Source organism: Coptis chinensis, chromosome 4 (genome assembly GCF_015680905.1).
Source record: "Coptis chinensis isolate HL-2020 chromosome 4, ASM1568090v1, whole genome shotgun sequence".
Lineage (NCBI taxonomy): Eukaryota > Viridiplantae > Streptophyta > Magnoliopsida > Ranunculales > Ranunculaceae > Coptis > Coptis chinensis.
In genome coordinates this window covers 74,882,822-74,954,910 of record NC_141459.1, presented here as the reverse complement: position 1 = coordinate 74,954,910, position 72,089 = coordinate 74,882,822, and the positions used below count along the sequence as shown (strand labels likewise).

The 72,089-nt window shown below is 36.4% G+C and overlaps 2 protein-coding genes and 1 pseudogene across 2 annotated transcripts; 2 read left to right on the top strand and 1 right to left on the bottom strand.

Moving 5' to 3' along the window:
• The first annotated feature begins 21,873 nt into the window (after positions 1–21,873).
• Positions 21,874–22,731, top strand: LOC147504808 (protein FAR-RED IMPAIRED RESPONSE 1-like). Its single transcript, XM_086605368.1, has one exon. It carries the CDS (start codon positions 21,874–21,876, stop codon positions 22,729–22,731), a length of 858 nt encoding a protein of 285 aa, XP_086461494.1.
• Positions 22,732–36,191: 13,460 nt separating this feature from the next.
• Positions 36,192–49,399, top strand: ERMO2 (Sec23/Sec24 protein transport family protein). The gene is made up of 14 exons (XM_086557539.1): positions 36,192–36,373; positions 36,855–37,963; positions 38,067–38,205; positions 38,953–39,143; positions 39,993–40,100; positions 40,264–40,467; positions 40,582–40,813; positions 40,888–41,037; positions 42,455–42,611; positions 42,955–43,082; positions 43,197–43,519; positions 43,635–43,817; positions 46,143–46,383; positions 48,835–49,399. The coding sequence occupies exons 2-13, from the start codon at positions 36,890–36,892 to the stop codon at positions 46,374–46,376; spliced, it is 3,123 nt and encodes a 1,040-aa protein (XP_086413665.1). The 5' UTR covers positions 36,192–36,373; positions 36,855–36,889; the 3' UTR covers positions 46,377–46,383; positions 48,835–49,399.
• Positions 49,400–56,882: 7,483 nt separating this feature from the next.
• Positions 56,883–57,955, bottom strand: LOC147504806 (protein IWS1 homolog 1 pseudogene; annotated as a pseudogene).
• Positions 57,956–72,089: the final 14,134 nt, after the last annotated feature.

Here is a 72,089-nt window from a genome sequence, read left to right as displayed (position 1 = left end):
GCTCCAGCAAAATCCAACGTCTTTAAGCCATTTTAAGATTTGGGATGATGTGGGGGTTTAACTTGAATGTGGGGATAGAGTTTGAGACTCCCTCACTAACAAAACAGTGGTGATGGCGCGTGGGTGGGCGCGGTAGTTCACAATTCTTGAATTTTTGGTGGTTTTTGGTGGTTTAAATTAGTGGGGATGGCGTGAGTATAATTAGGTTTCTTTTTATTTTATTTATTTTAGGTTAGGTTTTGAAGCTTTGTTGTTTGTTAATGGTGGTTTGGAGAATCAAAACGAGACTGTTGTTTGAAGAAGGAGACGCACGTGCGTGCGAGATTGGGCCCAAGCCCAATTCAATTTTTCGAAATTTGTCGGTTTTTTCACGCAACTTCAAACTAAAATTGCCGCTTCGTTACCGGTCTGATTTTTGCGAATGAGATATGAAAATGATCAGGAGAGAATTTCCAATCCAATGAACTATAAAACACTCTATTCCGACTGCCGATGACATATAAGAAGATGAAAAATGCCTCAAAGTGCGTGCATGATGTAAGTTATGCGAACGAATGAACTCTAATTTCCTAAATAATGTCAATCCAAATCAAAATACAATTAAACAGCCTAAACAGCACAACTGGAAAGTTGAACAATCCAGGATGGAAACAAACATCCCACCCCCAAAAAAAATTTTGACAACAGAGTTTGAAAATTTGTTTTAACAGTGGGTCTTTTAAAGTTAGATTCCCGAGACTTCCTAAATTACTATTTTTATGATTTTAATAATTTTATTTTTTTATGAATAAGATTTAATATAAGAAAAATAATAAAGCAATAATGCATAATTCACACCATAGAAGAACATGACTCAAAATCCGAGAAAACATGCAAGAGTGGAAAATGTGAATTATGTTTAACGTGGACTTAGGATCCGGTACTTATAGCCACACACTCCATAGGGAGGGCCCGGTTACCTAAATGGTGCACTTACCAATATATGGAAATGAAAGGAAGTACACTAATGAAAAAGGTCAGTCCTCATAGACAGGGTCTTGTAAAAGGACTTCCTCTACATCAGGGGACAATAGCTCATGAAAATGTTTCAACCGTTGGCCATTGACTTGAAAGGCACTGTTGTCATTGGGATTTACTAAGGTGATTGCCCCATGAGGGGTGACCTCAGTAACCAGAAAAGGACCAGACCAACGGGTTTTTAATTTCCCTAGAAAAATATATAGACGGGAGTTGTAAAGCAAGACTTTTTAACCTACCACAAATCTCTTGCATAAGAAGATTTGCTTATCATGAACACGTTTCATGTTAGCTTTATAATCCTTCGCGAGATCATAAGAATCGCTATGGATTTCTTCAAGCTCATTTAATTCCAACTTGCGCTTGACACCCGCCTCATCGACATTGAAGTTAAGGCTTTTTATAGCCCACATAGCACGGTGCTCCAATTCAACAGGCAAATGACAAGGTTTTCCAAATACAAGCCTAAAGGGAGACATACCTATAGGAGTTTTGAAAGCCGTCCTATATACCCATAAGGCATCAGATAGACGCTTTGACTAGTCTTTCCTATTAGGATTTACAGTTGTTTCTAATATCTTTTTGATTTCCCTATTAGAAACTTCTACTTGTCCACTAATTTGTAGATGATACGGAGTTGCTACTTTATGTGTAACTCCATACTTTTTCACTAGAGATGCAACAACTCTATTGCAAAAATGTGTTCCACCATCACTAATGATGGCTTTGGGAATGCCAAATCGACAAAAAATTTATTCTTTAACAAAAAACACAACTGTCTTATGGTCATTGCTACGGCAAGCCATGGCCTCTATCCATTTAGACACGTAGTCCACGGCGACTAGAATATAAATGAAACCGTGGGAAGCTGGAAAGGGACCCATGAAATCAATGCCACATACGTCAAAAATTTCTACCACCAATATTGGATTCAATGGCATCATATTACGCTTCGTGATTCGCCCAAGTTGTTGGCAACGAATGTACGTCTTGCAATGTACTTGGGCATCTTTAAAGAGAGTGGACCAATAAAACGCACATTGAAGAATTTTAGCAGCTATTTTCATACCACTAAAATGGCCACCACACTCTTTGTCATGGAAGAATGAGAGAACCTCATTATATTCCCATTGGGGAATACAAAGATGAATGATCTAATCCGCACAATACTTGAAAAGGTAGGGCTCATCCCAGTAGTATAGCTTAACTCTGGCCAAGAACTTCTTATGTTCATTTCTTGACCACTCGTAAGGAATAACATCAGATGCTAAATAATTCACAATATCAGCATACCATGGTGCAGAAAATATAGCATACAGATGCTCATCCAGAAAAGAGTCCGGTATGGAGTCAGAATCACTATCATCGTCATTTGTAAGTCTAGATAAGTGGTCGGCAACTACATTTGCGACCCCTCATTTGTCCTTTATTTCTAATGTAAATTCTTGCAGGAGAAGAATCCATCGGATCAATCTCTGCTTAGCATCCTTCTTAGAATCCTGCGTGGTCTGTGTAAACTAGAGTCTTAGAACCAACCAAATAAGGACGAAACTTATCTAAAGCATAAACAACAGCTAAAAATTCTTTTTCAGTAGTTGTATAATTCCTTTGAGCATCGTTTAGAGTTTTACTAGCATAATAAATAACAGTGGATTTATTATCTAGTTTCTGTCCTAAGACAGCACCAACTGCATAATCACTAGCATTACACATGAGTTCGAAAGGTTTAGACCAATCGGGAGGCTATATAATGGGTGCGGAAGTTAAGGCGGCTTTCAAAGTTTCAAAAACCTGTTTACAGTTAAAATTAAAATCAAAGATGGCCTCCTTTAAAAGTAGATTAGTTAAGGGTCTAGCTATTTTCAAAAATTCTTTGATAAAACGCCTATAAAAGCCTGCATGGCCTAGAAAGGCTCTAATATCACGGACAGTCCGTGGTATAGGTAAAGTAGCTATCTTATCTAGTTTGGCCTTATCTACTTCGATGCCATCACTATATACGATGTGACCTAGTACTATGCCTTTTTTCACCATGAAGTGACATTTTTCCCAATTTAAAATGAGACTCTTCTCTTCACATCGTGTTAAAACTTTAGACAGGCATTCAGTGAAAGAGTCTCCATAGATAGAAAAATCATCCATGAACACTTCCATGAAACGCTCTACCTTGTCACTAAATATATGAAGCATACCCCGCTAGAAGGTACCTGGAGCATTACAAAGGCCAAAAGGCATTCGTTTATAGGCGTATGTTCCAAAAGGACATATGAAGGTAGTCTTTTCTTAGTCATCAATATCAATAATAATTTGGAAATAGCCAGAGTAGCCATCCAAAAAACAATAAAAAGCATGACCAGCTAGACGTTCAAGCATCTGATCTATAAAGGGTAAAGGAAAATGATCCTTTCATGTCATGGCATTTAAACGTATGTAATCAATACAGATCCTCCATTTCATAGGACCATGCGTGGCAACATATTCACCCTTGGCATTATGTACCATGGTAATCCCTGATTTCTTTGGAACTACATGAATGGGGCTTACCCATTCGCTATCAGAGATTGGGTATATGATACCCGCATCGAGTAACCGTAAGACCTTTTCCCTGACCACTTCTTTTATGGTAGGGTTTAAACAACGCTGAGGTTCATGGGAAGTCTTTGTGTTATCCTCTAAATGGATACGATGAGTGCACACATTAGGGTCAATTCCCTTAATGTTGGCTAGGGACCAACCAATTGCAGAACGATGTTCCCTAATCACCTTGATCAACTATGTCTCTTCCTCTTTAGATAACAGAGAAGATATAAGTACTGGATGACTACCATCTGGATCAAGTTGAATATACTTTAACTCAGGAGGAAGTGGTTTAAGCACCGGGGTGGGAGGAATATCGATAAATGCTTCTGGAGGGTCTTCATCTTGAGTAATGAATACTTGCTTAGGCAGCAGGTTTTCAAACTCTATATATGGAGCAACCGAAGGGTCTACTATTTGTGTAGACTCGAAGATGGTGTTGACTTCCTCTATGTAGGAGTCATCGACAAAATCTGAACTTCCAAAAGAAAGGAATTTATGAATATGGTTTTCTGGAAACGTGTTATTAAAGTAACCTTGAGCTAAGCTCTTGATCATGCTAACCTCTCCATCTATAGACGAATCTGGTAACTGTTTCATCATTTTAAAAACATTTACCTCAACTGAAAGATGGCCAAAAGACAAGGACATCGACCCATCGCGAAAGTTTATAAGTGCGTTGGCAGTCGCCAAGAAGGGACGCCCTAAAATGATCGGAATAGAGTCGTTAGCGACTTCTGTATTGAGGATAACAAAATCAATAGGATAGTAGAAATCCTGGACCTTAACAAGCACATTTTCAACCACACCCTTAGAGTACTTAATTGATCGATCCGCTAATTGCAACATCATTTTAGTAGGTTGCATCTTTTGTAGACTTATTTATTTGTATAGATAATACGGGAGTAAGTTAACACTCGCCCCTAGGTCTAGTAAAGCGATCGTCGTGTGGGAATCTCCTAAGGTGCATTGTACAGTAGGATGACCAGGGTCCTTGTACTTAACGATTCCATTGTGTTCCGTTAAAGTTGGAAATTGTTCAGTTAAAAAGGTGTCTTTAGGAATATTTGTCTTACGCCTTTTAGTGCACAACTCTTTGAGAAACTTAGCATGGTGAGGTAATTTTTTAATTGCGTCCAGAAAAGGTAAGTTTATCGTTAGATTTTAAAAACTTCCCTAATCTCGTCGAAGTTTGTATCCCTGTTTAACATAGCTAATTTCTGGGGAAACGGTGGTTTCTCTCTATATTTAGCGTATGGATCAACTGGATGTCTAACCTTTGCTTTCTGTTTCTTAGGTTGTGGTTTAACTGGTACCTCTACAGGGGTAGACTTTTCAGTTTCTATTACGGTATCTAGTACAATCTCCGGTGTAGGGACAACTGGTGGGGTAGCTATAGGCATAGTTACTTTGTTATCAACCACTCTCCCAGAACGGAGAGTGGAGATGGCATTTAGCTCACCTACATTTTCATTTTCCGTACTAGTATTACCATTTACCTCAAAGGTTGTGTTTGTTGTTTTAGGATTAGCTATCGCTTGTCCTGGAAACACACCTTTGGGTTGCACTTTCTCTTTAGCTAAATGATGTAAGAAAAGTTGGATGGCTTGTAAAATCTATTGTTGAGATTGCATAAAGGTATTGAAATGATCCGGTTGTGGAGAAGTGTTAGCTATAGGTTGTGTGACAGGAACTATGTCACGTTGATTATTAATGGGTGGGTTTTGATAGTTATTATTTACCAGAACGATACCTCTATTAGCATTATAATTATTATTGTTATAATTATTATAATTACCCTGATCTTGTGCTTGACCTTGTCGTGTAGTTTAGCGCGCTTTGGTTGTTATAATTATTATAATTACCCTGACCTTGTCCTTGTCGTGGTGGAGCTTGGTTATAATTGTTTGCTTGCCTAACATTTTGATTATTAAACCCTGGAGGTGTTACTTGTTGATTATTTCTCCAACTGAAGTTGGGATGTTGTCTCCAAGGGGCGTTTGGAATAGGAAAACTATTAATCGAGCAAACATTATCTTGTTGTGACTATTGTTGTTCATTAGAGAAGACAATAGGAGTCGGGATGCTCTAGACTCAAACATAAATTATATGGATTGGAGTTGACATTCATGACGGGGATAGGTGTTTTTGAATGAAATAGAAATAGCTTTTTAGTCTAGATTTTTTAGTTTTAGATTCGGATCGGGTTTTTTTAAGTTCGGATCGGAAGAAAATCACTACCCCAGTTATAATTATGCTTAGTTTGATCTTCTAAAAATTTATAATCCTCTGAGGCTCCCTTAGTTAGGAAACTAGCCCCATTCATTATGTCAAGCACCTCCTTGTGGTGGTGTAACAGTCCCTTGAAAAAGGCACGAACTAGCGTGTCTTTTGTAAGGTTATGGTGTGGACACTCTATAAGTAGATCGGTGAAATGATTCCAAGCCTCTGAAAATGATTCATGATGATTATGTTGAAAGAAATAAATCTTGGAAAGCATTTCATCGGTCTTCAGTGGTGGGTAAAAATGTTCCATAAATAGTTGAACAAGTTTAGCCCACGAGTCCACAAAATTTGGCGCTTAGGCAGTTAACCAAGACGCCGCCTTATCGGCTAAAGTGAAGGGAAATACCCTTAGTTTAATTTGTTCAGCACCAACTGTAGGATGGTGGAATGTAATAAGGACTTGGTCAATCCTACACATGTGCTGATAAGGCTTTTCATGGTCTAACCTATGAAAAACGGGTAACAAATTAAATATATTTGGGGGGATTCGGAAATCCCCCACTGGGTCTGATAGAACGATGCAAGATTTAGGGCTATCGTTCAAGGCTTTGAAAAAGTTAGAGAGAGGAGACTCTCTTTCTTCAACCATTACTTCAGGTGGTGTGTGTGGTATATTAGTTAGAGGTATAGTCGATGGTGTACTAGAAAGGCGTGTTTGCTGACGTTGTCGGTTGATTACGTTAAGCGTTTTTCTTCGGCCTGACCTTAATCTTATGCAAGGCTAAGCCAATCTTTAACGAACACAACAACACTCCAAACAATCCTGATATGCTAGTATGAACCTCTAACAGGAGATGCGAGGTGCGGAAGAAAATAGTACCTGAATGCCTCCTTGCTTCACTTATAAATAGCGTCTTGTTTACGCGTGCTTAGTGTGCATAACAAGTTAAAACACTGAAAACTATAAAGAAATGGAAATTTGAAACAAACCTGTGGAAATCGGGCAGTTTCAGCAGAGGGTGCAGGTAGCGTTCAGAATAGGCTTAAGTAGGGCGCAGGTAACGCTCAGGTTCGAGCTGGAGTTCCAGGCTCTTGGGCGCAGGGCGCGCTCCAATTTAGCCTTCGTGGGGTGCAGGTAGCGCTCAGGGAAAACCTCGAAGTCCAGGCTCTTCAGCGCGGGGGGTGCTCGTGTTTTGCCTTGGCAAGGCACAAGTCGTGCTCAGCCAAAGAGTGGAGTTCCAGGCGCTTGGGCGGGGGTCGGGCTCCAATTATGGCTACCCAGGGCGCGGGTCACGCTCAGTGTAATTTTTCAAGGAAAATTTTTAGTGCTGAAATAGACAACCACAGTGAGAATCAAACAAGGGTGGGTGGGTTATGGGACTTTGGAAAATTAACAATTCTAAAGAAAACAATGCTAAAGGCAACTAAGATGGCAGCAGCGCCATTTGATAATCATAAAAAGATAGTTTTACTAATGAATAAAGCGATGAAACTCTAAACGAAAGTAAAACTACAAACTTAACTTATACTAGACTTATCAAAGATATTTGTTTTCTACTCTCGAATCTATTGAAGTAAAGTTGGAATAGAAGATTCGTTCCACTCCTAGTTCTTTAGCATTCAAGTTTCCTACGACTATCAATCCTACCAAAGTCAATGAGAGAATTACGAATTATACTATGATGCAAATTTGACTAACAAGATATGAATAACTCAACTACGAAATGCTATGGAATACTAAAGTTTGAATCTAGAATAAGAATTAGGGGGGAATTGAATCCACCTTGAATCTAACTTAAGAAACTAGCATAGATTGTTGTAATCCAATTCTTACGTTCTCACGGTAAGAATTGGTCGTTCTAATCCCTAATTATACATGGCATTTCTACCAATTCATAACTAGCATGTGAGGAAGTCCACCCATTCTCATGGTGAATCAACTTCCTTCTAGAGTAGAATAGACTCTTACAACGATTCTACGCTATACAATCAAGTTTTCATCAATGCTTCACCAAACCCCTCTAATGGAGGTTTAGCCTTGATTCATCAAATTATCATTTCCAATTGAATTAAAACTAGACATCATATAAATATTCTAACTTTACTAAATTCAACTAAACAATAATTGAAATCTAAATTAACAACTAAGAATTTACTGAATAACAAGAATTGGAATTAGATCTAAATAATATTAAATAACAAAATCGAATTTAACAAGAACTAACTATTTTATTTATCTAATCAATGATAAACAATGGTTCAAATACTTAATCTAAAACAAGGAATGAAACTAAAACATAAAATGGAAACAAATTAATTAACTAATTCAAAACTCAAAGACTAGATCTAGAACTAAGGTTTAATGGCTACCTTCTAACCTAACCTAATTCATACTTAAGAGCTAAGTCTTGTGTGTGGAAATGGAGGAGACCAGATCCACATTTTCGTGCATGAGCTGAGGGTGCATGTTTTGGGCCGAAAAATCGAGCCCAAAGCCCAATTTCTTCAGTCCACAGGGCCTTTTTCAGATGGCTTCGACTTAGACAGGCTTTTTGTCCACTTATACTCCTCTGATTGGGTCAAAATTTAGACCATTGGAAACTCTTTCCGAGCTGGTCGTTTTGACATAAGGTACGCACAATTCCGAGGCATGAGTCCAAAGATACGATCTTCGGAAGTTCTGCTAACTTTTGTGTGTTGTTTCTGCCCGTCTTGGCTTTTAATCTCAAAACTTCTTAGCAACCAACCCTTTGCTCCTTTATATCGCCAAAGTGGCACATTTCTGCACATATTTGAGTTCCATGCCTGAAATATATAAAAGCACGTAATTAGCATTAACTCTTATTTATTACTCTCATAATTGGTATAAAAGCATTATTATTAAGGGGTTAAAACTACGGTTTTGGCTCTTATCATTGTTCTTCATTTCCTTTTATTTAAATCTAGTTATTTTTCTTTGTTTGTTTCAATCAATCAATCTTATCTTGTTATTCTTATTTCAATCTTCAATTAATACTTCTTTCAATGTTTTCATGTCATTTCCATACCAAACAACTTGAGTTTTCATGTTTTCATTAGCTTAAAACTGATCAAATCTATACCAAGAGTCTACATTTCTTCTTCTTTACTTCTACACTCAAACTCTAAACAATTTAGGATGAACCTCACATCTTACAAACTCTTTTGAAGTTACACACCACAATCTAACAGCTTCATTTGGTTACATAGTTCAATATTGAAAACAATGAAGAACAAAAGGTTGCCACGTTAGAATAACTAGCTACTGGTTTATTAATTTAATTATGAATTGTTTGATTTAATTCTTCACGTAGTGCTGTATCTTTTATTTGAACTCAACTAGGAAATAACATTTTAATTTACAATATCAAAAGAGAGTAACTGTATCAACTAATAAAGGATGATTAAGTTTATGTGTTGAAGAGATTGACACCATGAAACAACAATGAGAAAAATTCTTCTGAGCTAGGTGGATGGGTCCCTGTGTATATCTGAAAATGTGTCATTGCTATATTTGTGTTTTAAAGATTAGCTCTAGTATCAATGATTATACATCTTTTCACTATTTCATTCTGATGTATGTTTTTCAAATACGTGAGCCATGGTGGAGAAGTGACTTGTAGTTGTTACTCCTGACATGAGAGTTGGAATCAAAACTTGCTAACATCATTGCCCCTTGGTTATGCAGAAAAAAATAAAAAGGTACATACAGTTAATAACTGGACTATTACAAGAATGGGGAATTTTCCAAAAGTTTCTAATACTCTGTGTTCCCGACTCTTAGGGCCTCTCCGCCATAGACTCATCCTGGATATTCCATTAGTAGAATTTTGGGTTCCATAGTCACCTTCTCAAGTGTCTGTTTTCATTGGGTATGGTGCACAAGATAACCCCCAACACACACACACACTAACTAACTAAAATACTTTTTTGGTTGAGTTGGTTATTCCCTAGTAATATTTAGTGTCGTATAATTTTAATCATTTTGAAGTGTTACTAGTACTATATTTATTTATACTATCAAGTATCGTAATTAAAAAAACATATATATTGTTTAACATTGCATAACGCTTATTTGAACTTATGTTTGATATACCTTCTCTTTTTTTTTCTTTTTTCAGGTTACATTGAGATGGAAGATGAGGATTTCGAAATTAAGAGTGAGAGTGTAGGTGGAAAACCTAATCATGTTTACAATCCCTAAGAATCAAATGATGCCAAACCTAGAATAGGACCAGAGTTTGACTCACTTGATGATCGCGATGTCTATAGTTTCTATAATAAATATGCCAAAGTCGCTGAATTCAATGTTCGTAGTTGGTCTGATAGGAAGAAAGATGGTGAATGTGTAAGAAAGGAATACGTGTGTTACTAGCAAGGAAAAAGTTCAGAAATAGCGGACGTTGATACGAAAAGGCGTCGGGGCAATATAAAGAAGATTGTAAAGCAAAAGTTATTGTGGTGAAAAACTCTGGTACATATGTTGTTAGTTTATTCGTTGAAGGGCATTCTCACCTGTTGTCGACCCCGCGTAGAGTACATCTTCTAAGATCTCACAGTGGTGTTTCTCGTGCCCAAAAATGTTTAACGCAACAACTTAGCATGGTAAACATACCACAATATCAATAGTTCAGTCTTCTTGGAGTTCATTCCAGAGGGGTAGAAAATATTGGTTTTATACATAAAGATTTAAATAACCGGGAAAAGGACAAGCGTAAAGAGATGAAAGGCCATGATAGAGAAATATTTCACAAGTTTTTAAAATTGGAATCCTTCTTTCACTTTTAAAATTGAGACAGATAATGAACAAAGAATTACTCGATATTTTTGGGCTAATGCAACCTTGATCAGCTCCCAAATGTGTGTTTTATTACCCGTATTTTTGGGCTAACGCAACAACCTTGTCTTTTACGCTTAACGAAAAGACAACTCATAGTTTTTACTGCCTTTTCAAGTTAAGGAGTATTTCAGACCCCTTATCATAAAAGTTGTGTCTTAGCACCAAAAGGAGCATTAATCACGTTTATTATGAAGACTTGTAGCTGCTATGGAAAAGTGTTGAAAAAGTCAAAGTCAACGGTCAAAGTTCTCAAATCATAAAACCAAAGATGGAGGCCCTTATTTCAAATTATGAAGACTTCTCCCTAAACCTACCTTGGTCAAGAAGGCACCAAAAAGCAAAAGCAAAAGCAAAAGAAAAAGCAAAAGCAAAAGCAAAAGCAAAAGTAAATGGCAAAAGTAAAGGTATATAAACAAAAAGCAAGGAAGAGAGAACTCATCCATTGTCTTAGGATCCAAATCATTTGGTTTGTTTATTTTATTGTCTTGTTTTTCAATTCATATTTCAATCTTGTCTTGTTACTTGTTCTTTGTTTTAATCTTCAATCTTGTTTGTTGCTTTTATTTCAATTTTTTAATCAATCTTCCTTTCATGTTTTCAAGTCATTTCAATCAAACAATCAAAACTTTCAAGTTTATTAGCTTAGAACCATTCTAATACTACAAGAGTCTACCTTTCTTCTTCATATCTCCCTCACTCAAACTCTAAATAATTTAGGATGAACCTCAACTCTTAATCTAAACTCTTTTAACGTATACTCACAACAATATTAAAGCTTCAAATGGTGCCGCCGTCATGGATTGAAGGAGTGAGAATGATTAGTTGAGAATCTAAGAAGGGAGCATCATTCTCATCTCTCCATTTTTCTTTTTTTTTTTAATTTTTCGTAATTTTATTTTTATTGTTTCTTAGTATTGTCAACTTTTTTTACAAATCAGGTTGTGGGACAACAAAGTTGGAGAGGAGCTGAAGAAATAGACAAAAACTGACAGCCATTCACCGGCAAATGGCAGGCTACCGCCCAGCCACCTCAACAAAAGTGTGTTCGATTTTTTTTTGTAGTCCAGTTCATTTGTGACAAGAAGTTGTACTCTAATCCTGGATTTTGTAATAGAGTGGGAGAAAATAGTGGAACTTGTTTGTAATAGTTAGTGATAAAAAAAATTAAAAAAAAAAACTTGGTTTTGATTGATTTCTTATGGTGAATAGGATTTAAACTTGATTTAAGTTTAATACTTACCAAGGGATTAGAGTTTTAATTGCCTTGGGAAGTTCAAGTGTGTGAGGCAAGTTGTGGATTATACCTCACACACTATGGATCAACTTGGTAATCAACACTCTAAGTCCATTTGACTCTAGTTAATCTAGATGATTAATCTAAAAACTAGTTAATTAGATTAGTATAATCTTATATAGTTTAGTTTTAAGTTTAAGCCCTTGAAGGCAAAGTTCTACAAATTGTCAAAAACCCAACTTGTGGGCTTTTTAAGTGAGCCTTTATTTGTACTTAAAACAGGGTAAAGCTCGAAACGTTGGGCCTAATTCTCAGATCAAGCGCCAATCGACGTCGTCTTTTCCTCAAGCAGCGTGTAAGCACGGCTTGAGAGTTAAATACAAAACCTCCTCGAAGCCCAAGTAAGAGGATACTTGTGTGTTCAAGCATGCTTACGTGATTGTTTGGAATTTACTTTCCGCACTGCAATTTACATTCGCGCATAAGGCTGAACCCTAGCCATAACAACCATTGGGAAGTCATTATCCAATGTAGGTAAATTGGATGTTGCTTGATTCTTGAAAGCGGACCAAAAAAATTAATTAAAATCAATCAACTAAAGCCCAAAGTAGTCACGCTCCTCTAGAAAAGGGCAGAAATATAGGCACGAGGATTTAGAGTAATCAGTTACCAGATTTCGGTAGACAGTTCATTTGTGACACACAGTTGTACTCCAAGCCCAAATTTTGTAATAGAGTAGGAGAAAATAGTAAACTTGTTTCAAATAGTTAGTTATAAAAACAAAAATGAAAAAAAAACAAATAAAAACTTGGTTTTTATTGATTTCTTATGATGAACAGGAGTTAAACTTGGTTTAAGTTTAATACTTACCAAGGGATTACAGTTTTAATTGCATTGGGAAGTTGAAGTGTGTGAAGCAAGTTGTGGATCATAGCTCACATACTTTGAATCAACTTGGTAATCAACACTCTAAGTCCAATAATTGACTCTAGTTAATCTAGGAGATTAATCTAAAACTAGTTAATTAGATTAGTATAATCTTAGTTTAGTTTAAGTTTGAGCTCTTGAAGGCAAAGTTATATAAATTGTCAAACACCCAACTTGTGGGCTTTTTAAGTGGGCCTTTATTGCAACTTAAAACAGTGTACAACTCGAAAGGTTGGGCCTGATTCTCAGATCAAGGGCCAACCGACGTCTCCTTCTCCTCAAGCAAAGTGTAAGCACGGCTTGAGACGTAAATTCTAATTCTAAACTTCCTCGCAGCCCAAGTAAGAGGATACTTGTGTGTTCAAGCATGCTTACGTGATTGTTTAAAATTTACTTTCCGTACTGCAATTTACATTCGTGCATAAGGTTGAACCCGAGCCATAACAACCATTGGGAAGTCATTACCCAATGTAGGTAAATTGGACGTTGCTTGATTCTTGAAAGCCTTAGACCAAAAAAATTAATTAAAATCAATCAACTAGAGCCCAAAGTAGTCACGTTCCTCTAGAAAAGGACAAAATATAGCCATGAGGATTTAGAGTAATCAGTTACCAGATTTCGGTGGACCAACTACCTTTCTCACTCCCCTCCCCCAAATTCATCGTGAGTGAGATTCTTGGTAGTACAGCACTTGGTGAAGTGACTGCCTACTCATCTGAGACGTGTAGTTGAGCCATCCTAATCTCATGCCTAACTATTCTTCTGAACAGGGCATAGTAAAATATAGACCAAAAGCGAAGTTTTCAAAACTCCATCCTTGCAAAAACGGATTTCGATTGCTTGAGCATACATTGCACCGTTTGCGTATATTAGGATAGTTTTGGGGTCTTGCTAAAAGTTTATGATACTGCGTTCAGGCACTTCTAGTATTAGCAAGAATAAAACTTACTCACGTAGGAGAGTTCGTCGCTCTAGACAATCTCTTGTTTCTAGTCTTCTATCTCTTAAGATGGCTGACAAAGTAGTGCAAGCTGAAGAGCCTCTCTTCAACTTCTACACACCGTTGCAAGATGGGCCTCCATCTTGTATACGACTCACACCGCTTACAAGCGATTTTAGGATTTCACCGAACGTGTTCAATCTTCTACCCATATTCCACGGATTGGAACACGAGTTACCGTATGAGCATCTATGTCGAATACATGAAGTATGTAATACCTTTCATCATCCGGGTGTCACCAATGGTCATGTTAAGCTACGAGTGTTTCCTTTCACTCTAGCTAGTAAGAGTCACACATGGCTTCTCACACAGAAGGCTGACTCTTTCGATACATGGGAAAAAGGTTGTGTTCTCTTTCATGAAGAAGTACTTTCCGCCAAAGAAAACAGAAGAGATAAGAAGCAAGATACAGTTCTTCAGACAGAGTCCGAGTGAGACATTTTCCAAAGCGTGGGATAGATTCTCTGACCTACTCCATTCATGTCCTCACCATAAACTAGAAAAATCTACTCTTGTCCAATATTTCTTCAAAGGCTTTCTCCCAGAACACAAAGTAACCCTTGACATCATGAGTAATGGTAATTTCTTGGATAGAGGTGCAACCGAAACTTTAAATTTTCTTGAAAACCAAGATGAAAAAAGTACCCATTGAGGCGACATAAACAATTCCAGAATAGCCCAACCCAGTACATCTAAGGCTAGTGGTATTTTTGAGGTGAAATCAGATCCAGAAATCAAAACCCTAATAGAAACCCTCACAAGAAAGATAGATGCCCTCACAACCAAACAAAAAGAAGAAACCCCTCATCCTATCATGAACGTAAATACCTTACCATGCAGTTTTTGTCTAAGCTTAAATCATATAGATGCCACCTGTCCCTTGATCACAAACCTATCATCACTTCATCCAGAAGAAGTATGTGCTTTCAATGTACCAAATGCACCATGGAGACAACATCCAAACTTCTCATGGACCAACATTCCTCAAAACCAAACACCACCAGATTTTAACAAACCACCAAATACCTTCAGACAAGGACAAGGACAAGGTACCTATAATAATCAAAATAGAGCATTAGTTCCATCCCAGTTTAACCAGAACTATCAAAACCGACCTATCAATAACCAAAGAGACCTAGTTCCTGTTACACCATCAACTAGTGTCCAAACAGATAAGCCCACCGAAATAATGTTATCTGTCATGCAACAGCAAACCCAAATCCTAGCTTCCATGCAACAATATCTAAACTTGTTAGCCCAAGATAAAACCAACAAAGGTGTGTTCCCAGGTCAAGCTATCCCTAATCCCAAACAAACAAACACAACCTTTGAAGCAACAAGTGACATGAACGAAGCTGGAGTGCTAAAAACTCTTTCTTAAAGATCCCATGTACGAGGATTGACTCCTCTTGTTCCGATGTATTCCTTTCCCATTCAATTTCATCTTTTCCTTTAAAAGGGAATACATCAATAAGGTAATCGGACCTCTCCCCTTAGAGGGTGTGGTTGTAAGTGTCGGAGCCTTAATCCACAGTATATCTCGCATATTCTTTTTAAAACACTTTTTACTCATCGTTGGAGTAAGTGTGAACCTGTGGAGTGAGTATACAATTTTTCTTTTCTTTTCTTTATTTTACATTTCTTTTTCAAAAATGTTTGTTTTCTTTGCACTGTTAATGATAAATTCTCAATACATCAATAGTTAGGTGATTTTTCAAAACGGGCAATGGATTTTATACATACTAACCCCTAAGATTACGCAATCTAGGGGCGGTTTTAGATCAGCTTTGCTTACTAAGCGCCACCTATATCACCGATCTATTCACCCAAGTCAGGACATTACATGTCTTGCGTAATAAATCCCCCAACTCGCATAGCTGAAGTTCTGTCTGTCTAGATTAGGTTCACCACAGAGCCGATTCGAAAGTTGCCTAAGAATATCTGTTATGATTTTTTTTAAAGTAATAACATCTAGAATCACTGCTTTTGAGTACGAGTTCTTAAAACATCTCGCCATAGTTTTCAAAACCAGAAGATATAAAAATGAAAGTTATACATCCGGAGTAACCAAAATGATACCGGATTAATGTATAATTTTATCTTCTTGGAAAAACCTCTATATATAGATAGAGATATATTTTGAATGAGAAAACAAACCAAAAAAAAAAAAAAAAAAAAAAAAAAAAAAAAAAAAAAAAAAAAAAAAAACAAACAAACAAACAAACGAGGTGCCTCCAAACAAGAATTAAACAAATAGAATAACCCAAAGCGATACTATTCTTTGTTTAATTCTATCTTTTTGTCTCCACCTCTTTATTTTGTCTTGAGAACCTGATGTTAAAAGACTCAAAAATTTCCAAAAATTTTCTTTCTTAAAAATCTTTCCCTCTCGTTTAAATCTTTTCCCCTTCTAAATCTCTCTCGTTTCTGAAAAACTTTTCAAAAATATCTTCTGTAGCAAACAAAAATCCTCCACCTTGCAAGACTAGATGGATCAGTTTCAATGATTGTGTGCAAGTACTTCCTAGATAACTGCAACTTAAGATATGGACACATATACAAAAAATCATTCCTGGTTTAGGTTAAAGTTCATACGCACGTAAGAGACGAGCTAAAAGAGAAGGTTGGTGCTTGAATTGTCAAACACCAACTTGCCCCAGTCTTCAACCTCATAATAATTATGTTTACAAAGTCTACATGTGTTATCCCCCAGTGCATTACATTCGGTCTAAGAGAGTAATCCAGCGATCTGGTTGGGATTGACTCAAGTTTTCAAAAACTTCCAAGTCTTGGGGATCTGACTTTAAATGACCCACCTTTTTAAAATTTCTGTCAAACTTATTCAAAACCCAAAAAAATTAATTAAAATTTTCTTTCTGTTATATGTACATATTTTTCTTATAGTTCCTATATAGTTCTTTCCATCATATGTTTCTTAGCTACTATTAGATGTGACTGTATCTTATACCATTACATTGCATTTTTTATACTGATCGTTTTGGTACCTCACGGGTCAAGATTGAATGAGTAATGAAGCATGGATTGGCTCTTGAAGTTGGCAAGGCACTGAGGACAAGATCAGAATTTCCTGATTGATTTGGGCTTAGGCCAAAATTTTCAAACTCTAAAAAGAGGCACGTGCCATCAACCCTTTTAGCATACGCGATCATCCTTTCCCTTTTTCTCCATCCCAAAAATTCCTAACCCTAGCCGCCCCACTTAGCTTGCGCTTGCCCCTACACCCATATACACCACCATACAATTTTTTCATAGCCTTCCCCATTTTCAGCCCCCATTCCAACTCAAAACCCCAATTTTTTAAATCCCTACTCTAAATGGCTCGAATTCTTAAAATTGTGCCAGAGCAAAATTTTCAAGACCTCTTCTATTCCGATTTGTTTAAAGTGCACTTTAGGGCTGAGATTAGAAGAAGAGGATGGGAACCCTTGGTTTTGTTGGAAAATGCGGTTTATTCTCCCTCTTTTACTCTTTCATTTTATAATTGCATGATTAGAGGGGAGGATGACCGCATTACAGTTGTTAAGGATGGCCGCTCGCTGGAGCTCACCAAGGAGGTGGTGAGTGGTGTTCTGAGGATTCCTCTGAAAGCCTATGTTCAAACATAACAGTCCCCAGATGGAAATACCATCGACGTGATGATGGTAGAGACACTTCTCAAGAGGGTTAAAAACCCCAAGTCTCACTGCGCTTATCAGAGTTCACTACGAAAAGAACCAGCTAGCAGTATCTCAGTGGACAGCCTACAACCTGCTAGGCTCGGCCAAGCCTTCGGATATAGGTAAGGCGATGCTTCATATTTTATGGATTCTTCAAGAGCAGAAGAATAGCTTCTGCATCGTCTCCTTTATCTTCGAGCAACTCTATCAACCGAAGAAGTCAACTGCCCCTCTAACAGTGCTGGTTACCAAGATCATGTCGCACTGGGGGTTACAAGCCACAGACGCCCTAGTGGAGGTCAAGGATGCTGCCACAGACCCTATCTATGCCCACTGCATCCAGAAGTCATGCCTTCCATCTGAAGCCAAAGCTGCTGAGCAAGCACGCCCGATTGAGAAGGTGGATTACTTCACTGAAGATGCCACTCGACAGTTCACTCAGCCCATAGACGGAATTCACTTCCTTTATGGAGGCTAGAGGATTCTACACTCATATCTCCACCATCTCAGGGAAACTCAAGGTAACATCATAACAGAACAGCGGAATATCAAAGTGGAATAGCATACCCTTATAAAGGAGAAGCTAACCTTCTAGCAGGAGCAGCGACGTTTTCAACACAGTGTCACTAGAACACTACAGAGCATCAGAGACGCGCTCCCATGTAGTGATAGACGTGTCAGGCCTCGATGTTAGCAAGGAGAAGGATCTTCTAGACGTCGAGACGAGTCACGCACGGATTCTGACTAGGATTCCTAGTGTCCATATTTGGATCTATTTATTTTTATGTTTCTTTTTCACGTGTATGACATAGTATAAGTTTAATTTTATGCTTAATATTATTTGCTTGTTTTGTTTTGCTTTTTCTTGTGGAATTTGGTATATGAATCGAAGGTAAAACAAATACATCATACCAAAATTTTCCATTTTTCTATCATGCATGTTTTCAAAAATACAAAAACGCAAAAAGATTTTATAGTAGAATAAATATCCCTAGTATAATAACCCCCTCCCAAACTTATTTGGGGGTGGTGTATTTTCATCATGAAGAACAGAAGACAGGTGTATCGCCATTTTTGCTCATGTTTCTATGGTAATCTCTTTCCTTATATCTTCATACTTTGAGGACAAAGCATAGTTCTATCAAAGAGTTGGTATAGTAACACTTTGCAAAAACAATGCATTTTCTATATAGTATATTTCTTTTCTTTTTTTAAAAAAATCGAAAAAGGCCAAAAATAGTTTTCCATTTAGTATTAAAAAGTCTTGTTTCCTTTTTCTATGATGAATAAAAAGTTTAGAAGTCTCATTTTAGCAATAGAGTAAGGACTTGTTCTTCGTACTTAGACTAATATACGTACAATAGTTTCTGCATCTTTTCATGAATGGCGTGTATCAGCATTTGTTTGTATATAGCAGTGAGTTTCTAAAGCCAAGGTTAGAACAATTAAGTTCCATATCCTGTGAGAATCTAACCAAAAGCCTCATCTGAATGATTATTGAGTGATGACACACGTACAAAGGATATTCAGATAGAAAGACCACACGACCACTTGCTTGATCACCACGCCATATCCTATGAGGGAATTTAGGCCCTTTTTGGATCGATATAGCCAAATAAATGTTTAAAATCCAAAAAGATAGTTTTCCTCTAGTTACAACACACAATAATTCCTCTTGAGCCTTCACCCTTTCTAAAAGCCTTTTTATTCTTCACCAATAATTCCTAACCTGTTACAACACACAATAAAAAGCTTACCCAACTGATGAGTTGAGAACTGGATGGTTATCAGAAAAAGAGAAGATAAGACCTTGTACAAAAATAGAACAGTTATTTGCTTCAAAAAGAAAAAGAAAAGAAAGACCCATCCAAAACCAAAACTCCAAAAATCTAAAGGAGTAAAAAAAAAAATCAAATCTCCCAAAAGTTCAAAATCAAAAGGAGACGATATCATAAACAAAAAGAATCAAAAGCAAAGTTAGAACTCCCAAAATTCAAAATCATATGGAGTCACAAAGCCAAAGGGCTAAAATAATGTATCACAATTCGGAAGCAAAAGAACAAAACGAAGTTCTTCTCTGGTTACAAGTATCTTGAAGACCCAATTTCTTGACTTATCAAATTTTGTTTTTCCCTTCCTTTTTCTTTCTAAACTATCACCCTAGCCCCGTAACTCCTAATAAAAGACCTCTAGCTCGATTAGGAATAAGATGGTGTGATAGTAAGTGGCAAGGGTGATCAATCGATCCCGATTTCTTTGGATGTCATTTGAGTATGCGATGAATATAAGTGCCCGCTGCACTTTAGAGAACGAACCTTGAGTGAATCTATCAGAGAGTTGTGATTGCAACGCACCCCTGTGAGAACCCACATTATTGAAGCTCTCCAAAAGCCTCGAAAACAGTTATGCTTTTGCATTTCATTGCTCATGTTTTGTACAATTATCTTTTGATGCTTAAATTACTGTACAAATGTTATTCTAAGTTCAAAGGAGCTTGTCCTTATTCACCGCTAATGAGATGTATGAACTTCTTAGAATAAATAAGGAAACAAGACCCTTTGTACTAAATAGAAGAAGTTTGTGAGTACCTTCACTTAGAAACTCTCACGAGGCTTAAAGCTTATCCACTAGGGAATTCCTAGTGGTTTAAGGCCTTGTTACATATGGTCAATGCAATCGCACTCTGCGAAAAGAGATTAGTGTAACGTATAATAAATCACTCATTTGTGATCTTAGTTTTTTCTCTCATCCTTGCTTGAGGACAAGCAAGATGCTATTTAGGGGGTGGTGATCAGCTCCCAAATGTGCGTTTTATTACCCGTATATTACTGTATTATAGTCCCTCTTATGCTTAACAAAAAGACAACTCATAACTTTTACTACCTTTTTCAGGTTTAGGAGTATTTCAGAGCCCTTATCATAAAAGTTGTGTCTTAGCACCAAAAGGAGCATTAATCATGCTTATTATGAAGACCAGTAGCTGTTATGAAAAAATGCTGAAAAAGTCAAATTCAACCGGTCAAAGTCAACGTTCAAAGTCAACAGTCGAAGTCCTCAAATTAGAAGACCAAAGATGGATGCCCTTATTTCAAATTATTAAGACTTCTCCCTAAACATACCTTGGTCAAGAAGGTACCAAAAAGCAAAAGTAAATGGCAAAAGTAGGGGTATATAAACAAAAAGCAAGGAAGAGAGAACTCATCCATTGTCTTAGAATCCAAACCATTTGGTTTGTTTATTTTCTTGTCTTGTTTTTCAATTCATGTTTTTAATTTCTTATTGTTTTATTTTATTTCAATCAACTTGTTATTTCCTTTTCTTTATTTCAATCAAACTTGTTATTTGTTCTTTGTTTTAATCTTTAATCTTGTTTGTTGCTTTCATTTCAATATTTTAATCAATCTTCCTTTCGTGTTTTCAAGTCATTTCAATCAAACAATCAAAGCTTTCAAGTTCATTAGCTTAGAACCATTCTAATACTACAAGAGTCTACCTTTATTCTTCATATCTCCCTCACTCAAACTCTAAACAATTTAGGATGAACATCAACTCTTAATCTAAACTCTTTTGAAGTATACTCACTACAATATTAAAGCTTCAGACCTCAAGACGAGCATACAAATTTTATGGTAATGTTGTTATCTTTGATACTACGTACAACACTAATAGGTATGGATTGATTCTTGCACCGCTGTTTGGGGTTAATAATCATGGTCAGACAATTGTTTTTGCTTGTTCATTTTTATGTGATGAGACCACATAATCATTTGTTTGGTTGTTCAACCAATTTTTAGAAGCTATGCCAGGCGATCCTCCAAAGATGATTATTACATATAAAGATCCAGCAATGACAAAAGCCATTTCTTAAACTCTTCCAACTACTTTTCACAGGTTTTTTCTTATTATTATTTTTTTTATAATTAATTTGCAGTCGTTATTTTTTTTTTTTTTTTTTACATACTGAAGCTTTGGGTACTCTGTCAACAGGTATTGCAGTTGGCACATACTAATGAAATTTTCGAAGAAAATAGATTCAGTTATATATAGTGAGTACTACACTGAGTTTTCAAATTGCATATGGGGATCTGAGATGAAAGATGAGTTTGACTTGAAGTGGAATGATATTCTTCAGAGGAGTGGTTTACATGAAAACAAGTGGCTAGAGTCGATGTATGAAATCTGATCGCAATGGGTGCCCGCACATGTGAATCACATCTTCTCTGCAGGTATGTCAAATAGTCAACGAGCGGAAAGCGCTCATTCATTTTTCAAAATGTATGTTTCAAAAGAAAATTCTTTGGTAGATTTTATGGTTCAATTTGGTAGGGGACTTGTGCGCCAATGTCATGAAGAATTAATGGCAGATAACATGGCAGATAACAAAGATATGATTGAGAAACCAAAAATGAAAATGCCTCATAGATTTTTGGTACACATGGTTGATGTTTATACACATGAGTTTTTCTTTAAATTTCAAGATGAGTTATGGGAGAGCTTGAATTATAGATTTGTACTTGTTAGTGAGAATAAGAAGTGTTGCATTTATAAGGTTCATAGAAAAATGGTGGCCGAAAAGTCTAGAGTGCGGGAAATTTCTTATAAAAAAGATCTAGATTTTGCTTTATGCACTTGTAAAAAGTTTGAGATCTTAGAGGTCCTTTGTAGGCATATTTTAGCTTATTTGAATAAGATGCATGATTTTGATAAGTTGCCAAATCAATACATTTTGAAGAGATGGTGTAAAACTGCAAAGTCAGGGGCAGTCATTGATGATGGTGGAATGGAGGTTCAAGATGATAAATTATACATCATGAAGCGGAATGAATTGATTCAAATGGCAACACTTGTAGTTGATAAAGCCCTCGGAAGTGAAAAAGCAACTAAAGTGCTTACAGATGCTTTAAGTGGTGCACTTGAAAAAATTAGTAAGTTGGTTTGTTATGGTACAAGTGTAGCAGCACCACATGAGAAAAGTAGTCAAGCGTTTGGTTGTGATACAAGTGTAGGAGTTTCTGGAGCGAAGAATTCTAATTTGGCAATTAATTATCATGAACTGAGTCAAGCAAGGCCAAAAGGATGTGGAAAAAGACTTAGAGGAGATAAAGAGAAAGCACTCAAAAAAGCACAAAAATATAAAAAGAGACAGTGCAATGGTTGTAACAAGGTTGGAGTGTCACATGATAAAAGGAATTGTCCGCAGCTTAAGAATGGGTAAGAAAAGCAATTTTTTTTTTAAGAGTATTCACATATTCCTTCTTATCTTAATTTAGTTGCAGTGAAAAAAATTCATTGTCCAACGATGACGGAACTCTAGACTCTAACACAAATGATGACTCTTATTCATCTTCTTCTTCGGGTAAAATACACATTTGTAATTGTTTATTTATAAGTATGGTTGTTGTTTTTTTTCGTACCTTCAAACATTCATTTGTTTCTGCTATAAGAATGTCGATTGATTAAAGAGAGTTGCACATAATTGGATTTTGGAGGTTGCATTTCAAAGGTTACTTCATTTTGAAGAATACAAGTTATGTTGCGTTATTTGAAGCTTACTTTTGGAAGATTCATTGGAATGGTTATGCAAGTATTTTGAAGGGTTTTATTTTGAGTTTTTTTGCATTGAATTAATATTAAAGATGTAGACAATTAACTTGACTGTGAGCTCAAATAACAAACGTGAATATTTTGTGTTATTTCTCACGTTCTAGTGGTACAGACAAAGTTAGAATTGCAAAAGTAAAGATGAGAAAAGTAAAAATGGCATTGATTTATAAAGCTTTGCAAATTGCAAAATGACACTATAGACATTAAAATCTACTCCATACAGGTTAAACTTACAAAAATATCAAGAAAAAAAAATACGCTCTCCCTATCACAAATTCATCTTCAAATACATAAGAAAAGCAATAAGCACCAGCTATATCTATTGTTCTTTAAGCTCAAGCAGTACATGACGGAACCAATCATCTTGAAAAGAAACCAATTCAACGTTCTCTTCTTAGGATAGGCATAGTAGAGTTGCTTTGTAGTACTGGAATATATACAGTGGCACCAATATGTTGAAGCAAAGGTTAATGGCTTTACCAACAATCACCCAAGATACAGCACTGCATGTCTAACTCCACCAAAGCACCACCAATTTGTTTGAGAAGTAGGAAATTGAAACCAAGCAAGGTAAATTAAGTTCCACTGTCCAAGATTTGTTAAGAGCTCAAATGGACAAAAGAAATTCACAATTGAAATAGAATTGTTGCAATAAAAACCACAATTCCACCAACCCCAAATTGAGTATGCGCAAATCCAAGTAAACAATACTCAAAACCAATTCAATAATCAACCACAGAGACATTAGAAATTGCTTTTGCTAGTAGATCCAGAAATTTGAGATCCGGAATATAGAAAAATTGGAAATTGAGAGTTACACTGCTTTTGCTTTCGGGAAGGGGAGAGAGTCTATTGCTTTTGCTAGTAGAAATGGAGAAAAGACGAACCACATGAAAAAGAAAGAGAAGACCAGGGGAGAACGTTATGTTTGGAGATATGATATAAAGATTTTTTTTTTTTCCGTTAATTGATATAAAGATATATAGGTGAGAGGAATAAGAGAGAAATATGTTGAAACCCTTCGTGAGTATATTTCGTGAAATTTCACTTTTTGGTTAAGTTCGTTTTATGGATGTCCGTCTGTGAGCGGGGTTGTATATATATATATATATACAGTCATTCTCTAAAAAGTAGCTACTTAAGTTAACTTAAAATAAGTACGTAGATAAAACTCCATCTAGAAAATGAATTCAACCCCAATGTTTTGTGGATATGATATAGTAACTATCAATAAAGATCATCTTTATAAAATTTTAGCTCATTTGGAAACCTCCAACATTGGCAAACAATTATTACAAAAACTCAACATTTCTGAACCGTTATATTTCTTTTTAAAGATGATAACAATTTTTATCTATGTTAGAGGTTTCCAAATGAGCTGAAATTTTGTGGAGATGATCTTTATGGTAAGTGTTACATAACCACAAAAAATTAGATTTGAATTCATTTTATAGGTGAAGTTTTATTTACGTACTTATTTTAAGTTAACTTAAGTAGCTACTTTTTAAAGAAAGACTATATATATATATATATATATATATATATATATATATATATATATATATATATATATATATATATATATATATATATATATATATATATATATATATACGGCCTGGCTAGGTTGACAACTGAAGTTTGAGTATTAGTGGGAGTAAGGTTTTTAAAAGATTGAAGATGAGTTCACCATAAATTGTTTAGAAGATGGATTGATGGGAGTTTATGAAGAAGAGAATGTAGCAAACTTAAAAGTCATGACTTATTTTTGAATGACTCAAACTTTGTATTAAAACTTTCTAAACTTAAATGAAACAACTTTGATTGATGAATGAAACTTTGATTGAAGATTGAAACATAAACTTGAAATGAAAAACTTTGATTGAATATTGAAACATAAACTTGAAATGAAAAAGATTGAATTAAAGAACAAAAAGTAAAAACAAAACTTAAATGTAAATGACTTGAAAATAAAGATTACACTACTCCTACATGACACTAGATCTGAATAAGTTTAGGTGTGTTCTCTCCTCCTACTTTTAGGTTTTTATACCTCAATTTTTACAAAGGACTGATTTGCCCTCTCCCTCTACAATCAAGACACCTCACCATGTTGCTTTATGCTTTTCCTTTATGTTTTTTCTTTTGTTTTTTCATATATTCTTGAGCAAGCTAGGTTATAAGCAAGTCTTCTTTTGTAGCAAGGCCATCCATCTCTAGCCTTCTGAGTTAAGGACGTGACTTTCAGTTATCTGGTTTTGAATCATTGACCTTTGACTTTGACTTTGATATTTTTAGCACTTTTTCATAAAAGCTTTGAGTCTTCATAATAAATGTTAATAAGGCTCCATTTGGCGCTAAGATGCATCTTTTATGATAAGTGGTATGAAATGGCATATAACCTGAAAAATACAGTAAAAGTTATGAGTTGTCTTTTCATTATGCGTAAGAAGGGCTGTAATGCAGTAATGTAAGGGCAATAAAATGCACATTTGGGAGCTGATCAACAGCCAAAAAGAAAACAACCATCTTACAGTCGAAATCAAACTGTTGGATCACAAAACAATCAAACGCTCATATCTAAACACCGAAATTTTGGCCCGGCTAGGTTGACAGCCAAAAAGGAAACAACCATTTTACAGCCGAAATCAAATCGTTGGATCACAAAAAAATCAAACGCTCATATCTAAACACCGAAATTTCAAAATATAATCTTACCGAAGGGTTTGGATTTTCTCTGACTCGCTTTTTCTCTCTCCTATTCTTCTCTCCAAACATATCGTGATATATGGGAATAAGAGGATAATGAAGACGATGATGAACAAGAAGTAAAGAAAGTGGATCAATCTAATTCTAAAGATCTTTCATAGGTCCATAAGGAAGTGGGATTTCAAGAAGATTTAGGGAGAAAGGTAATTTGGAGCTCAAAGAATTTGGTTCGTACCTGTTTTGGTGATTCTTGCTGGACTTGTTTATAGTCGAGCTTTGGCACTTGGGCTAAAAATCTCCAAGAGTTGATGTGGTAATTGACACAGGCAATCCTTTTCTTAATCACATTGTTTATGGTTTCTTGAAAATCGGAACTGTAAATACTCTATTCTCTTTTTCATACATTCATAAATTTATTAGTCATTTTTTATCAGTAAAATTGTGACTGATGTCTTCTTATGTTTCGCAGGTCGCAGCGGGCAAAGTTGTTGTAGAAGAGACTTACCAGTGCTTGAAAAAAGGTTTACACATACACATATGAATCTTGCCACTCATACATGTTTGACGCCAAAAAATTTGTGTTGTAGTTCAATTCCAAATGATCATTTTCGTTGAACCAAATAATTAAGACTTTGTGCTACATACCTCTTTTCAAATTTAAAAAACAGATGCAATTCTTGTGTGTTATGAGAAAAAAATACTTAACAATATGTATTGTTTTTTTTTAAGAAATGGGGTGCCCAAGATGTGGAAGTATATTGTTTCAGAGAATTTCGAAAACACCAAAGAATCCAAGACGTCGTTTCTCCGTCTGCGAGAAAAATTTGGATCGTCTTTCGATGGAAATGAGATGTACTTACTTCAAGTGGATAGATAACGTGGACAATTATGGAAGTTGTTCATCGTCGAATATCAATGTTGAATCAAATTATTGTTCTGCTACTCCAGCGCCAACTGAGAGTCCAGTTTTTATTTACGCAAGGAGGATAACGACTGATTCAAAGATTAACTTTATCGACATTCATATAATATTTAAATTGTTGTTAGTTTGTCTTATCTTAGTGATTATGTGTTTGATCAAGTGCCTAGTTAAGGTGTTATTCTCCTAGTTAAGGTGGTTCTGTGTAGATTGGGCAAATAGCACTTTCTAATGCCTTAGCTGAGAAGGTAAAGTTTGTAATGCTTCTCATTGTATTTTTTATTTCTAGAATTTATATTTCATTTGTTACATTCGCCTCTTGGTTACATGCAGAAAAACACCCAAGATTTCGTCAGTTGATCATAGAATTTGCTCAAGTTTGCATTTATGCTATGCCCCTTTTTTCAATTTGGCTTGAAGTTGGGATTAGATTGGTTGCCCAAAGTGTAGCTGTGAGTAAAGACTTGGAAATAAGAAATAAACCTAATTTCTCCGAATTTGTTTCGGTTCCCCTGTATATACTTCTCAGTTATGGTGCTCTTTGCTTTCTATGTAATGTTACTTCATCTACTTTTCGACAACCTATCATCGAGGCCATGGAAACTTTAGAATGTGGATTCATTTTTATATCCTCCAGAGAAATTTAATTTAATAAGATATATGCTCTACTTGATCAATATGGATTCTTGGATTTGATGTTTCTTTATTCTGGTTTCGCCTTCCTGGAAGTGCTTTTGACTATCTTATGTTATTTTATTGGTCATAGGCTATTGATACTTCAGTTTTTTTGTTTGTTCTTGGTGAGGTGTTTAATAGCATTTTCTGATTTTATAACTTCCAGCAGGATCAAGGGCACCACAACAGTTGAAATTGCGTCTGGTGTCCATTGGTATTTGAAGTATGGGTGCGGTGCTCATATTTCGAGGGACAAAACTGGTGGTGTTCAGTTGTCATCTATTCCAAGCCATGGATCACTACCAGTTGTAAAAGTTGTTGATATATCTAATGTTATTACTCATTAGCGAGTGTGCATTTCTTATAATATTGTAGTGAATATGGAGTTATTATTTTGGTAAGCCATTTAAGCAGGCATGGATGTGCTTGAATTGAAGAATGTAGGATATGTTCTTGTAAAAGTGATTGATTATACTTTTCAAATTTGTCTCTTTTTATTTGCCTAGTATTTTTTGTCTTTCATTTTTCTAGTACAAGGAAAGAATGTGAATTGAGAAACAAAGTTCATTGCAGTTTGCTTATACACAGAGGCCAGCATACCAAAAAGAAGCATATGCCCTAACATGGCATCTTGTGATGTTCCTTAGCTTCCAAAAAATATGACTATGTTAGAGGAATCTAGCTTTGTGGAATTTTTAAATTTGATGAGAAGTAGGCTTTTGGGATCAGATGTGTGTACTAAAGAGGGAGCAAGTAAATTGGGCTTTTGTGCTAGTGGGGAGTGTTGGAAAAGCAAGCAAGTACTGCTCTTTTTTTCTTACTTTTGAGAAGTCATACATTGTTAGGCAGCTATACATTGCTCAGTAATATAAGTTTATGCAGCTCCGATCCTCAAAGCTCAGGGAGTTGCGCATCAAAATTCTAGAATGAGCAGGATTGACAAATTTAACTTGTTGGGTTCTCTGGCAAGTTCATCTAGCTAGAGCATCCCATCTTATAATTCTAACTCCTGACAAAACACACTCCTGACATAACAAAACTCTGACATGCATAACAAACTTACACTGACATGCAAGCCTAATGTATAAACTATAATTCTTGACATAACAAAACTCTGACATTATAAAAAACTCACATGCAAGCGTAATGTATAAACTATAATATGATCAATCAATATATTAGTTAAAGACCACACTTCATAACCCCTACGAAGACTAAAGAGCAACTTCATAATGTGTGCAAAAAATGAGTCAGTTCCGCCTTCTGCTGTCAGAACTGCTACTTTTTGCTTGCCAGTTGTGCAGTAAACCACCTCTAGAATAAACACAATAAATGTTTAGAAAGAATTAACACACACACATATAACTAACTATTAAATAAAAAAACAAAGTTAAACACATTACCAATACCTTGTAATTGATCTATCAACCGGAATAGATTGAATTTTGCTACTGAATACATTCCAATCCTTTGAAATTCAGAATTAAACCTAATTTCAATATACAAACAGTAAAATTAAGTTAATAATAATATTAAAGGGACAAGAATATGAAGGTCTAAGATGTTTACTATTGCAATCATGTTTTTGTTCAACACTTCACAACAAAACACAAAGACCACAGTCATACTTATCAAGGAGGTGAGACAGTCACATCTCATCTATCTAGTTATGTTACCAAGAATAATGGTCTTAAAGCCAAATAGATTATCACTAACCACAACAGAAAACTAACGGATCAGAGGAAGAAAAGAGCAGAGCTACTGTTGGACATCTTTTCATAATTAGCAGGTGAAAATTAAATAATTTGCTACTTTTTGACAAAACCACTAAATACTTATATTTCACAGATTACGTATTATTTTTCTCCGGACAATTTCTCAAGTCATGGTTAGCAATATTTCCACAATTTCTACATATCATTCCTAGATTGTTTAGGGCTATCTCCCTGGGAGATTTCCATCTCTTCACTTTCTTCTTCCTCCCTTTTGTTTGAAAAATATTGGGATTCAAAATCAATATATGAAATAAAGATTTGGAAGTCAAAATCAAATAAATTTTTACAGCAAATTAAATATTAAAATCAATCAAATAACATTAAACACTAAACATATATCAAATTCAACATTAATTCACAATCATAACCTGTGAGGTATCAACCAAAGGCTCTTCAATATTGGATCATTTTCATTATTTGCGTCTCCTTCGTTGGAAATTATATTCAACGTTGAAACATGCTTAGCCATTTCATCCATCTTTTCTATAAAATATGAATAAGCCTGAATATTATTCCCCGCATCGTAAGCCTCTTGAGAAGCAACCTTGATACAATGAGCCACTCTCAAAGGTTCATGGTTTTCATGCTCGACCACTAATCCGGTATCAAACTCCGCTCTATACGTATTTGGCTTTTGCATCCACTGCTTCAAAAGAAAATGCCTTAGAGTCTCTTTGATGTCGTAACACAGAAAAAATTTTAACATGTGACCACAAAGTAACCCCATAAACTGAAAATATTTACATTCACATTCTCCCTCTAAGGTTCCTCTATTGAAACTCACTATCCAAACAGACTTCTTCTGCGGGTCTCTCCATTTCACCATGTAGCTTCCGGTTCCATTGTTCTCAATCTCTTCCCCATCAATTTTGTACTCCATCTTTGCTTTGTCTAATTGCTCTTTAAATTTATTGAATGCATTAATCATATAGACGTTCACAACATGCATAAGGAGGAAAGCATCTTTAGCCACAATTCGTGAACTATGCTTGGTGCGGTAATTAGAATCTCTTTCATTCCTAGCAATCAAAGGCAAATATCTCTCATTACCATGTACAAACTCCATCAACGTTGTGCTCGAATTTATGAATTGGTCCTAATGAGAATTCACCGATTCACTCCTCCCAGTCGTATGCATACCAGCAAAAAATATGTTACTGAGATAACGAGGAACCCATTTCTCCCGCATATTATATATTTCTATCAACCAAGGATTTTCAGACAACTCTCATTCTTCTCTATTATTGTACACCATCTTCTTTCAAAATCAGCAATCCTATACGAGTAAGAAATAATGTTTTTTCAGGTCAGTTACCAATATCTCAATTTTAGTAAAGGACAATTTCTTTTGAAATTTATGCATAACATGCCAAAGACAGTAACGATGACGAGTATCAGGGAAGATTTTTGCAATGGCTCCAGTCATCGCTCTATCCTGGTCAGTGATGATTGCAGTTGGCGCACAACCACCCATGGCTGCAAGCCAGGCCTTAAATAGCCATATGAATGTATCTTCTGTCTCATCAAGTAACAGCACGCAACCAAACTGAATCAACTGCATATGATGGTTGACTCCAGTAAAAGGGGCAAAAGGTATAGAGTATGCATTCGTACGATATGTGGTATCAAAAGAGACAACATCCCCAAAATACTTATACTGCACTCGAGACCTCCCATTAACCTAGAAAAAGTTTAATGCAGTCCCATTTTGATCAAGATCAATAGCGTAGTAGAACTGGGAATTCTCGACACTCTTCTGTATAAAATATCTAAGCACAGCAGTTGCATCACCTTCTTTAGGCATCTTTCTAGTCAAACCATAATGATGGTTCCAGCAATCCTTCTTTGTAAACCCAAGTTCTTCCCCACTAAAAACAACTGCAACCTTTCCGACAGGTAAACCATTTTCACTAAGAATCTCAGTCAACCTCTTCACCGCTTCAGACATATTTTTGTTCAATCTCATGCAATTTCTCTTTACTGGACTAACCAAACTGTGGCTATGTTCATTTTCAACGCATCTTACAGAGTATATCTCTTCGCGTTTTTTTTTTGTAATACGCATTCTAGCGAGGCAACTATACCTAACAGTGCTAGTATTTCTAGAAACACCCACTTCTCCCACTTCTCTATTACTGTTATGGACCTCTTCACGTGCGTAAACCATTAAACAACCCGTAGCAAAATCCACACCTTTTTTCTTATCCGTCGACCGAACACGAGTCTCAAATCCTTCTTGTAGACCATACTATTTCTAGTAAGTATTTGCATCATCAACACTACTAAAAATCATACCTACAATAGGAGCAACTAGTTTATGTGTTTCTCTATCCGAGAATTTATTCGAAGAAGACCCAACAACTACATCTTCATCGATATTGATTGTTATATTTTCTGTCATTGACTCCATACATACATAATTTTGGGTTGGAGTTCTCAATTTGGAGGCAAATCTATTTGGAGGTAAATTAATTTGGAGGGAGAAGACAAATCTAGCTAGATTTTTCGTTTGAATTTTGTGTTTGAATTTTTTCGGTTTGAATTTGGAGGTGATTTGGAGGAAATTGTATCAAGGTGTTGTTAGAGTTTGGTTTGATGTTGGAGGAATTTTGGAGGTGAAAATGGTTTGATTTCGGAGAAAATTTGGGCAAAGGAATAAGAGTGAAAACCCTTCGTAAGTGTTTTATGTTTGAAGCTGAAAATGGGTTGATTTCAAAATTTCGTGCTTAAGGTTCCTGATTTGGATTTGATAAAATCCAACAGTTTGATTTCGGTCGTAAGATGGTTGTTTCCTTTTTGGCTGTCAACCTAGCCGGGCTGATATAAAATCGTTAAATATAAGATGGTTGATAAATAAAATCATTAAATACTAAATATTTTGAATATAGGTTATATGTGAATCCAATCGGAAATTGACCCTATGGCTTAGCAGGTCACCTGCTGGGTAACCTGTTATATAGACGGGTTGGTTTTGGGTTTGACAAACTTGACACGATTAGTAATTAGGTCAGGTTTAGGTTTGCTCTCCTAACACATGACTCGAATATGACATGACACGAACCCGACCCAACACATACGACCCATTTCCCCTTACGGTTGACTGCAAAACTGATATATATCGCGCAATATCGCCATATATAATGATATTTTGTTCTATGCTTAACATTCTAATACTCACTCAATAGTAAACATTCTATACTCACTCACTCAACTGTCTAAATACTCATACTAATACGTATTACCTTAGCAATGATAATGCGATATTTTGAGAAGAGAACTGCTTGGTGGCATGTGTTTAAATACTAACACAAATCTACAATGTTTTACTATTATGTCATTTTCATCAACTTGTACGGCTCCAAATGGGTGGAGGCCTAGCCCATTAGAAAGCTATTTCAGAGATGATCGTTTTGATATAAAATGAGCTTCAATCAAAGTTCTTAGTCCAAAAATATGTCCGTTTGAAGTTCTTTTGACTTTTTAGTAGTTTTTCATCCGAATCGACTTTCGCTATACTCCTTTGACTTGGGCTTTTCTTTCATAAATCTTAGCCTTTTTCCATGGTTTTTACCTAACAATCAATTTAGCTTCTTTTCACGCACAATTGACGTCATTTCAACACTTATTCAACTCTAAAGTTTGAAATACACAAAAACAAATAAATAATGATAAACTCACATTATTAATAATATAATTGGTCTCTTTACAACAAAATAAATAAATAACATAATTGACATAAGTAGAATATTTTTAAGGGGTTTAAACTACAGTTTTGGGTACTTATCATACACCACTATGCATGTGTACAATACATATTCACACACTATTATGCATATGTACAACAAAACAAACATGCAAACATCATGATGCATGTGGATAACACACATGTAAACACTACTATGTATGTGTATACCACACAAACACACATCATTATGCATGTGTACAACGGACGTGGAAACACCACTATGCAACACATGTAAAATTGCATTCTAAATTATTGTATTTATTTTTTTTGAAATTTTTATTATTTCAAAAATTATGTTTAATTTTCAAAAATTTCAAATATGTGTCGATATTTAATATGGGTCCTGTTATTAACAGACCCCATTTTGTGTTGGGCAGACCCCTGCTCAATTTGGGGTCTATATTTATGTTGGGCGCAACCGAGAGTTTTGGGCAGACCCCATGACCAAACCCAAACAAAAACAAACTCGAAATAGCCAGTTACCACCCCTCGTCAAATTCACCGAAAACCTACCACCAAAAACTAAAAATTGCGCCAAATTAAATTAATCTCCTACTCTCCTTGCCCGATACTGTCGATCGATCTCTCATCCTCACTTCAACCAATTCTCCCTCTCGATCTCTCATCCTCAATCTCATGTACGCAATTTCTAATTTCTAATTTGTTTTGACATTTTTGACTCGCATGTCAAGCTTGATTATCAAGCCTAGAACTTTCCCATCACAGAGGGTGGAGAACCCCCTCCCCTAGTTCTGGACCAATCTTCAATAATTTCACCCAATGCAATGTCACTTGCTTATATTTATCTTGTTTTCTTTCGAGGATTTGAAGAGCTTTAAGACGTGTTGGTCAATGGGAGTGTACAGCCAAGACTAATTGTTTGACTGTTGAAGTCTTGTCTGTCTCCTACATTGGTTCATTAAGATAGAGAATCAGAGAGATTAAGTGCTAAGTTGTAAGACAGAAGTGAGGTTTCTTTTGATTATTTTCTCCTTAAGTAACTGGTTGCAGGTAACGTTTATTTAGAACTTCCATGATCTATTTGCATCGCGACAGTTCTTGAAGCTTAATAAAAAAATTTGCTTGTAGTATACCCTCGTCAGAAGAGAAGGTAGTAGTTAGTAGCTAGGATACTAGGATGGACCTTTAGCATGTGCTTCAATCAGGACAATGAGTCTAGTTTATCAGTAACAAATAGTGGGAAAATATCTTCAACTGTCCTTGTAACTAAAGGTCATGGCATGATGTTGAGTGGAATCAACTAAGATTGCTTCTTGCCAATTCACCCTTTTCATGAGGATTTGAGTAAAAAGAAAAATCCAGGAGCATTTTCAGGAATAAAAACCTCCAAGTAAAATGTTATAGAGTTATTGGATATTGTTGCATGGTATACAGACGTATCTTAGTTTCACTCTCTCGGAAGGTAGCCTAAAAAATGAATATTAAGGGTGATTTGAGAAGCCAGTTACATACTCGTTCGATCCTATAATTCATCTCCCTGCATCCAAAGAACTATTGAACTCAGATGCAGAGCAATACAAATTATGCCCTTCTTGTAATGTCTGGGACTCTAAACGAGAAATCCTTCATAACAGTTGAAACACACAGCCATGTGGCATCTATTCTATGCGATTTTACATATATTTGGTTATGTAAAATATTCTGAAAGACTGAAGGGAGTCAGAGAATCAATCTAATAGAGTGTTCAAGAAATGGCAAACATATGTTAAATTGTCAGTGCAAATTGATCTATTTTTTTTTTTTTGTGTTGTTCTTTTCATTTCGTTTTCTTAGGCCAAAGTTGTATAATTGTTTAATCTTTTGCCTATGACATAGACACTAGTTTATGGTTTACATCTCGACTACTTACCGTCTGACTAGATTGAATTTGAACTTTTCAGTGTTATGCGACGTTTAGATACTCTAGAATTTATTTTAAGTTAGTCTTGTTCTTTTGACATGGACATGATCTTTAACTGTGAACTTGATAATCCATTCATTAGATTTAATTATCAATTTCCTGACCACCACTTGAATGGATGATAAATACTCGGAAATGCTACTTAACTACTTATTCAAGAGTAGAAAGATTATTAAGATTACTTAAAATTATCCAAATTGTTGTATCCATGTACTTGTTATCACATTAGACTCACTTGTAATTACGTACGTCATCAATTTGGTGAAATTTCATTCCTCTCTTGTGTTCACTAAATGGTTCATCTTTGTGTTCTAAAAAGCTCGGGTCTTCCATTTTACTATTTCGAAGTTTCTCCACTTAGAGTATAGTTTAGGGATTAGGGATTAGGGATTAGGGATTAGGGATTAGAAATGAGGGAGAAGAAGAAGAAAAAGCTAAACAAGTTGGCTATAGGTTACTTGTATTTAGTTGGGGGGTGCCCAACACAAATTACGATTTTTTTTGTCAATGGCAAATTTGTAAAATAATTTTTTTTGGGTCCGCCCAACACAAAATAGGTTGTGCCCATAGCGAGCTGAGTACCTTTAATATATTGGTTAAATATTAAATCAAAACAATTTTGATTTTTTGTTTTGTATATTTCGTTTTTTTTTGCAATTTTTAAAAATATTTCTAGAAGTAGGAGTGTGAGAGGTCGTGAGAGACACATGTCTAATTGGCTACGTGTTTTTTTTTTTAATTAAAACACTTGAAGCCCGTTGAAGGGGGCAAAATTGTCTTTTTATGTTTTTTGTCCTAGAAGTCTAGAACCGTTCCCAGCCGCACCTACACCTGCTTAGAGTCGTAATTCCAACTAGGGCAGGGATCGGGTTGGATATGGCTATATCCGAATCCGAATAGTTTCACAATATCCGAACCCAAACCCGATTAAAACCGAAATTGAATATCTGAACCCGATTAACCCGATCGGATAACACTAAAAATCCAAAAAAAGCCTAAAAATTATATCCGAATCCAAACCCAACCCAAATACGAAAACGGATATAAAAATAGACCCTAACCCGATGTATTCGGTAATCGGGTCGGGTTGGATTCGGGTCTACCCGACCCGATTCCTGCCCTAATTCCAACCCAATCCTGTCGTATGGGCCCGATCTCTGTTATCCATTCTAACCCATACAAAAACTTGGACGATGATATGTAACCCAGTCTCGAACGGGCAGTCTCTGATCCTTGATTAAAACCAAAGCCCAACACACGAAGCCCAAAGTCAAGAAACCAACTAACAGTAGAATTTGAGTTAACTAGCTGAGTTTAAAATAACAGTTCGGGCAAAACAATAATAATTATTATAATATAAAAAAACTCCCTCTCTCTTCTCCTTCTTACTTTCTTAAATTTATTTCCTCATCCTCGTTTTATTCCTCAAAATCACAAAACAACAAATAAACAAAGTCTTCCTTCATTCGAAATAATCAAATTTTCAGATCAAAGTTTAAATCTTTTCAGGTAATTCAATCTAATCTTCTATTCACACTTTCAATTCCACTCTTCAATTATCGTTTTTTAATAGAATTTGGATGATTATATGATTGTTAAAGGTTTTTAATTGATTCGTTTTGGATTATATGAATTGATTTGATATTGTAGTTCCGATCTCAGTTTAGTATACTGTTGTTAATGTGAAATTATGGAATTTGAGAGTGGATTATGTAAAGGAGTTTAATTGGTTGCTTTAGAAGTTACTTAAATTGATTGATTTCGATGTGGATATCAATTGAAGAAGAGATGTTGCACTGTATGTTAGATTGAACTGGTTAATCAGTGCACAATAGATTAATTATAGAGAGTAGTATACTTTATGCATACTTAACTTCACGCGCTTTGCAATCCTACCATCCGGCATCTATAATTGATTTGGTGTTGTGCTATGTGTATTTTACACGTGCATTGTTTTTACTTTTACCAAGTGCTATATGCATTCTTGTAGGTTTCTTGCATGGGATTGTGACAAAATAAGGAGTAATGAGGAATACACAACAGCCTATGGGGAATGAAAAACCTGAACAGCATGGTTTTCCAGGAAGACCTGTTTCACCATTTGCTTCTACGCCACAAACTACGCCACCTTTTCCAGCAGCTGGGCCTGCAGTGCGTCCTGAGGTGTCAGGTTATGGAGCTGCTCCACAGTATAGATTCAACGGTCCATCTATGCCTCCTCCTCCACAACCATCTTATGCCTCGACAGGTGTTGGTTTTAATCCAAGCTTTCCAAGTCCCCAGTTTTCTTCGTTTGCTCAACCGGTTCCTCCACGTGGTCAAGCATTTCCTGGGCAGCCAATGCCCACACCTGGTCTACCTTCAGCAAGTCAACCACCTCCGCCTCCGTCTGTTTCCTATCGTCCGCAACAACAGATTCCATCAGTGCCAATGAGACCTCCACCGCAGCATTTGAACCCTACTCTATTAAGTGGGAACACACCTCAACCTGCACCACCACCTTTGCAGCATGTGCACGGATATTCATATGGGCAAGCTGATCCAATTACGACACAAGTTCCACAACCCCAGACAACCCCTTATTATGTTCACCAAGGAAGTTATGGTCCACCACCCCCAATGACAACTAGTGGGATGATTTCAAGGGAGCAAATGCAATATCCTGGTGGAGTACCACCTCCACCGCCCCCAGTGGCACCATCTGGGATGTTTCAACGGGAGCAAATGCAGTATCCTAGTGGAGGACCACCTCCACAGCCCCCAATGACAACTACTGGCATGATTTCAAGGGGGCAAATGCAATATCCTAGTGGAGGGCCGCCTGTAGGATCCCTTCAAGGTTTAGTTGAGGAGTTCAGCTCTCTATCTGTTGGGTCTGTTCCAGGATCAATTGATCCTGGAGTGGATCTAAAAACACTGCCTAGGCCATTGGATGGTGATGTAGAGCCAAAGGCCTTCACTGGGATGTATCCCTTGAACTGTGACCCTAGATATTTACGCCTCACAACCACTGCTATTCCAAATTCCCAGTCATTGCTTTCGAGGTGGCATTTACCACTTGCAGCTGTGGTTAATCCTCTTGCAGAAGCTCCGGAGGGGGTTAGTAACAGTTTTATCTTAAGTAGGCTGAGGGTTTTGAACTGGTATTTTTGAATGATTCTGTTATTGACTATCTGATTTGTTATTTTTCTTTTTCATTTAGGAGGAAGTGCCTGTAGTTAATTTTGGACCAATGGGAATTATCAGATGCAGAAGATGTCGGACCTATGTGAATCCCTATGTGACGTTTACAGATGGAGGGAGAAAGTGGCGCTGCAATATCTGCGCTTTGCTTAATGATGGTATGCCTAAGTTTACATGTTTCTGCCCTACAATTTGTTCTGTATCTCATGTTTAAAGTCCTGGATGGAGCTTTTTTTTTTTTTGATAAGTAATATTTATTGATTAGGATGAAAAAAAGGAGAAAAAAGAAAACAGATGTGAGAGAGAATCTCACAAACAGGGTACAGCCAGAGATACAGTGAGAGATCACCACCTAAAGCCCGTTTAAAGTCCTGGATGGAGCTTTGTGACTGATGCTGAAGCTATTATATTAAAAGATTACTTTGACTTTGTTATGTTCTTTAGTTGCTTTCATAATGTTCTTCTTGGAAAACACTCCAAAGTCCAAACTCCAAACATGTCCTTTACTGGGGAAAGAAAGGTAAAAACAATGAATAAACATATGAAACTTGTCCCTGGATATTCTTTCTTTGAACGACCTTTTATCAGATTTGGAGCAGACCTTTAACAGAATTGTAGCTTCAAATGATTTTGTAGAATCTTTTATATCAGTACTGTTTTCTTTGACTTGATGGCGTATGAGAACTGTTCATATTTTGTGTAACAAGCTAGAGTTATCCGTTCGAAGGATTCTGCACTAGAGTTAGGATTCACCATTTAATGTATGTGTAGAGCAGGTGTGTGTTCAGTAACTATATTTCTCGACACTTGATGAGCATTTGCTATTTGTTCAGTAAATGCGAACTTGGAATTTTCTCTTAAATGTATTACACGTGAGTTCTAATTGATATGATTTTCACAATCAGTTCCCGGTGAATATTTTGCCCATTTGGATGCGAACTGTAGAAGGGTTGATCTAGATCAACGGCCTGAGCTTACAAAGGGTACTGTTGAATTTCTTGCTCCAACTGAGTACATGGTGCGGCCTCCAATGCCACCACTATACTTCTTCCTCATCAATGTATCAGTAACTGCAGTCAGAAGTGGTATGCTTGAGGTAAGTTCTTTGGCAAAAGGATTAGAGAATCTTGTAGGTCTGTGCTATAATTCCACTTCTCCTGCAGCAATTACATTTTCACTGTAACGTTCTATCCGAAGTGGTCTATACATATTATGATGACTTGGCTTTTATTTCTATTTTTGAAAGTTAAGTTGGAATTACAACATCCCTAGCTTATCATTGATTGATGACCTTTAGTACACCTTCTCTTGCCTATCCTCCACTACAATATTATTGTGCTTTACGTCAACAGGAGGATTGAACAACATTTCAAATCTCTCTAGAATACTAGTACTAGTCATACACAGAGAGGCTAGATAGTCTGCAGCCTTATTAGTATCTCTGTAAACATGTTTGATATCAGTAGCATCAAACAAGGGAAAATGAGCTGTTCAATAGCTACTAGTACAGTTAGGCAGTACCAAGGTTTTTGGTTGGTCCTTGAACAGAAGGCTGTTACTGTTCTGGGTTTTGATGGAATCCCTTCATTATATCAATATATTTTAATTTTTATTGATAAAGAAATAATAAATTAACACATCAAGAAGCAATGTTCATTAATATTATGTGTTGTCTTGTCAATTAGGTTCTATATATATGTATACATATCATTTGGTGGCTTGGAGTTGATTTGGCGTTTTGAGAATTTGAAATGCACGCAATTTTTCTTTGTATTGCCAATGATTGTATGAATAAGTTGGAGAGGGGATGCCTAATTCATGATGGGCTCTTTTTCTCAACTCACAGTGATAAAACCTGAAATAGAAGCATTATTTAGTATGTGGTATCTTTAGTTTTTTCATGGGCGTATTTTCACTTTCAGAAGTGTTCAACATTGTTTGGCAGATCGTGGCAAAGACGATTAAGTCTACTTTGGACGAGTTGCCGGGCTCTCCAAGAACACAGATTGGATTCATAACTTTTGACAGCACATTACATTTTTATAATCTGAAGGCAAGTTATTTTCACATGGATTTCTATTATTAATGGCACTGCATATTCTTTAATATTTACTTTGATAAACACTTTATTCTGTTCTAGCCATCAACAGTCAACACTATATGCTCTAGCGTAGCGATTACAATAATTTGCTTTTTGTTTTTTGGTGTTGTGCCAGTCATCTCTGACACAACCTCAAATGATGGTGGTGTCAGATCTGGAAGATATATTTGTACCTTTGCCAGATGATCTTCTTGTCAACTTGTCCGAATCAAGAAATGTTGTGGATGTTTTCCTGGATAGCTTGCCTTCCATGTTTCAGGACAATCTCAATGTAGAATCTGCTTTTGGGCCAGCTCTAAGAGCAACATTCATGGTTATGGTGCGTATATATGTTTATATATATTTTTCCTTTAAGTGGTTTGGGTTATATCATTTGGAGCTATAGTTTCATCACTTACTTATTAGACCGATCTGTGCTATTTATTCCTAACAGGGACAACTCGGGGGGAAATTACTGATCTTTCAAACAAGTCTCCCGTCTCTTGGTGTTGGGCGATTACGGTTACGTGGAGACGATCCTCGTGCTTATGGAACAGACAAAGAGTATGCTTTAAGAGTACCAGAGGATCCATTCTACAAGCAGATGGCTGCAGATCTTACCAAGTACCAGATTGGCGTGAATGTATATGCTTTCAGTGATAAGTATACAGATATAGCTTCGCTAGGTACGTTCTATACTTGATATGAGATGGTTGATATCTTTAGTTGCATCTTCTATAAGCTATATATTCTGATACAGGAACACTAGCAAAGTATACTGGTGGTCAAGTGTACTATTATCCAGGCTTTCAAGGGGACATTCATGGAGCGAAGTTGAGATATGATTTAGCCAGGGATCTTACAAGAGAGACAGCCTGGGAATCTGTAATGCGTATTAGATGTGGAAAAGGTTAGTACATGAAGCTTTATTGTTTTCTACTTATGTGCATTGACATGTGGAAACATGTCTCTTTGGTTCAATACTAGCTTTAACCCGTGGCTATGCCACTGAGGCAAATAGCGACCTCGACTCCTGCAGATGCATGAAACTGCCAATAACCAAATATATAGTGGAATACCTGTTAGATTTGTCTAAGAGACAAACATTGTAGCTAAATGTGTCATTGCGTTGGCATAGATTGCTACATAATTACCTACATCTGTTTTTTTTTTTTTTTTTGATAAATAAAATTTATTGATTAGGTTGTAAAAAGGGTACAAATGTGAGAGAGAAACTCACTTACATGGTACAACCAGATACCTCCCAAGACCTAATGCACATTCTAAGAATCTAAGGTTATGCCCTATAATGATCCCAATATCCCAATTACAAGTTCTCGGCTAACTGCATCCGAAAGTTAGACGAGAGATCCCACTTTTTACCCCTATCTCTAACTATTACATTATTGCTAGCGATATATTCAGTTAGTCTACAAGATTATCATCATGTTCCCTCTCCATGATAGGCTGATTATTGTCCGAATCAAGCCCCATTGTTTACCCAATCCCACACTCCTTTCTATTATTTCTATGTAATTCCCCAAAAAGTTTTTCAAGACCCGTACTTCCCAAACCTGATGATATCCCCAAGTTGGCTGCTAAAGACACAACCATGTATTTGATCCAATCCCGAGAGTCGTCACTATTTCGACCATTGTACATTCTACTTGCAATTTCCCCAACATTTCCTTCATTAAGATTGTCATTATGCATCCTTTGAGGACAAACATCCACCACCAAGTTATCATTTGAGCCTGCGTTTCTCCCTACATTACTACTACTAGATAATTCGGTACCATCCCCTCGTGATATGTCGACATGAACAGCATCACCACTTGGCTCAGTCTTGCTCACTCTTTTAGTAGCAACCTCAGCCCCTTCATCAGTAACCAATACAGACCTTGCAAAATCTTCTGCCCAGTTGCATCATAAATGCTTTCCACCCCGTCACCATTCCTGTGTATGTAAAAGCTGGATTTATTACAATGCTATACAATAAAAAAGATGGTGGGGGATGAGACATGGTTTTTGACTGACCAAGAAAAACAAAAAAAAAACTTATTGCTATTTATTGAAATAACAATATTGTGCATTTGATCCACCTCAAAGTATCATGGCCTTTTTCACACTATCTTAGCTGATCCGCCACAAACTACTTGCATGCATGGACTTACAAATAAAGATTATAGTCACAAATGTACCTGTCCTTTTTTATGTAGTTTGTGTGTGCTGTTGTATATATCTGACGGCCACAAAAAAAGATGTTGGATGCCATTGTTTGGAAGTTGGATTTAAATATTTTCTTATTTATTTTTTATGCTTCTCAGGGGTGCGGTTCACCTCCTACCATGGACACTTTATGTTAAGGTCTACTGATTTGCTGGCCCTTCCTTCTGTAGACTGTGATAAAGCGTTTGCAATGCAGTTTGCTTTGGAAGATCAGTTACTGATAACCCAGGTTGTGTACTTCCAAGTTGCTCTGTTGTATCCTAAACAATATATTATATTAATGCAGAAATCCTACCTTGTTTTATCCGTAAGTTGCATAACATTTTGACCATGTTGGAAATTAACTGCTTTATTGTTGGAGATGCCATATGTTTTCTTTGATGAATGAAAACCAACTCACCTTTATTTTCTTGGTAATTTCTTGGTAAAGATTTTTGTTTGATATCCAATATTGTTAGCAAAATTTAGGCCCACTCATTTTCACTTGCATCTTAATCTGTTCATGGTTGAGGCAGTCAATATGATTATTTACCATTCAAGTGATCTGTAAATTACTTTATGTTTCATTAAATGCTGGTGGTTCCTTAACTGGCAAAAGATACACCTCATCCTCTGGTGAGAGGCGCATCCGAGTGCATACAGCAGCAGCACCTGTTGTAACAGATCTTGCCGAGATGTATCGCCAGGCTGATGCTGGTGCTATAGTTACTTTATTGAGCAGACTTGGTAAGATTAAAGTCATTCTATTCCAAGCCGTTCATAAATTTTAAAGTTAATCTTTATACTTATTCCTATTTCTCATTATTTCTTTGACTTTTTTATTTAAATATGAAAACACAGCGGTTGAGAAAACTTTGTCGTCTAAGTTAGAAGATGCACGGCACTCAGTCCAATTGAGGATTGTGAAGGCCCTTAAGGAATACCGAAATCTTTATGCTGTGCAGCATCGCCTAAGTGGAAGAATGATATATCCAGAATCACTAAGATTCATATTTCTGTATGGATTAGCACTATGTAAATCTATACCTCTTCGTGGAGGATATGCTGATACTCAGCTCGATGAACGCTGTGCTACGGGTTTTACCATGATGACCTTGTCTGTAAGAAGACTGTTGAAGTTTCTCTATCCTAATTTGATTCGAATTGATGATTATCTTCTAAAGGTAGGATCATCCTCTTTTGTTTTATGTAGCAATTGTTATTATAATTAATTTCTTTCAATGATATTTTGGTTATTGAATCCAACAGACTAAGCAAGTTCATCTCATGTTTTTACAGACACCTGCTGACGGTGATGATTTGAAAATTTTGCCACTAGTTGCAAACAGTTTAGATACGAGAGGGTTGTATATTTATGACGACGGGCTCCACTTCGTTATTTGGTTTGGCAGGAGCTTTTCACCTGATATTGCTAGTAACATACTTGGGGCGAATTTTTCTGGTTTCACTGATCTCTCTAGGGTATGATAATTTTTCATAATATTTTTTGTGTTTAAACCCAAAATATTAAATTGCTTCATGCTCCTAAATTTACATATTGTTAGATACCCCAAGCACTGCATTTTAGTTGCCTTTGGTTAGTACGAATAGTACATTGTAATTGGTATATATATAAATATTTCTATGTTCTAGTGTTGCAAACTGTGCTTCTTTTATAAGATCTCATTGATCACTCTTGTCCTGTTTTGTTTTAAGACTTAAAAGAGTAATATGATAGCATTTGATTACTAAATAGTGAGATATATTGTCCTAGTTTGCTGTATTTTTCCCTTATAGAGATAAACCTAGAAACTTAGGTCCACCATATATAAGGTCTGTTCTCATCTAGAATCTGCTAAGTACGATGACTACTCTAATTTGAGTTGCAGGTTAGTGTTACACTGGGATTGAATTCTTTGACAAATGGTTCACTTGATGTGTTAAGCAGCAAAATGATTTGTTTGTCTATCTGTATATTTTCTTCTTATCCAAACTCCAAAGTCCAACTTGTCCTATTGACTATTTTAGATTGTATTGATATCATATACTCTATGGTAAGGTGCTTTATAGTCGTTTATACTTTATAGTAATGGGAGAGGTCTAATTCATACTGTTTTTGGATTTTATATATTCCCTTATATCTTCTTCCAATTTTGTATTTCTATCTCTAACCAATTGACAAGTCTGGCAGCTGGCTTTGGCATGAAGCTCTTTAGTTTTAGGAAAGCATTATGACCATAGACACGTCTTTCCGTAACTTGCTTTATTAAATCCCTGATCTTAATCATCTGTCTTTTTACTGCATCATAGGTGTTTGTCTGGTCAATATCATGAGTTTTTCCTTGCCCGAACATGGGGACATTTAGAGTTCTAGCTTAGAAATAATCTGAGGACAACCAACTGAAGGGCCTATCAAATTCAACATATCCTCCGGAAGAAAATCAGGGAAAAGAAAAAAAAAAAAAAAACACAGAAAGAAATAAAAGTAAAACAAAAAGCCCTATCTCCTGTAAACTTTTAATATGTTGATATATAATCACTTCCACCCATTCTGAGTGCCCTTACAGATACCACACTAATATGATGTCAGGACTGAGGAGAGGATGTCTATAACACATGGATGTCAAGCAGGACGACTATAGCACATTAAGAAGACTCTCAGTATGTCCTATGACATTTGTCAGGGTACTGAAAAAGTTTTTGAGTTTTTTATCTGTTGCATCAAGCCACAAAAGCAGTAATCTCTGTGCTGGAGTTAAAGTTACTATCTGATATTTCATGTGATTGTATGATCATGTGCTTGCCTGTAACTAGCATTCATAGGTTTTGTAAATCTGGGAATTTGGAATGTTACTGCTTTAATGGGAAAGATGGAAGCTATAAAGCACGGACACCGACACGGATATGACACGACACGGATACACGGACACGACATCATTCAAAAAAGTAGGACACGGATATGTCATGGACACGTTAAAGAAAAATTATATATATATATATATATATATATATATCGTCATGAAATTTAACCCTCTCCACTAAGTTTAAATCAAAATATGAAAACTAGTTTTGAACTTGTGTAACTCTAAAAAATTAAAAACAACATACATGTCCAAAAATGCAAGCTAATGCCAACGAAAGAAATAACAATTACAGAAAATTCATAACAAATATATATAAAAACTTAAAATGGACTTGGCAATCATCAAAAGTGTGCAGTTGTGCAGTGTGCCTCCTTATTTCAAGAGTGAAATAAAACCCCTACCAAGTCATGTCTTCTTTTTAAGTATTTTAATCACTTTTTTAAAATTTAGAGTAAAATGTAGAAGTGTCCCCCGTGTGTCCCCACCAGTGTGTCCATGGAGTGTCGGAAATTCTATAAATTAATTAATAAATCCGACACTCCAAATCGAGTATTTGACACGTGTCGGAGGCGTATCGAGGAGTGTCGGTGTCGGATACATATCCGACCCGGATACGTTGCCCTTAGAGTAGTGTCCGTGCTTCATAGGATGGAAGCTATTCCTTTTAGTGGGCAGGGATAGACAAACTATTATCGTTCTGCAGTAAGAGGTCTCCAGTTTGCCTCGCCCCATTCCCTTGTTTAATTTTCTAGCCTAAAAGGTGCATTCTTCATTTGGTGTGCGACCTTTGAGTGCATTCTAACTATTTGTAACCTTAGAAAAGGGTCAATATTCTATTTTGTTGTCTTCTTATGTCGTCTCATAGTTTATTGCATTTCATGCGTTTCATTGGGGTTGTAGATGTCTGTTTTGATCCATTCTCTTTTTCATTCTTACGATACAGGTTTATCTACATGAGCATGACAATCAGGTATCGAGAAAGTTACTAGCATTGTTGAAGAGATGTAGGGAGAAAGATCCTTCCAGCTATCAGCTGTGCCATCTTGTTAAGCAAGGAGAGCAACCAAGAGAAGTTTCATTGCTACTTGGAAATCTTGTTGAGGACCAGATTGGAGGAACCAGTGGTTATGTTGAGTGGATGCTTCAAATTCATCGGCAAGTCCAGCAAAATCCATGACATGGAGGTAATGGACTATTAGTTTTGACTTTTGAGCAACTACCATTTTAGGTTTTTAACTATGTTACATGGGCACTCCATATCTTAAAAATATTCCACATCGGATACGTGTCCCGTATCCTTGTCGGGCATGTCATACACATTATATATTCCTCAATATTTGGTAGTTTGCATGTTGGATACTTCGTACCCGTGTCGGATACTGTCATATGTATGTGTGTCAATATAAACCTCGTCCTGTTGAATTTTTTTCTTTGACAATATTTTATTTTCATGTGGATTTTATTTTGTGTACTGATTTTTTCATCTTGTACAACATAATATTCTCTGCATTCAAACATTCTTATACCTAACCAAGGAAATCTGTTTTCATATATCTTCTCTCTTCCTTTATGGTCACAACGTCGTCAGGAAGTAAGAAAACAAGCACACAATTGGGTCTGCAGTGAAACCAACTAACTGAAATTTACAAGAAAATGGATGTTGCCTTATTATGACTTTTAAAGTCCCGTGATGAACAAAATTGTATCTATGTTCCCATTTGAGGTACCACTTAGAGATCTACCTTAATTTAATCGACCCTTTGACGAAATATCTCCAGATTGATGTGTAGAGAAATTGACATTGTTATTTTTATTAATTTGATTCAAGTACTTTGATAGAAGAAGGTTGTGTTCAATTTCTTCTGGCTGGGTAAAAATGTCTTTTGGTTCTTATTGAGATTAGTATAGAGTTTATTTTGGTGAAAATATTAGCACCCTTAGTTTCATTTGGCTTTCCTCAACAACTCACTTTTTTATGGAGTCTAAAGTGAACAATTACCGGAGTTAATATGTCTTTAATTTAATTTTTTACTTTATTACATCTAGTTTGTCTAATAGGAGATGATCAGATGTAGCAATATGCCATTATTGCTGGGCATTCTGTCAAAATAATATGCTCATATGCAATTATGCATACCAATATTTGACAGGCGCTGCCTTTTCTGAATCCTGATAATAAGGTTGTGCGGTTGTGCGGGCCTACTTAAACCTGAAATTGATTGTGATATACTAATATCTAGCCCTTACATGATGTGGGAAAACGTGAAAACTGAGGTTGAACTGTCCTATTAGCAAAATCTCAGATTGATTAACCAAATACTAATATCATGCAAATGCTATAACTGCTTACAGTTAATTTGTTTTCCTTGTATGATTACTTTATTTTCACTAATTGTAGTTGTACGACATTAGTGTTTCTGTCTGATCTGTTTGGGGCTGCTACTGTTTTTAGCTATGGGCTGATGTGGTGTATTTGCCTGGGTTAATTTGTTTCTTTTGCTTTTCTTTTCTTTTCTCTTGTATGTGTAGGCCTTATTGGCCTGCTTACCTTATTGATGCAGTCTCCCAATAAAATAATAAATTTTACAAAATACAGCACAATAAATTAAATAAAATCGAATAAAATAAAATAAATAAATACTCTAGTTGGGACTGGACTCTTTTTCCTGATCAGGAACTTAATCATCGGTTAGTGTGCAATCATTACATATCAGCTTCAATGGTTTTGACCGTTGTTCCCATCCCGTGTATCTGCTGCCTCCACTGTCCATGCTTCGACTGCTTTGTAGTTTTACTCGAGGAGCTAACCTGTTCCTAATGTCCCTAGAATTTAGATCCTCCACATTTTGCTTCGAAGAGAGTACCTCCCCCATATCTCTCACCCCTTCTCCATTACTCTCGGTGGTACTTCTCCCTCTAATCTTCTCCATGTCATCCAATTCTGTTATCTGGATTTGCCATCCATCAGTCATCACCTTGTTGGAATCACCATTTGAACCTTTCAAGCAAGAGGAGTGTTCTGTGTAGAATTCCCATCTCCAGTAGCCATAAGCCCCTGGAACGGGTCAACTTGCCCAACTGAGCATTCCCCTAGTCTGGAATTGCATCTGTATGAAGCTGTCTCCTCTTCCTTGATTACGTGGAGAGTGTCGTTAATAAATGGCTCTTCCTAAGCCCCCGTCTACTCGCTTGAAGCTCGAAGATTTTTGGAAATGTAGATTTGGGCCTTGATAAGACGTCTGTCCACTTGATCTAAAGATTTTCACTCTTTTGGGGCTTGAGAAATAGAGCCACTAGCTGAGGCAGATCTCGCATGTGCTGGACTAGTTTGCCTTACACTGGGTCTACTAATAATAGACCCATCATCCGTACTGGAAATATATGGCATCACTTTTATATTTGGTCCAGTTCTCTCCATGTTAGATTTACTGTAATTGGAATACATAATTGTGTTAGCGAACGGTGAGTGTGGATTGGAATAGTTTGTATGTCATATATGTGATCCAATAATTTTTCATTTCTAGCTACTGTGCTAGTATTTAATTTTGTTAAAAATTTATACAAGTCTTACATCGATGTTCCACAATTTCCTCACTCTGTATAAAATTCGTTTATTTGTTCATTACATTCTGTAGGTGTATTCGTCTTGGACTAGCTGCCGCTCAGGTTTTGCTTTCTGGAATTGGTAATGGGTTTGAGGATATTGCAGTAAAGTGGTTTGATTTGATATTTATAATTATAAATAAACCAGCGAATGTGATAGCCCACCCAAGTGATGAAGGAACGGGAGGTGTATTGGTTGGAAGCTTCAAGAGGGAAAGGGAATTTTGATGTTAAAAATTGGCCGTTGCAATAATTATTAAGAGGGAGAGTTTGGTGTATGCTTTGTTTTTAAATTGAAAAATAAAATTTTGTGTTACGAGGTTGTGAGCTATCTTTCTCTTTTTTTCCTTCTTCCCTCCCTTCCCCTGTTTTTTTTTTTCTCCCTTCCACTGTTTTTTGTGGAATTCTTGTGTTTGTTCAGTTGTTCTGAAGTTGGAGCCAAGGTGGAACTCTTACGCGGGGAGGGTTTGTTTGTTTGGTCGTTCTTCAGGTCTTGCACAAAGCAGCAAAATTATCATTTGTAAATCATTATTATACATAGTTTAGTTGCATTTTTCAAATTGGTAATTTGGAGTTTACATGAATTTTGTTTTAGTTTGTTTTCTTGTAGATGCCGTTGATCACTCTTACAGAGAGGCCCTAGACTACTGTGAGATTGAATATCCGTTGATGGAATGAGTGAAATTGAATTTATGTAATGCTGTGCTGATAACTTGAAATTGACAATTCAGCAATTCAATCGATCTTTGCAGATAGTCTGAAATCTGCACTTCGCAATTCAATCGATCTTTGCAGATAGTCTGAAATCTGCACTTCGCTGTGTTGGGGACCAACGAGGGCATTTACATTCAGTTGCTGTACTGCTTGTTCTTAATGAAACTAATTAAAAGCTTGCCAAGATTCATTCTGAAGTTGAATTAAAATCTTTTTGCAAGTTTCAGTCGAACTATAAGTATTTGAAATATTCAGATTAGTTATAGCTTAGATTTGGAATTATAACAGTATTTGAAATATTCATCATTTCAGCAACGACATCTAAAAATCACATTAAAACATTTAGTGTTAACTTTGCTGATTTGCTTACAGTTGATGCAAAATTCTATGACCACAACCAATTGATGCAGAATCTCAGGCAAAGAGCACTAGAATAGAGCTGTAGGTTTTAATCCCGCCACAACCAGAGTGTCATGAATGAGACTCTTTATTTTAAATCCGCGAGTTTGATGAGTTGATCAGTTTACAACATTATATTACGCAAGTTTTACAACTTACAAATACGTAATATTGCAGTAGGGGTTGAACATTAAGATTAGGGCCGTGTCCCGCCGTGAAGGGTAAATGTGCCATTTTAGAAAATATGGATGGTAGTTCATATTACCCAAATGGCCCAAAAGCTAAATACCCCTTAAAACATTTAGTGTTAACTTTGCTGATTTGCTTACAGTTGATGTAAACCATTAGGCAAATAGCACTAGAATAGAGCTGTAGGTTTTTCTCAGGGTGGTTACAACTTACAAATAGTCTGGTAGGGGTTGAACATTAAAAAAGTTCACATAATCCATTCTTTCTCAGTCTGGCAAACGTTTTTTTGTTTTTGGATCAGTAGGGATTTTTATGGAGGACCATTGATCATTCCCTGTAGAGGTGTACAAGTGAGAAAACTTCAAGTCTACTTAACAAGTTTCTAATCCCGGTCATCATGTGGTTTACCTACCACCTACCAAGGATGCTTGCTGCTGCCATCAATGAAAGATACTGCACATGAATAATCTGTTTGTGCCCTGATCCTCATTGAAGCCTTGACGTCAGTTTAGTCCTTGTTCTGAACCTTGAAGTTCTATGAAAGCAACGGAACTATAGTCATCTTTCCCATGACTTGCGGCCACTGCCTGCCCCTCATTATCTCCTAAAACTTCTCCATTCCCTCAGTGTTCAAAGTCATTGTACATTTGTACGGTACGGTTGTACCTTCTTCTGCCTTCTCCCATTTGCATGTCTTGTTCTCTTTATCCTCCATCTTTTACGACCTGCTTCCATTTTAGGTGTTAAGAGGTGTAGTTTAGTTTTGACATCCATAAGAATCTATCTCACCAACTGATTGGCAAGCGTAGTTGTGCTGTTCAATATCCTGGCATTTCTTTCTATCCAAATCCAATAAATGAATCCACCAAATGTTAATTTGAATGGATCCTTGTCAATCCCTTTGGCAGACCTATATTCACAGCCCGGCCACCGTATCTCATTTTCCCATGTATTTGCTAGCTGATGTCATATTAACCCAGTTTTGTACAGTATAACAGTCCCTGTATTCTGGAAAACATGTGTGACACAGATGATAATAGTAGGGTGTATTTGATACATCATACAAGGGGATAATTTCTAACAATCTTCAAGAGCTTTCATGTGTATCATAACGTTTTTTTATGGGAAAAACTATTTTCCATGGCACCGAAAAGTTCCATTTATGTAGGGTGTATTATGATACTTCGTATGCTGTTGTAAGTTTAAGAGATAGAAGATATTTAAGAGCTTCATACCAAAGGTTAATTAACTTTTGGTTGTCGTGTGAAGTTGCTCGGTGCATTATAGGGAAATTGCAGTGTCTCGCAAGTGAATGTTAATTTCTTTTAAGGAGATACCTGAGTGTTATCAACTCAATAGAAAATGTTCAAGTGAATAGTGTTTGTGAAGGGATACTAAAACAGTATTGGTATTCAGTCATGAGAAGGACTAGGAGGAACTCAACTGATTCGGAAGTAATAAGAACAATGGTTTGTGCAGTGGTCTATGGAATCTGGAACAAGAGGAACAGTCCAAGATTTAAAGGGAAGCAACATACAGTTCTACAGGTTTCTAATGATATCTTGAGGAAGATGAAAGTATATTTGCAGAAGGAGCTGAAGGATGTAACTGACTCAGCAGAAAGTGTTGAATCAGTTAGGGCTACATACAACTCTAAAACCTAGGGTCTTCACAATGCCAGTGGCAGAGACAGCTATGATTAATCCAGATGGAACAATGCAACCTAAGAGCACAGGATACGAAGGACTCATTAGAGACAAGGAAAGGGAAAGTCCTACTTATTTATAATGGTAGTTCTAAACATAGATCAATCCTGGTCCAGGAGATGTTGGGCATTGAAGCAGGATTACAAGGAGCCAGGATAATAGGTCTACGGCAACTAGAGGTTAACTCATATTCATTAAGAGCAGTTAAGATAGTTAATGGATTGGAGGCCACTCTTGGTTCTGCATGAACGTTATGGAGTCTATTAGGAATCATAAACTAGTTTTTGAGAGCATTGGTATCACACCCCAAATTTTCAGACAATATTTAAAACAATTATATTCAATTATCTGGAAACCCGGGGTGAAACAAAACCCATAACCCTGTTATCAAACACGATATATACAAAACTGAAATCAAAAGAAAACTAAAAAGAACAATCCTTAAATCACATTATTATACTACAAAGAAACTAACCAACTCTATTACATCTGTCTCAAAACAAAACCGTACCCTTCAGAAAATCTTAAACCAGAAGACTCCAAGAGCAACTCCAAATCACGTGTCTTTATCCACTGCACTCCACCATTTATGTTCCCAACAACACACCCACGTTGCAAAACAAAGCAAACATGGGTCAGCAAATTGAATTTGCTAGTATGAGTAGACTAACAACAAAATATATATAATAATATTTCAAATATAACATTATCAACCATTTCAACTTGGAAGACAATATAGTTCTGTTTTCCAAAACGGCGTGTAGTTTCTTCCCAAGTAAGATTTCACCCCCAATATACAAATTCCAATAATTTCATATAACAATACTCATCATTCCCACTTTTCAAAATAACTCACAACATAAATATTACTTACATTCCATTTATTAAATGCACATATGATAACCTAATTAAATATGAGTTTAGTATATCTTACCTTTAAGCCAACACGTCGTCTTAGGGTAGGATATTTACGTCCCTGCAAAAAAAATTAATAGATCTTACCTTCCTGCAAAACAAAGTTAGACATCACAATAAAATGATTTATCTCAACCAGTCAAATTTTCATTAATAACCAAACCTCATTTAAGACATTTAAGTCTAAGTGATATAACCTGGTTCGTCCTACATATTCGGGGAATACCATTTAACATAATACTTATATCAAGTGTAGTCATTTATTGACATCATTACGTCATAAAGTTTCTACGTGCATAACCATATATCTCAGACTATCACAAGTCATTAATATTTTCGTAATAACATATCAAATTATAGTCATTTCGCAGTCACATAGAAATCACAATCGTTTACTAATATTATTCACAGTCACACTTCACATCCATAACATCACACAATTCATATACTTTTACTTAAAAACTACTTGTCTACTTATGAGAACGGGAAAATATCACACCCAAGGAGTACATTCATCCCTTGTGAGTATCAACTCATACAAACCACGTATATATTTCTCATAAGAAATCATATACATCATAATATATAAATATTCATATGCAATAACTCAGTCACACATCAATATTTTTACTTTGTTTATTAATTATCTCGTTGACTCATTTATTAAAAGACACAGCCCAACCTTTAATTCCTACTCCACGATTTGCACTACACACATTTGCCAAATCATACATATCCGTGTGCCTCACTCACACCAAGTACCACTACAAGATATATGTCCCAAGCGGGATATTACCTCCAGGAAACATACTTTCATCTTGTAAACTCGTAACTTGTGAGTCACAGCCATCTCTGGACTTTCATACACATAACCACAAAGCCTCTTTTGGGCATAACAAAATATCAGGTCATTCATAGCACATTCAATGAATACCTTGGGTCATTTTCGCCACATTCAAGGAATACCCATCATAACACTAACAGGTCATTCATGGCACATTCAATGAATACCTTGGGTTATTCCCGCCACATTCAAGGAATACTCATCATAACACTAACAGGTCATTCATGACACATTCAAGGAATACCCACCTACATTCAAGGAATACCCACCTACATTCCCGTACATTCAAGGAATACAGCCCACCCGCAAGGCGAATGCCTTAGTTCCTCTCTAAGACGGCTTTTTCACATGACATCATTAGTCATAAACATTTCTTTTCATCACAGAGGCGTGGAGAGATCTAAAGATGTAGGCGACACATTAAATTTTCACCGGATATTTTTACACTCAAAAGTTATCATTTTTTATAATATTTTTATTATATTATAAAATAAACATCGTCTCAAGCAATAGAATCATTAATAAAGATTCTAAACACAATAACCAATCAACTCACCTCATTATCCATTATATAAATCATAAATATCAAGAGGTTCAATCAGGAATAACGCATTAGTTAAATGTCTCATGAATACATTTTAAACTACCACAATTACGTACACAATTAAGTACTAACATTGTACACATATAGTTAATTATCACAATAACTAATAACTAATATACAATATATAATATAGTGTAGTGGCTGCACTTTTGCTCAAAGCTGTCTACGTATCCAAATCTTTTAAGATTAGAATCAAGCATTCGTAGTTCTTATCAACCACATAGTCAAAATCAAAGTCCTTCAATGCCAATATATATAATTGCATAAAACCACGTCAAATCTTTATTAGATAATTACAAACATGTTTATACAAGTTTTAACAACATCCTATAATTGGATTTGTCCACAAAATTCAATATCAAAAGTCAACATTCAAAAAGTCAACGGTCAACAGTCAAAGCCAATAGTCAAAGTCGACAGTCAACATATCATTTTCATGGTCAACAGACTCATAGTCAGCCATGGTTCATAGTTAAGGTCATGGCAACATTATTGAATTGTATTTCTTATATTCTTTCCACGTAAAGAGAAGTATCTTGTTCGTATATTGTTATTCACTCGTTATTAATTTTTATGATGTCTAAGTGTCATAACGTCGTATATCATAAAAGACTAAAATATCACATAGTAATTAATATACATACACACGTATATATATAAATGTCTTAGCCTAAAGCCAAGCATGCTAATAGCCCTAAACCTATCCTAATATACCAAATCATCATCCGAGTTAAAAGTCAACTCTAGTCAAGGGTCAAGCCCGATACTCAACAATCAAAGGGTTATTTCCCAAATCATTAATCCAAAACTCATCCCATAACCCATTAACTAAACAATGAACTCATAAGTCCTAAACCAACTTGGCTAGCCTGACTCGGTTAAATAACTTAAGTCTTAACCCAGCCCATAAACACTTCATCCCGTTCTTTAGATTTGAGAAAAAAAATATCTTTCTAGCCGGATTGATCATGTCATGTGCAAAGTCTATAAATGATGGTTCATTAATTATCCCAGTTCGCGGTAGAGACAAGGCATCAAGCGTATATGAAATGGAATACAGGTGGACCAAGCTACTTATGGATCGATAAATAGATTAAACCCAAAAACAAAAGAAAATTAAACTGGCCCAAAACATAAATGGGTTCGGCCCAAAGAATAAATGAACTTTGTCCCAAAGACTAAACTGAAAAAAGCCCAAACAACTAATTTATTTCGGCCCAACCAAACAAACTAAAATTGGGCCCAAAGAAAACCAACTAAGGCCCAATCCCCACTAATAGGTTTCGGCCCAAGGCCCAACCACATCAACAGGTCGTCTCCCTCAGCTCCCACCACCACCAGCCACCACCGGATCAGCTAACGTCCGGCCGCCACTAAACTCCAAACCTAACCGAAAATGATGAGGGGAAAAACCCCAACTACTTTAACAAAAGCGAAATCCTCAATTCATTGAATCAATACCCTTCATCAAATCTAGATCCGGATTTGCGCCGCCATTAATGCCGGATTCAAAGCTCCAATCCGCCCTACTGTCAAGCACCCAATCATCAACCCACCAACACATAACACAATATAATAGTTCAAAATCATATACTAACAAAACACCACAACCATGTCACAGTTCAAAAAAATATACACGACAGGACGATGTTTGGGGTTCGCGCCTCCATTGACGACCCCTCCAAGCTTCGACAGAACCCAACCAAACCTCAATTCACATACCAAACACTTTACAATCACAACCAAACATTATTCAACCATACCACAACAATAAAAGTTCAAACTACAGCAAAATAGTTCAACCAAACAGAAGTAGGATGTTTCTTGGGCTTGCGCCGCCATTAACGAGCCCAAACAAGCTTCGACAGTTCAATATCAAATTTCAGAGTTTCTACAAGTTTTTTTTTTTTCAACACGACCGACAGGACGCTGAATAATAACAGGAGAATAAGCAGAAATAAAACGAAAACCTTGGATAGAAATAATATCTCTGTATACACGTAAAACAATTATAGGTTCAATGAAATAGCAAAATAACTACTCACTCGTGATTCGCTCCTGTTGCCAGCAAATCCCCAGCAAGAAACCTTCATTTTCTTCTTTGAGTAAAACTCTTTCCCTCCACTATTTTAAAACTCTCCGTGTAAACTCCTGTGTAAACCCTTTTTTTCAAAAACCCCTTAAAAATAGGGAATGAGGTTTATCCTCTTTACCCTATCTCTTTATAATCTTTACCCTTTTTATTTTTTTTATCTTATCTCTTATTATTATTATTATTATTTATTGTACTAGGACAATATTAAATAAAAACACGGGGTGTTATAATTGGGGTTAAGCAGATTTTTATTAGCAATGTAGCATGAGTAATGTAGAAGTTAATTTTACTATATGTCCTCTGCAAGAGAAGTTAAATTAATGTAATAGTAGAAGAAAATGCAAGTGGAGTTGTATACTCAAGTTTATAAATCAATGCGCACAGGTTGGGGTATGCCGGCCCCTAACAGTTTCAAAGAAAAAAAAAAAGACAGTATGCCACATACAAATAAAGGATAATTCCAAGAAGATATGCATTACAACAATAATGTATTGTACACCAGAAAGTATTAACTGAAGAACATCAAATTTTATTTACATGTAGTAAATACTAACAAGTCAATACAACCAATAATAGTCGAGAAGGATTTGTGTCCCCATGCGTATCCCAATTGCCTAAAGGTAGAGTATAGCACAACGACCTTCCACGCTAAGCTTCATAGCTTAAAGTGGCATTTTATTTCAAGATTTCAAGTTTTGCAAGTTTTTTGACACCCTTAGGCGCCGTTGATCACTAACAATTTGCCCTGCCCTTGCTCTAATTTCCTCTAGGTTAATCTTGGAAAGAGGGCGCACAACAAAATCCATCGCCATTAATTCTGGTCTCACAGCATGTTGCATTGAAGAGAGTCGTCTTGGTTTGTCCCTCTCCGAAAGTTGTGATAAACAAAGATCAACCTCTTTATACTCTAACCTAGCATGTCCTTTTGATGGCCTGCTGTAGACTACTCTTTCCTTATCCTCCCTTCTCACGTCCGCATACCGTGCCGTAGTGTTCTTGACTATTGGCCTACTCCATTTATTAACTAGATTCTGGGCAAGTCTTCTGTTGTTATTACTCTCTTCGCCGAATTTCAATAAAAACATAATAACCTTGCCGATACCACTTTTCTTCAGTTGTTCCCTCCTATCAAACTGCTCTAAATCAATTAGATAATCAGTTAGTATTTCGAGTATCGCAGTTCGGATCACTATGTTGGGTATGCTTCCGTCAGGTAACGGTTCAAGCCAATTCTTTAAAAGGGTTAGAACACCATGATCTAGGAACTCATGTTGAAGTGGTTTCCTTAAAAGAACTTGAGTTAAAAGTGGTAGTTTCTTTAGTTTGTTCACTACCTGCTTAGACAATTCATTAAGTGCAACATCTTCTTCTGCTGCCACTTCAAGTTCGGCAATAACCTTTTCCATATGACCATATACATAGCAATATTATCTTCAGGCGAAGCGTTCTCCACTCTCCTCTTTTTCTTTCCAAACATTGCTTCAATCTCCTCATCTTCTATAACCTTTTTTTCCCGAGGAGCATTGTCGTTTTTTGAAGTCTTCTCAACACTCACTTGGTCATTGTTTGTCTGATCAACCCTAGAAACTATTTTCCATGTCTCTTTCATCTCTTGAACAAGAGGGTCTCTTTTCCTCTTTAGCACAAGCTTTACAAGATATGTTGCATTGTCTTTCTCACAAGCCATATCTTACTTACTAATGTTGTTGCTCAACAATGAAACAAAAGTTAAAACTAACAGGGAAACTAGCTTTCTTTTTTTCTGAAGAATAAAACGAAACGTAGAACAAGAGAGGAGAATATAGTTTCTTATATAAAGATTAGAAAGTGGGAAGATGGAAGTACACACTTGGCTTCGAGTTAAAGCCAACTAATTTTCACTACTTTCTATTTCTATTTTCTAATTTAACAACCTGGATTTGTCTGTTTTTAACTTCTCACCGCCCCTTTCTAATTTGTCATTTGCACCTGCACCTGCACATGCCTAAATGCCTGATGCTTGAACGCATTTAATTTAAAAAGTGTCACACCCCAAATTTTCAGAAAATAAAAATAAAGAATTATCTAAGATATAATTATCTCAATCGTCACCCTATTTCATATTTTGAAAACCCAAGATGAAACGAAACCACCTAATAACATATTATCAACTACGATATTAAAATCTGAGATCAAATTTAAAACCAAAATGAACAATCCTTCAATCACATTATTAAACTATAAAGAAACTAACCAACCCTATTACATCTGTCTCAAAACAAAACCGTACACTTCAAAAAAACTTAAATCAGAAGACTCCAAGAGCAAATCCAAATCATGTGTCCTCATCCACTGCACTCCACCATCTATGTTTCCAAGAACATACCCACGTTGCAAAAGCAAGCAAACATGGGTCAGCAAATTGAATTTGCTGGTATGAGTAAGGCAAAATATAAAAAACAATATGTTCATTATTTCAAATAAATGAATATACTATTACAATTATTTCAACTTGGAAGACAAGTTAGTTCCGTTTTCTCAAAACGGCATGTAGTTTCTTCCCAAGTAAGATTTCACCCCCAATATACAATTCCAAAAATCTCATATAACAGTACTCATCATTCCCACTTTCCAAAATAACTCACAACATAAATACCACTTACATTCCACTTATTAAATATACATATGATAACATAATTAAATATGAGTTTGATACACCTTATATTTAAGCCAACACATCGTCTTAAGGTAGGATATTTACGTTCATGCATAAAAGATTAATAAATCCTACCCTCCTACAAAACAGAGTTAGACATCACAATAAAATGATTTATCTCAGCCAGTCAAATTTCCATTCATAATCAAACCCCATTTAAAACATTTAAGTCTAATTGATACAACTTGGTTCGTCCTGCATATTCAAGGAATACCACTTATCATAATACTTATATCAAGGGTAGTCATTCACATGACATCATTACGTCATAAAGTTTCTGCGTGTATAACCATAGACCTCAGACTATCACAAGTCATTAATATTTTCGTAATAACATATCAAGTTATAATCATTTCGCAATGACATAAAAGATCACAAGCATTCACTAATATTATTCACAGTCACATTTCACATCCATAACATCACACAAATTCACATAATTTTAGTTAATTCAATTCCACAATGTATCTTGTGTATTAATCACTTATTTACTGACCTCACCTTTAGTTCCTTCTCCATGATTTGCACTTTACATATTTACCAAATCACACATACCAGTGTGCCTCTCTCACACTGAGTACCACTACAAGACATATGTCCCAAGTGGGGATATTGCCTTCAGGAACATATTTACATCTTGCAAACTCGTAACTTGTGAGTCATAGCCATCTCTGGGCTTTCCATGCGCATAATCACAGCTTCTTATGGGCATTCAATATCTCAGGTCATTCATGGCACATTCAATGAATACCTTGGGTCATTCCCGCCACATTCAAGGAATACCCATCATAATACTAACAGGTCATTCATGGCACATTCAATGAATACCTTGAGTCATTCCTGCCACATTCAAGGAATACCCATCATAACACTAACAAGTCATTTATGACACATTCAATGAATACCTTCCTATCACATGACATCTCAAGTCATAATATATCATATCATTACCAAATCCTGAGGCATGGAGAGTTCTAAAGGTGTGGTCGACTTGTTGAAAATATTATTCTCAGCTCACTTTTCATTATACTAGCATTAATCATGCACAACTATTGATCACATGTGCAGAAAGTTATTTTCACGCATCAATGCAAATCAATCATGCATTTAAATATCATTGAACACAACACGAATGGTCATCAATCAAATACAATTCAAACAGCCACAATCACGTATACAATTAAATATTAACATTATACAGATATAGTTATCACAAAAACTAATATATAATATATAATATAGTGGATGCACCTGTACATAAGGTTGCCTACGTATCCAATCTTTCAAGATTAGAATCAAGTCTTATGTAGCCCTTAACCAATAAATATCAACGTCCTTGTATATACATTTAAGGAAAACAACAATTTATACTATATAGAATCACATACAATAAGTTTCAAATACTCCGACAATCATATACGTAAAGTTTCATACCTAGAGATACACTATGAACCTTTAAATCCAAAAACTCACAAATGGATATTTCTCTACTTTTGATTCTAAAAAAACAATCTTATGAACCATGTCGGTTCCAAATAAAACCACTGTCTAAAAGTAGACTAAAAATACTATATAAAACATCCAAGAAGAGTTTAAGAGACTCTTAGCTCATTCCTAGACATATTTCCCAAAATAGGTTCATGCACATAAAGGAAAATACGGTAGGTTTTCTAGCCAACTTGTCAATACTATAGTTTTTCCTACATTTATCCAAATGACATGTAACTTAATTATTTAGAAACTAGGGTATATAGACATATTTTTTCATGTAGAACTCAAATTCCCAACCTCATCCCATCTAGAAGAAACGGTAAAAATCTTAATTTCAGCAAACTAGATTTTTGACAGACTATCTTTCGAATGACACAACTCTTTCCAAAGGTATCCAAATGCATTGAGGCTTTTTGCGTTGAAAAGCTAACACACAGAACTTACTTTCTTATGTTTTACAAAAAATACTCAATCTCATTCTAAATGTACAAAAATTAGTTTCGAACACAGTGCTCAGAAATTGATTTCTGATGCACTATTTTCTGCCAGTCAAACTTCCAGACGTCATAATTAATTCCACAAGCCTTGGAATGCAATTAGGCCAATTGGAATAGAAAGAACACTTTTAGATATTACTTTCTTATGTTTTCATAAAAATCTAGTTGAAACTCTAACTAAATAAAAATTTAGCTCGTAATCAGACCAGCGCTAAGACATCTAAAGCAAGCCAAGTCATTCAAAGACCAACATATCCAAATCTTAACAATAGAACCAGCCCAACTCAACCCACAAAAAAATAGGAATCGGTCAAACAAATCAAAACAAAACTGGCCCACTAAACAAGATCATAACCGGCCCACTAGACAAGATCAGAACCGACCCACTAAAATTTGATAGATCTAATCCACTAAACAAGACTTAAGTCCAAAAATCTTTATAACCCGGCCCAAGCTAACTTAACAAAATTTAAGCCCAAAAGTCTTTTAACTTAAAATAGGCCCAAGCCCAAAAGTTATATCTTAAAAACAATGTCAATCCCACAAGTTATAACTATGCCCAAGCCCAAAAGTCGAAACAAATTTATTGAAGCCAAATAAGACCGGGAGCACCGGATCGTGCTCTCGGTCATCCTCCCCACCAGTGCCAGCAGCTCGGTTTCCAGCCACCACCAACTCCTATCTTCCTCCACCCTTATCCCAGCGGTTTTAACCCTTGTTAAAAACCCTATAACATTGACAAAAGCAAAAACTCAATTCATTAAATCAATAACCCTTCATCAAAACTAGATCTGGATCTCGCCGCCATTAACAACCCATTCAAACTTCAACATCCCCCACTCTACCGTACCCAAACACACACTACACCGGATCCCATTCAAACAACAACTGACTGACATAAACCAACATTTCAATCAATACACAAAACAATTCAATACCGAAATCACTAATCAATTAATGACAGTTTGTACAATAAAACCCAATCAAAGTTAAACATGAATCAACAGCATATAGATAAAGCACAAATCTTTTGATCTCATAAATCTATATTTTGAAATCCTCATGAGTTCATTATTTGATTTCCATAGATGCGAAACAAACTGTTCTTCGTATATATGATAATTTTTCTTTATTTAAACAGTAAAAACTAAAGATAAATTACCGACAGTACATATATTTACCAAAAATCTCGAAGGTAATCCATAAAGTTTAAATCACATTTCCATCCATATATAAAAATATATACTCACCTCCGTTGTGTTTATGAGCGATGTAAATGAATATAAAATTGAGAACAAAAAAAACGCCCACGTAACAATCGTCAGAAAGCAATTCCAATAATCTTTGCATTTCTTTCTTTTTCCACTATGTGTAAAACTCTCTCTCTGTTAACTCTCCGTGTAAACTCTTGTGTAATTTTTTATTATTTTTTTTTTTTTTAAACTTTTTTTTTTTTTTTTTTTTTTTTTTCAAAACCATCAAAAACATGGAAGAGGGTTTATCCTCTTTTTCCACGTTTCCTTTCTCCACTAATCTTTATCCTATTTTATTTTATTTTATTTTATTTATTATTATTATTATTATTAATCATATATTATAAAAATAATAAATAAAAATAACCGGGTGTTATAAAAAGACTCACTTATCTGTTTTTGTTCGTGTGTCAAGGCTTTTTGACCGTTATTTTTACCAATTAGAAATCATGTAGTAAATAAATATCTCCCTATGTGATCCACGTCTACTACCCTGAACATAATGTTGGGATCGAACTCCTAGTGCACCTTATTGAGCACCTTACTGCTCGGTTCATAAAGAATGATGATGCTTGGCTAGCTTGCACATGAAAACATGATTACATGAATCAGTAATGAATATTGCTTCGTGTAAGCCATTTAGTCCTAATCACTTACCTGACTTGAAAGGTATTGTAGCCAAAATATTGTCAAAAACTACCTCGTTGATAAGAATTTGTGGCTATCTAAATTTTTTTTTTGAAGAGTTTGCTGGGGTTAATGCAGACCCCCACCTGTTTATTGCACATAGAGAATCATTACATACCTTCCCTAAGAGTATGGTCATTAGAAGGAGGTACACATAACCTAAGGCATCAAACCTAAAACACTTGGGATTTCTCCCTACACTGGCATAAAACCACAATCAGCAACCCCATCAACCATAGCCTGAGGGACCATCTGCCTTCAATCCACAAGCCCCAATCAAAGACAAAGGGAGCATACAAAGACTACAACAGGCATGAAGCCTTCACTCAAATGACATTACACATACCACAAGCAAGTATTCATAGGAATCATCTCATTTGATCTCCTACTTTTTAGCCTTCAATTGCTTTACTATCTTAGGATGATCTTTCCTAAGATGAAGTTGCGTTTTCTCATAGTCACAGAAAAAACACCCACAAGCACAACACACATATGTGAGTCCCATAGTATCGTCCCAAAACTCTTTTGTATAATCTTCAAGATACCTCTTTTTGTTTTTGGTTAGTGACTTTACCTTCTTCATCATTGCGAGAGTAGGCTCAATTTCTCCCGAAGAACGTTCTTGGATTCTTTTGCTTCTTTTTGGCTTTACAGTTGACCAATCCTCTGAAGACGTTTCATGCCTCGACCTGTTTTTAGGCAAGTGGTCATTAAACATTTCTTCCTCATAATCTGATAGGTCATCCATATCATCTACCTCCTCATTTTCAACAACTAACCCTTCGTACATATTTCTTTCTCGGCTATTGGGTAGTTGGGGAAGAGAAGTAATCCTATTCCCTTTTTCTGCTTCCCTTACCTTCTTTGTACCTTTGACTGAGCTATTTACTACTGTCCATTCAAGACTCAGATTCATTTGCATTCACCGGGCTTGCGATTAATGTCGTACTTACAATACCTTCAAGATTCTCCCTTACAGCATTGTTATTCCATACCACTATAGCCTGACTATTCTCTGTAGCTCTATCTTGTTCCTGAAAGACCCCCTGTCCCTCTTCAACCTCCAGATCTATTGGTGTTTCATCCACTGGACTTGGTATTTCCCTAGATGTAGAACCTACATTCAAACCTCTATTTACTTCTTATGGTGTACTCTTTCTTACCCAAACTTGGGTGGGTTTCTCCGGACATTTGTTCTCCTTGTGACCATATTTTTTACTTAGAGCACATGAAATAGGAACCCACGGATATTCCAGCTTTATAGTTACCTCTTTTCCTAGCATTTTAACTTTAACTTCAGTTCTAAAATCAAAGTCTATGGGAACTACCACGCAGACCTTTGCATAGTTAAGCCTTTGTTTCCATTTAGTTTGCTCATCCATTCTCTTAGGCTCACCCACCAGGCTTGCCACAAACCCCAGACCATCATCAGTCCACAACTCTTTTGGTAGATCTATTAGTTTTACCCAAATAGGAAGGGATTTTATTTCATTCTTCTGAGCTTCAACTTCCTGGGTCCACTGTGCTATAACAAACAGTTTACCTGCGAGAAATATTGGCTCTGCATCTAGAACCTTTCTCCTATCTTCTTCCACGTTGAACTTGAAGTAATATAGTTCTTTGTCAGTGGAAATAGAGAAATCCCCTTTAAGCTTCCAAATTTTGCTTAGTGTGTTCTTTACAAATAGAAATGGCAGTCTTTTTCCAATGAAGAAACCCACCACATATTCGCTCCAAAAGTGGACACCTTGATGCACTATGTTGTTAGGGATCTCAGCAACTCCCTCCACCAGTTCATAAGAAAATCTACGCAACAGCATATCATGATTAGATGAATAGCTCGCTTCATTTTGGAAAAGAGAACTCCAAGAGGGGTTGTGATATCCGTGGAGAACCAAAGAGAGGGTTCGAGGGGGTGGGGGATGGTTGATTGATCAGCCATGATAAAATGAGATATAGAAGATTGTGAGTGTTGCAAAGAAGAAAGCTACTAAAAAAAGGGGGGGAAAGCATGGGAAGAGCAGATAAGGGTATCTATCCTACCCAGAAACTTGCTACTAAAGGAAAGAAAACGGAGCACAGGATTGTGAAATAGAAGAATCTTAAGTGACTCCCGTTCGCCTAAGGAGAGTCCCCATTTCTATTAACATGTTATAAAACACTTAAACTGACTTCCTATATCTAAATTTTGATATAAAGAAAACAGAAGGTTGAATGAGACTCATTTTGTATTTTCAATGTGTAAACTCATCAAGATTAAATCAAATAGTTATTGTTTGTACAATGTAATTACTCAATCATTTTATATATTGACTGTGTAAACGTTCCCAATTAGAAAATCCCAAACAAAGTCTTATAATCTAAGGATAACAAATATGTACTAGCAACTCATTTAACTGTGCAAGTAGGTGCACCTGAACTGGTTATGATACTCTTATGCAAAAAGAGGTAGCAGAGGAGCATGGTCTCTACAAACTTCTGCATCTTCATTAATATCCGGAAGCTCATTGAGGGCAAAGTCCAGCACCACTTGACCCGTCTGCCTTGATTCATTAACTTGCAATATCACCACCGAGCTAGTAATGGTAGAGGTCTCGGCTATAGCTGTCTGACTGGCTTCGACTGCATGCGATGTCACAACCGAGCTTGTAGTGGTGGTACTTTCGACAACCGGTGGGGAAGGCCGGTGACATCTTTGGTGACCCCCAAGAGCTCGACCTGAATTGAAGGACTTGTCACGCATCTTGCACTGGTGACTACCCTCTCCCTTTGAAATTTTAGTCGCCCACTTGTGTCACTTTTGTTACTGATTCATTAGCTCTTGCAAACATTTCAGTATGAGTTATCTCTGAGCAATCCTTGCTTCTCTTGTTATGGCTAGACACATGACCACCCAAGGCATGGTGATGTGCAGATTGTCTACTCATCTCTTCTTGAACTTCAGTGTGAGCATGAGTTTTCTGATCTCCTGGTAGCCCTTCCAACTAATCCTCTATTTTGTTGTGACCAGAATGTTGACGTTTGCGGCCTCTCTTTGCAGTCGGCCAGTTCTTTATGACATAGATACTGATATCTCCAAAGGAAGATGATCCTTGATCACCCGTAGTGGCCTTGGAAATATCAAGAACAGAATCAATTGAATCCGCTGAAGTAGTATGGCTTCTTTAGTAGGTTGTTGGTGGTGCTGCTCCCCTCACTTCTCTCGCAGAGTGGTTACTCATGTGACCGAACATTGCTTTCTCAGAAGGAAAGATTTTCCCACATACCGAACACGCTGTTTCTTTGATTTTTCCTTTTTGATCAACGTTCCCTCCGAAGCCATTTTTCTAGGGTGGATTCTTTCTGCTTCACCCTTATGAACGTATGATGATGGAAAAACCTACCTAGTTGATTGGAGATCCCAAGATCTAGGTTCAAAGGGCCAACATAATTATGTTTGTGACTCAGTTAGTACTGGAGAGTAATATTATACTCTAACCCATTCCTATATAAGACAGTGCATATCTGCCGTGAGAACCAGGATAAGTCAAGCTTTTAATGATTTACTATATCTTAGAAAGTTATGTTATCCAAGTGGAGTATTGCAGGATACTTTTTATAGAAATCACCTATGTTAGTGCGAAGTGGGGCTGCTTTATTGAGAATTTTAAAGGCAAATGTCTCAAAAGCACTATCTGAAACCAAGAAGTGTTCAAGGCCAAAATGAACACAAATGTGAGAACTAACAGTATTCGAGAAGGTATTGCGTGAAGATGATTGTCTAGGTTTATACAAACGGCTGACAGTTCAAAGACATTAATTGAAGTCTACTGATCATCCAATTAAATCCAATCGTCTTTCACTAAGGCAAGTTCAAGGCCTCCCATGCTACTTGACCTGATGCGGTATCTTTTCATTTGTAAAAGAACAGAAATCCGATGTTTATGATAGAAGAAGCCAAATTTTCATTCATGTGGGGGATTGTTAGAAAAAATGAATTTGCACAAATCCATTAAAATATGAATGGGTAGTTTGTCTCCCAAGTTACCCCACTTGAGATGAAATGTGTTTTTTCTTGAAACAGTACGTAATATGAGAAAAACCTTTTCAAAATGATGCACTTGTTTGAAGCTTGATTGCATTATGCGAAAAAGGTGCGACCTTTCGAAAATGTGCCTTTGGTTCAAACTTGCATCATCATGCCAAAAAATGTGTGACCTTCGAAATAGACACCGGTTCAAACTTGATTGCTTTATGCGAAATGGTGTGTCTTTTCGAAACATGTGACTTTTCAAAGAGTTGCTTACTTTTTTCCAAGAGTCATATGTTGTTGTTTCGAAGAGGAACACAACTCACCTATAAATAGTGGATGAATTTGGAGGGAAAAGGACACCAGATCACACGAAGTTCGATCTTTCTCTTCTCCCCGTTCTTAGTCAAATACTATGTTGTGTTATTTGAGTCTATAGAATTGAAGTGCTAGCTTTCTATAGAAGGAAATGCGTTCTATCTTGGGAGATAGTTTCCCATCAATCTTCAAGCACCGTGAGGGGAAAAATCTGTCTTAAGGACATAGCGAATCTTCACTAGGCGCGGATTTAATAATTGGTAAATTAAGTTCATTAGTTGAACTAAAGGTTTGTTCATGATATATTTGTTATATCAATTTGATTTTCTTGTTTACTTAACAATAAGTATATTTTTGGAATACTGCTCCCCTCACTTCTCTCGCAGAGTGGTTACTCATGTGACCGAACATTGCTTTCTCAGAAGGAAAGATTTTCCCACATACCGAACACGCTGTTTCTTTGATTTTTCCTTTTTGATCAACGTTCCCTCCGAAAGTGAAAGTGATTTTTCTAGGGTGGATTCTTTCTGCTTCACCCTTATGAACGTATGATGATGGGGACAGTGACTGCGGAGCTGTAAGAATCCTTCTTGATCTTATTGAAGTAGAACTACCACTAATCTTTCCTGCTTCTTGTTTCTTCCCATTGCTGCGGTTAGAGTGACAAGGAGGAGATTGAGACGAAGACATGGTGAACTTGATTCTGAAAGGGGTTGTGCAATCAGATCTTGCTCATCTATAATACGCTTTTGTTTCTTCAGCACTGGTTGTATGTGATTCCTTATGTATCTGTTCTTCTTCATTTGAGAACAGCACAATCTGCTGTTTATCCATGAGAGCAAAGCAATGAAAACACAAGAAGGTACACTAGGGTTTAGAGTGACGAATAAAGTTTTCTGTCTAGTGAAGTGCTGTTAATTTAGTGAAGTGGAAGAATTGGAATTCCTAATTGTTGTGAACCACTGATTTCTTCTTGTATTTCTAAAAAGGAATTGAAACTTGGGGCAGAAGAAAAGGTTGAGAACTGGAAGTCTGGATAAAATTTGGACCAGGAATTAATTATGATACTGCGAAGTCGTCTTTAAGGAAAGTTCGTTTCCTGTTACAAGTCCTATGCGAAATTGACAGTGGCAAATCCGTAATAAAATTAACAGAATCTAACTTTGTGCTCTTTTTTTTTTTGATAGTACCATTTCTCACCTTCTAATTTCTTCGGTGTTTGGAAAAATAGAAATTCTACGACAATGCACTATGAATCGTGCTGGGAAACTATAGTAACTGAAGGAATGTAACCTGATGCATATGAGTTATGACTAGCTTATAAATCTTCCTTGTGACTGCTGTCTACTTAAGCATGAGAACACTTCATTCCCAAATATCGATGTTCATGTTATCGAGATACTTTCGGTCATGTGATGAGTCCAGAGTGAAGCTCAATTGTAATTTGTACTTATTTTACACGGGTAGTAAGATTTTTATTTTTGGTAATCATAATTTAACTGATCAAGGAATAAGTACAAATGTTCCTTATTGTGTGGTGGGATTTTGATCTTCTTTAAAAAGTCTATGAAAAAATATGTCCATCACATCCACTTTTCCTTATCTTATGCGAATGTGGTGGGATTTTGGTCTTCCTTGTCTAAATATCTTCCAATTTATCATGCTTCAACGCCTTCAGGGGATCCTATTAAGACACTTGATGAAGCCATCTTGGTACAGCGCTAGCTTGACGCAAAGAGTGTATTCTTCGACCTGGACTCGAGTGCCTTCCCGAATGGTTGACACCTGAGGAAGTAGCCTACTCCCCTTTTGTAGACCCCAAATGTTTATTTCAAGTCTCCGTAAAGAGTGGAGCCTTCGGAGCTTGCCAGGCCAGACATGTGGAGTCATAATTGGTTGTTGGCTGGCCTAGCTTCCACTGGTGATTGTCCGGCCCTTCTATTGCTGGTAGCCGTGCGTGTTAAGTAATAGATCTTCTATATGCTCACAGTGTCTCCCGGAATTCCGTCAGCCTCTTTCGGCCCTGTTTAGCTGTTGTTATAATCATTTCCTTCAAAAGTATAACCCTCTCAAGGAAATACTTCAAACAATTAAGCTCGAGCTCCACCCCATTAGAATTTCGAATCTCAATGGTTCTCAGAGAATTAAATATGTACTCTACTGGCAACTCTACTTTCACATCTTCTCCCTTTAGGGTTAACCATGACATGATGACAGCATAACCTAAGCAGAACAAGAGTAATCTTCAATTTAAACTTTGGCAAACGAAACATACTGAGAAGTATTATGATGCCTGACGAATGGGCCACAATTCCCATAAGGCAATTAGCTCGTTCAACAAAAATGAGTGGTTTGAGAAATAATGAACTATAAAATGTTGCGTACATCTTGAATAGAAACGTTTTATAATGAAACATTCATAAAATGTCAGTGGCAGAAACCTCAGACAGCTATATGCTTAATCCAGATGGAACAATTCAACCTAATAGCACAGGATATGAAGGACTCATCAGAGACAGGGAAGAGAAAGTTCTACTTATTTATAATGGTAGTTCTAAACATAGATCAATCACGGTCCAAGAGATGTTGGGCATTGAAGCAGGATTACAAGGAGCCAAAATGATAGGTGGGTGTACGACAACCAGAGGTTAACTCAGATTCATTGAGAGCAGTTAACATAGTTAATGGTTTGGAGGTCACTCCTTGGTTCTGCTTGAACATTACGGAGTCTATTAGGAATCATAAACTAGCTAGCTTTGAGAGCGTTGAGGTTAAGCACATCTATAGAGAATATATATGTAACAGGGCAGCAGTTTTTTATTAACAAAAGCATGTAGCATGAGTGATGTAGAAGTTAATTTTAGTATAGTTCCTCTGCAAGAGAAGTTAAATGTAATAGTAGAAGAAAATGCAAGTGAATTTGTATACTCAAGGTTATAAAGCAATGCAGGTTTGGGGTCTGCCCAACCCTAACAATTTCAAAGAAAAAAAAACAAAGACAGTACACCACATGCAAAGAATATATTTTCTACAAAAGGCTAATTCCAAGAGGATATGCATTACAACCATAATATATTAATTGTACATTAGAAAGTATTAACTAAAGAACATCAATTTTACATGTAGTATATATTGACAAGTAAATACAACCAACAACAGTCTAGAAGGATTTGTGTCCCCATATGTGTCCCAATTGCCTTAAAGCAGAGTACGGCATGACGACCTTCCACGCTGACCTTCATGGCTTGAAGTGGCCTTTTATTTCGAGATTTCAAGTTCTGCAAGTTTTTCGACACCCTTAGGCGCCGTTGATCACTAACAATTTGCCCTGCCCTTGCTCTAATTTCCTCTAGGTTAATCTTGGAAAGAGGGCGCACAACAAAATCCATCGCCGTTGATTATGGTCTCACAACATGTTGCATTGAAGAGTGTAGTCGTGGTCTGTCCCTCTCCAAAAATTGTGATAAACAAAAATCAACCTCTTTATACTCTAACCTAGCAGGTCCTTTTGTTGGCATGCTATATAGACTACTCTTTTCTCATTCTCCTTTCTTATGTCCGCATACCGTGTCGTATGTGTTAGAATAGTTGTATGAACTAAAGTAGAATTATGAGGAAAAGAGCAATAAAGAAACAAGGACCGAAGAATCGGGAATAACCAAGGCGGATTATTAGTCAGTCCTTAAGGAAAGATTTCGCCCCTTCCAATGGTGCAGAAAGGCAACAAGTGGCGTCTTCCTCACAGGATTCAATGGTTAACAGCAGCCTGGACTTTGCACTAGAACGGACTACCCTCTAGAACAAAGAATATAACTCTCTCTTGTGAAGAAGAGAAGAAGAAAAGGACCGGTTTTAGTTTTTCGTTTCTCGAGTTGAGTTTTCGATCAAGTCTATTTTCTCTATGGACTCACAAAGTCCTATTTATAGAGGTTAGGAGAAAGAGATACCAACTCCTAATAGAAACGAAACTTGCCGCTTTCAAGAAAAAGGCAAAACAAGTTTAGGCTATTGGTCAAACCACTACCCACAACAAGAAGCCCAAGCCCAAGCCGGGCCCGAACCCTACCCGATGTGGTGGATAACCAATGTGGGACTATCTACTATGCACTAAAGTGGAGAGAACACATATGGTTCATCTCCTCCACTTTGCAACTCTCACAGTATTTGAAATACACTTAGAGATTCCAACAATCCCCCACTATTTCAAAATACTAATAGTCCCCACTATTTTGGAATAGGATATTACAAAAGAAATGGGTTAACGAAATGCCGAGAGAATCGAAAAAACAATGCATAAGATAATTGGTGCTTTTAGGGCTTGAACGGTCATAGGGTAACATGTCTTATAATACGTGAAAGTGGTGGATTAAAAATCTTTGAACCAACATTCCCTTGTAGTAAAATAGAGGACATGCACCCACATTGCTCTTTCATTATATGCCCGTTAGCGATTGTTGCTTTTTGGCCTTTCATACGCTTGCTGTGTTCCATGAATGCTCTAGAGTACTTGCCTGAATACTCATAAGAACCGACCCAGTTCTACATTCACGTAGGTGGATATCCATCAAGTGTACATAGCAGTTAAAATACACTATCTCATAAAAATAATGGACTATGGATTCCATTAAGAGTAAAATAACTCATCCTTTTCTCATTGCTATTCAAGTTATACAAAGTATACAATAATGCTATCTAGTCATAGGGTGGGACGTCTCAAAGAAAGACAATAGCATACCAGAGCGACGAGGTGACTTGTTTTTCCCTTTGAACCTACTTCATGGGATCTCCAATCACATAGGTGGGGTTGCCGTCAGTGTCGCCCTCTATCTAAGGCAAAAGTCCCATCCCCCTCGACGTATAACCACTTGCCT

Coding starts and splice junctions, on each gene's coding strand:
- ERMO2 (XM_086557539.1), top strand. CDS start 36,890: ATGAGGAATACACAACAGCCTATGGGGAATGAAAAACCTGAACAGCAT. Junction 40,814..40,887: donor TACAGATATAGCTTCGCTAG/GTACGTTCTATA, acceptor ATTCTGATACAG/GAACACTAGCAAAGTATACT. Junction 43,083..43,196: donor TACTTTATTGAGCAGACTTG/GTAAGATTAAAG, acceptor ATGAAAACACAG/CGGTTGAGAAAACTTTGTCG.
- LOC147504808 (XM_086605368.1), top strand. CDS start 21,874: ATGGCAGATAACATGGCAGATAACAAAGATATGATTGAGAAACCAAAA.